Here is a 72,089-nt window from a genome sequence, read left to right as displayed (position 1 = left end):
AAATACTCTCTTCATGGATTAACTCATGGTCTCATGCAAAGTGCAAACGACATAAATTTTTTTTTTTTTTTTTTTTTGGGTCTTTGCTCTGCAAACAATACAACCAAACAAACAAAAAGATAACTACTCATGAATCTCTCCTTCTATGAGAGACCTTCTCTCCTTTCTGAGAGTTTTCTTCCCCCTTTAGTGAGGGTCTTCAGCTTGTCCACCTTCTCAGGTGTCAAGTCCGGCTTCGGCTGGAGTCAATTGCCACTTTTCCTTTTCTTCTTCAGTTTTCTTCTCTTTGCCCCTTCTCTGCTCTGTTCTTCTCTTTTCCTTTTCTTCTTCTATTTTCTTCTCCTGATGCTTTTCATCCTCCTTCATCTTCTTTTTACCCCTGCCCAGTGGCCTATTTGTCATTCAAACCCCTTTGCCTCTGTTGTCTCTGCCTTCAGTCCCTTTTCCAATTTCTCCCTTTTATTCCTTTCTTCCAACTTTTCCCTTGGTTTGCTTTCGTCTTCCTTCCACCTTTTCCATCTTTTTATCCTCTTTTCCCCCACGTTCCCTAATCTGGATCGGCTTCATCCTTCTCCGACTTCACAGTCCAACTTGGCTCCCACTTTTTTTCAACGCAATTTTTCGCGCTTCTCCTGGAAGGTGAGTAGAGCTTTTGATCGGATGTTCACACCACCTCCTTCCTTTGGTTTGCTTGTGATGGCACGGCTGCTAGTGGGTTTTGTCCCGCTAGCTTCCTTCAATTTGTGGCAGCTATAGCTGTGGTGTGCTGTGGAGGAGTTTGGGGCTCTGTTTTAGGGTCCTATTGTTACTCTGTTTTCATCCAGCTTTGGGACTATATTTCTGTTGCTTTCTGATGGTTGTAGGGGCTGTTCGTTTGGTAAGCGGGTTGACGGCAGAGGTAGGGAGTTGTTAGGGCTTACTTTGGTGTTTTTCCTGTTCAGGCCTCAAAACTATGTTTTGGGCTATTGGGTTACTATGGAGATCCATCTTTTTGTTTGTGTGTTTCTTGTATTTGGGTTTATAAATAAAGTAAGCCTTTGTCCAAACAAACAAAAAGATAACTAAATAAAAAGGAAAAGTGCCCAAATGGTGGGAGTTTAAAGTGTTGACCTAATTACAACCTATTCTTTTCTCACATTGGCCTAATAATTCATAAACATATACTCTATTTTTTTTTAGGAGTTTGATATATTTTTTATTAAAAGGAAAGGTAGTTCAGTTAAGACACAAAATGAACAACCTAATTTGGTATCTAATTCGTCATGCACAAGATTCAAACATATGACCTCTCACTTACAAGTAAAAATAAATACTATTAAATCCTAGTACTGAGTGACAAATATATGCTCAATTTAATTGTGGATAAGAAGAAAACAAATTTAATACAAGTGGTCCTTGCCAAGTGGTGAAGAAATGAGACTGAGGCAGAGACTTCGGAGTTTGAAATAATATCCCAATAGGTTGGAGGTTGAACTTTGTCTAGTCCATGAAAGACAAATTACAAACTATACAATTTACATAATGAAGTTATGGTTCCCCATATCTTGTCCAACTCCAACTCCAACTCATAAGTCATCATGCTTTTAATTTTTCTTCAAATAAATGTTCACCAAAAAAGGTATTTTTCATGATACATTTGTGATACAATGAAAATTTGCGTGCCACAACAGACTTCTAGCTCAAGTGGTTGAGAATACATATCTTAGCACAAGAGATCTTGTGTTTAGTCTCCTGGTTCATTCATTTGATAACCAGAATCATTCTTTGATAAATGATCATAGTACGTAAAATAATACGAAAGGAAAAAAGAGGGGGGGGTACGAAATAACCCTGGCGGATGCATTGGATGGACGTCAAGTGGTTGATATTATCCCTCCAAGAACGAAATTTCTTGTTTCATAAGACAAATCCATCAAACTTGATCATTAACGAGTAATCCTAATGTCTTTCTTCCCCCAAGTCGCTTGTATAAGAAAATATTGCTATGTATATATCCAAACAAAATCCTTTGTGGATATATCAAATCTTATGTGGATAGCAACAATGCCATTGCCAACAAAAATGTCTAAATCCAACATTCAACACAATCTAGAAAAAGCCACACATACTTACAAACACAGTACATACATGTCACACCATCACAGAACATGCATACCAGATCAAAGAAGGCACCAAACTCTTAGCACAATTATTACAACTAGCACATGGTATGATTTTGTAAAATACAACCATATTATTATGAGAGTAACAGTTAAAAGAAAGTCATGCATCCTTTAATAAGAGGAGCCTCCTAGGCAAATCTTGAATGCAACCGGATATATCTCTGTCTCTATTTCTCTCATTACGTACCCGATTACACACTAGAATCTCTCTAGCGGAAAAATCCGCAAAATCAATAATTTTAGAGGCTATAATACCAGATACAAACAGAAAAACACACAAAAAGAGAGAAAATAGAAACCATTACATATTAGAATGCTAAAGGTATGATGGCTCTATGGTGTTTTTTCTCAAACCCTCTATAACATCAGAAAATAATAAGCTTTTGGAAGCTGCTTTTAGCTTATCAAATAAGCTTGTTTAGAGTCATAATTCAGCTCCACTTTTCATCACAATTACCAAATTTATGATTAAGAAAAGTAGATTAAAAGCATAATAATCTATTTAATATATCTACTGAAAACTTGAACCTGGTGTATAAATGGCAAGGTCAGGCCACCCATTGGCTCCATTCCAACAGCTTGACGTTGAAGGATCACCATTTTGCAACCCCATATAGCTCTCTGGATTCCCATGGCTCTGGCCCTCTAAACCCGGACCCGGATCCGAATTCATCACATTACCTGCAGCATCCAAATTCTCCCCAAAATCACCCATTTGCATCAGTTTCAGACCCGACCCATTTGGATTCAGACCCTCCAGAAGCGACCCGAATTGCCCATTTGAAGTCAGGAGGGAGCCGAAGCTCCCTGAGAAGTCCATCACTCCGCGGTCTTGATCGACTTTTGAGCCGTAGGCCCGGGTCCGGTCGGGCTGCGGATCCGGGTTCTGAGCTGCTGCTGCTGAAGAGCTCGACAGTGACGATGAAGAAGTCGATGAGGAACGTTTCGAAGCTGACGACGACGACTTCTTCGTGTTTTTCCTGCTTCCACCGCCGACGGGGATATTTCTCAAAGCGCCGCCTTTGGTCCAGTACCGCTTGCAGTTCTTGCAGAAGTGGCGCGGCTGCGATAGGTTGTAGTTGTTGTAGTAGCAAAACTTGGTGTTGGAGGACTCGCAGCGCGGACATTTCAGCTGCTCTTGCTCTGGAAACTGGGGCTTCATGGGTTGGAAAGTTGCAGGGTCCTGCATTTTGTGAGACCCCAAGTTTCTATTTTTGACCAAAGTTTGGGAAATATGGAAGATTTGGTGATCTGGGTTTTGTTTTTCAGAAACGAAATCAGAGTTCTTGGGTCAGAAATCGAATCGTGAAGTCTGATTTGAGACCAAAAGAGACTGAAATTTTAACACTTTTCTGTGATGAAAGTGTGAAATAAAAGAGGCGAAATATAAAACCAAAGTTTGTGGAATTTGGAGCGTTTTGTTGAGATTTTGAGTCCAAATTGGATCGTGGGAACTGGAAAACCAAAAGGTTATTGGGGATCTGAAATGGCGTTTTAAGAGAGGAAAAATAAAAGGCAGTGAAATCTGCAGAAATCTGAAAAGAAGACAAAAAGGTGGAATTGTTTTTAGACTTAGATATGAGCTTCCATTCAAATCATCCAAAAATTACAAAATCTTTGAACCTTCATGCTATGTAGAGAAGAGAGTGAGAAAAACCATCCCGAAAGCCAAAGCAGAAAACCCAGAAAAACCAAATTACAAGATTGGATGTTTGAAATTGTTACACAGAATCCAGAAAAAGCTCAAAACTTTCAGCTGGGAAATGTTTTCATGGGGTCTGAATCAAAGAGTGAAAGATGGAGGAGTAGAAGGAGGAAGGGGAGAGAAAATTTGGGTGATTTTGTTTATATTTTTATGGAGATTATCTGTCTGTTTGTCCGCGTGGGAGTGACGAGCAGCTCAAATAGGAGAGACAAAGACACTGCCCTCTCTCTCTCCTCTCACACACAGTGGGCATATACTGGATTGGATTTAGCTAATCTTCTTCCTTCTGGACAGCCCCACAGCTTCCACTAATCACTTAGTTAATTAAAAAGTAATTATTTTTCTAATAGAAGAATGGTGTCAATAATTATTCTCATTCTTTGGGAGCATAAGCCCAACACTCTGTTTTGTCAATGATTTTAGGGAGATACTTTATTGCAAATATTTGTAAACCAAAGTCAACTTCCATGATTAAAAATGATTAGCCATAAAAAAATAATGTTTAGTTTTCAAAAGAAAAAAGAAAAATTTTTAGTTGAAATGAAATTCTCAAAAGTCTTAATATTCTCTAACGGAAGAAATTTTGAAACGTCTTACAAACTTATACTCATTTTTCAATTTGTCATATGAAAAAAAATTTAAACGATTTGTCATACTAATTTTTTTTGAAATTATTAGTTAATCATCCCAACCTAGCTCCGTTAAAGTTTCCATCCAAAGAATAAGTTATGTTGCTTGCAAAAACATAAAGAATATCATATTATTTTACCATAAACTAAAGAGTTCTCAGCGACTATATTTTGATTCATCTTCACTTCGCAAACAGGAAAGTAAGTACAGGTCGTTCCCCTTTTCTGAAAGACAAACCATTAGATCATCGTATGCCAGATCAACCATTCCTTTTGTATTGATTGAGAAACCTAGATTTTTTGTCAAAGACAACTGATTAGAGGAGTAAAGTGTTGAAATGATTGAAATAACCATGAACACAAGTCATGTGTAACTTATTTTAGCTGAAAAACTTAACAAAGTTAGAGTGTGATGACAATTAATGATTTCAAAAAGTTAGTATGACAAATTGGTTAAAAATCTAATTCATATGACAAATTAGAACCGATATATAAGTTCATATGACATTTCAAAAAAATCACTTTCTTTTATTTTCTAATTATTATTATCGTCCATGGGAGAATGGGGCTCGGACAAGTTCAACTGCCCAAGAGCACAAAATATATGTACGGATGATCTAGTAAAAAATTTAATTTAATACCTTATCAAGTTATTAAATCCCAATATGTAGTTTAAGGGTCTTGTTGTTTTGTGGAATGGAGTTTGACAACATATCATATGCCATAGACTTTATATTATTGTAAATTAATATCTTGATCAATTATATAAACCTATTATTTTGTGGCATGTGAGAACCACGACGTTTGTATTTGTCACATATGATAAAAGGTAGGTTTTTAACCAAATTTGTCCTTGAGATTTAAAATCAATAAAAATGATTCCTGAGATTATCTACCATCAATTATTTTGATCATTCTATTAAAAAACTATGTTAAGTGGTTCCTGAGCTTTTTAATGGAATGACCAAAATGATGGATGATGGACAATCTCAAGAACCAAAGTTATGTGTTGTGCAAATCTCAGAAACCAAAATTATGTGTTATGCAAATTTTAGGGATCAAAGTTATGTGTTATACCCTCAACTTAACAGAGTTTTTTTAATGGAATAACCAAAATAATGGATGGTGGACAATCTCAATGATCACTTCTATTGATTTTAAATCTCAGAGACCAAAGTTATGTGTTATCCAAATCTCAAGAACCATTTTGACTAAAAAGCCTAAAAGTTAAATGTTAAGGAAACTTTCTTAAAAATAAGACTATTCATGGATTCTTCACAATTTTATGTTTTTTCCACAAATCTGACACCAGTATTATACAAAATTGTGTCAAAAACATGAGGTGGCAGAGAGTCCCACTTTGAAAGTCTCATTAGCATTCTCGTGATTAAATTCATGTCATAATTCAAATAATTACTTATTTATGTGAGATAATGTCATAATTGAAAGTGTTTGCAATTTAACTTTTGGAAAAGGCTAGGGAGGTCAAATTTTTAAACCAAATGATGTGTCACTAATAGGAAATAAGTACGTTAATCAAAACTTAAGTAATAATCTAATTATTAACATGCACAGTATTTAGTTTACAAAATTTGATTAGAAATTTGATCTCTTTAGCGTTACCTTTAATTTTTTGTTCAATAATATCACTTGTAAAATGTAGAACAAATGGGTGATGTTATCCACACATTCATTTTACCTCTCACACACTTTTGTTAATTTTTGTCCTTTAATTTTCTTTAACTCATTCGATTCGATGATCAAAAATTAAAAGAATTATATGAGAGGTAAAAAATAGTGTGTGGATAGCACCATCCAGAACAAATAACCATGCCATTGCCAACAGATTAGTTATCTAGTTATGCTTGTAATTAGAGCATTAGGCCAAGCCGAGTTGCTGAGGCTAAGTCGCCAAGCCTTGAAAAAAGCTTGCGTGCAAACAAAGCGAGGAAGCAGTGGCGAGAGGGGATCATTGCCAGTTTACCATCAAATATTTGCCGCCAATTCTTGTGGTGGCAGCATCGTGACGGTCCATGTGTTGACTGTCGATGGGATCAAATCCTAGCGAGATATCTTTGCCCTAGCCCTAGAGTAGGTGACTCACTCCTGTTTTTAGGAAAGGAATTTAATTAAAACTCAGATATAAAAATCAAATAATCAGAAACTTAGAAATTAGAATTGATGAACCGCAAAAATAGTAGAGGTAAAGAACATACTTACAAGTGAAGTGAAATGATATTATGGTGAAATTTCAAGTTAATTACATATCTAAAACTATATTAATAAAATCTTATTTGTTAATCAAAAGAAGGTGAAAGATTATTTAGTCTTTTATTACTAAAAAAAAATGATGGGCAATTATGTAATTTAACAGGTTCAAATTTTATTGTTTTTTATTAAAGCCTCACCTAAAGGTGGTGTTAAAATATCTCCAATATTCAAAATTAGGGTAAATATTAGTTTACCACTCTCAAATTTCGTGGTTTTCAACATTTAGTACATAAAGTTTTTTTCGTCTCAAAGTCATACCTAAAGTGTTAATTTTGGGACAGTCTCATACATCCGTTAATCTGGCTGTTAAGTACCCCTTTAACTGATGATGTGGCACCTATGCGGACAATGATTGGACGACACGTGTCATTAAAGGGTTCACGAGGACATTAATTTTTTAAATAAACTTTAAAAAATTAAAAATAATAATAAATTAATAAAATAAAATAAAAGGGTGGGCGTCTTCTTCGTCAAAGCCCCCGACCCTCCCACCCTTCTCCCTCCCTTCTTTCTTCTGCACCCACCCAACCTCTGCACATCCATCATTCCCTTTCCCTCTTCAACTCCACCCACCGAACCCTCATCCTCTTTGACGGCCCCATGAGCTCGAAGGAGCGTTCCCCACCTACCAGATTTGACAGCAAATCTCGGGAAAACCGACTGCAAATCTAGAGAAAAGCAGCAGATCAAGCCGCATTTGCATCTCCGACTTCATTCTCGAGCCTATTGAGCTTGAACTTGCCCTGATCCGAGCCGTGCAAGAGGCTTATGAGCCGTCGCAGTCCATACTCGGCCTCCTAAATCCTCTCATCTACCGCGATGAGCTCTTCCCTTCCTTGAATCATTCTGACACTGTCACCAATGGCGGTGGTGTCCGTTACTCATGAACCGATGCGGGAAGTCGAAGAAGAGATGGGGGTTAGGTGGGTGCAGAAAAGAGAAGGGAAGGAGGGTCGGGGGCCTTGAGGAAGAAGACACCCTTTTTTTTTTTAATTTAATTTTTTTAATTTATTATTGTTTTTAATTGTTTAATGTTTAATTTGTTAATTTTTAGGGTAAAAGACTGTTTACTACCCTCATGTTTCGTGGTTTTCAACATTTAGTAAATTAAGTTTTTTTCGTTTCAGATTCATACCTAAAGTGTAAATTTTGGGACAGTCTCATACATCCGTTAGTCAAATTGTTAAATTTGCCGTTAATTGTGACGTGGCGCCCATGTGGACAATGACTGGGCGTCACGTGTCATCCACGTTTTTTTTTTTTTCCTTCTTCTTCCTTCTTCTTCTTCTTCCTCCTCCGACTGCAACTTTTTTTTTCTTTTTTTTTCTTCCTTCTTCTTCTTCTTCCTCCGAATCTGGGGAAGTTTTTTTTTTTTTTGTCTTCTTATTCCTCCTTCTTCCTTCCTCTTCTTCTTCATCTTCTTCTTCCTCTTCCTCCGAATCTGCCCATATTCAGTTTTTTTTTTCTTTTTTCTTCTTTCTTCTTCTTCCTCATTCCTCCTTCATCCTTCTTCTTCCTTCTTCTTCTTCTTCTTCTTCTTCCTCCGACTGCAACTTTTTTTTTTCTTCCTACTTCTTCTCCTTCTTCCTTTTTCTTCTTCTTCTTCCTCCGAATATGGGGAAGATGAAGGATATTTTTTTTTTTTAGGAAGATGAAGAAGAATGAGAAGGAAGAAGAAGGAAGAAGGAGAAGAAGGGGAAGGAAGAAGGAGGAAGGAAGAAGGATAAGAAGGGGAAGAAGGAGGAAGGAAGAAGGATAAGAAGGGGAAGAAGGAGGAAGAAAAAAAAAAGTTGCAGTCGGAGGAGGAAGAAGAAGGAAGAAGAAGGAGGAAAAAGAAGAAAGAAGAAAAAAGAAAAAAAAAACTGAATCTGGGCAGATTCGGAGGAAGAAGAAAAAGAAGAAGAAAAAGAAGGAAGAAAGAGGAAGAAGAAGAAAAAAAAAACAAAAAACTTCCCCAGATTCGGAGGAACAAGAAGAAGAAGGAGAAGGAGAAGGAAGAAGAAGGAAGAAGGAGAAGAAGGGGAAGAAAGAATGAGGAAGGAAGAAGGAGAAGAAGGGGAAGAAGGAGGAAGAAGAAAAAAAAAACTTCCCCAGATTCGGAGGAAGAAGAAGAAGAAGGAGAAGGAGAAGAAGGAGAAGGAGAAGGAAGAAGAAGGAAGAAGGAGAAGAAGGGGAAGGAAGAAGGAGGAAGGAAGAAGGAGAAGAAGGGGAAGAAGGAGGAAGAAGGAAAAAAATGTTGCAGTCAGAGGAAGAAGAAGAAGAAGAAGAAGAAGAAAGAATAAGGAGGAAGAAGAAGAAAAAAGAAAAAAAAAACTGAATCTGGGCAGATTCGGAGGAAGAAGAAGAAGAAGAAGAAGAAGAAGAAGAAGAAGAAGAAGAAGAAGAGGAAGGAAGGAGGAAGGAGGAAGAAGAAGAAGAAAAAAAAAAAACTTCCCCATAATCGGAGGAAGAAGAAGAAGGAGAAGGAGAAGGAAGAAGAAGGAAGAAGGGGAAGGAAGAAGGAGGAAGGAAGAAGAAGAAGGAGGAAGAAAAAAAAAGTTGCAGTTGAAGGAAGAAGAAGAAGAAGAAAAAAAAAAGGAAGAAGAAAGAAGGGAAAAAAAAACGTAGATGACACGTGGCGTCCAGTCATTATCCACATGGGCGCCACGTCACAATTAATGGCAGATTTAACAGTTTGACTAATGGATGTATGAGACTGTCCCAAAATTTACACTTTAGGTATGAATCTGAGAAGAAAAAAACTTGATATACTAAATGTTGAAAACCACGAAACATGACGGTAGTAAACAGTCTTTTACCCTAATTTTTAATATCCAAGTGGGCCCCATATTGACATGTGGTGCCCATTCAATGTCCATGTGGGCGCCACATCACTAGTTAACGGGAGACTTAACAGCCAGACTAATGGATGTATGAGACTGTCTCAAAATTGACACTTTAGGTATGACTCTGGAATGAAAAAACTTAATGTACTAAATGTTGAAAACCATGAAACTTGAGGGTATTAAATTGAAATTAACTCTTAAAATTAAAAAAATTAAAAATAAACCAAAAATAAAAATCTCTCACTCTCCCCCCCCCCCCCAATTGTTCTCTCTCTCTCTCCCTATCTCCTTCCCATTTTTCTAAAAAAAATGTGTTCATACACACAAAGTATGTAGGCAAATGCTAGTTACATTTAAAGTTACAGAAGTTTATGTTAATGTTAACACGAATAATACCCAATTAAGGAAATGTCAGTAATATGTATAAAAAATATAATCTTTAAAAACGTGTTTGTGGACATAAAGTAACCACGTTCAATTAGAGCGTGGCAATTTGTGACATCTTCTGCTTGATTAACATCATCGGAGCCATAGAACCAAGCAATTTAGAAACATTTTTAGTTTGGATTAACAACACTACTTCTAGTTGGTTGGTTATCTATCCAAGTCTCTGCTGGCGAAGAATTTTTAATTCTTTCGTCCAAAGAAGTCAATTCATTAGTTTTCTCAGCGAAGTGAAGTGTTCTATGATTGGTTACTCTCAGGAGTACAGTTTGCAGTTCAACATTTAGACGGACAAACCACGTTCACCATAAAAGCGCTCATCTCCTTTGAGTACTTGCCCTTACCACTTGCTACCGATGTAGCGCACTTATATTCTCATGAATATAGTCGAGGAAGCCGAATCTGGTGTGGAAAATCCTGAACTTTGCAGTGAATTAGGCAGTCTTGTCTTTAGGTTCTAGAACCCTAAGGCAAGAGATTTTCCTTCCTAGGTTGTAGTCGATCAAGTGCAAAAGTCAGTAACGCATTCGACGCCACCACCAAATCTATTCTACTTGACTGACCGAGCTCGGTTTTGAGTTAGCACACTCGCATTCACAAGAATGATGTAGTTAATTCATAATTATTACTTGACATGTGTGTCACGTAGATCTTTGTAATTTTTAGAGTCAACACTAATATGTTGAATTTTAAATGAGATCCTAATCAAGATTGAGTTTATAGCTCATATGTGGATCGAAAACGTAATAAACGATTCCGACAATGACAAGTAATTTGCCAGATTAATAAAACAAGTCGAGTTACAGTTGACTAGTCCTTGTTATTTAAAATGACATGAGCCAAATCTATCAACTATCCATGACAAATCCCTTTAGTATTGCATAAATAACAACTTCACTTCCATCTAGCATTGCCTAACGTTTAATTCATATTAAGAAAGTATCTGTATTTGCTTAAACTTATAATTATTTCAAAATTTTAGATTACATTCGGATTTGATCAGAGTTCCTCCAATTCAAATCCCATTCTAGTAAGTAAACGAGTTGAAGTTGTGAAAGCTTCCGCTCACCAAGGAAAATGGTACGCAAAACTACTTGTATATGTCGAATTCAATTGTGGCTTTGCTGCGCGTTTTGACCGACCACTGTGGGTCGTTTTAAGTACCCGGTCCCACCAGCGCAACTAGAAAGCGACGGCTCTGATGGTTTGACTGTGAAAGTGGAACGACATTATGGCCGATCATTGGTCTGAAGCCCACATTTGCCATTTGTTGATTGTTGTCGACCAAAAGCTTTTGAATAAGGTTGCCGCCACACAATTCCGTGATCTTGATAAAATACAAATGTTATATTAAGTAAACGAAAATATTGATATATAAATAAGTAAATATATAAGTTATATTATAAGTGAAATGAAAACATCGCGAAATGTTATGACGGTAAATTACTCGTTGTCAACCAAGTTCAACACCAAATTCCCTATTCAATCCGTTTGTCTAAGCATCAATTGCTACTGAGGGATATGATTAGATCGTGGACACATGGACAACGCTCATTTCGTTCTTGTTAGGGCAGCAGGGTTAATTGACAATAGGATTCCCTTCGGATCTTCTTTGTGAGAATCTCGAGAATCTGTAAATTGTGCAATTAGTTTTCGTCAAGTACTGTTTGTGTTTCATTTTAAATAGAAAAAATTTAAAATGATTTCTGACCATACGATTCATGATGAACATATACGATTCACGGATCCTTGGGATCCTCACAAAGAGGATCCGGATTCGGTTAAATGGGTCTCTAAATTAAGGGAAGGTCTTCAAGTGGATAACCAATTTGCCACTTTGGATAAGTGATATTCATTAATATTATAACTAAGTGGTATTCATTTTCATTTATTACTAAAATATTTTAAATTCAACTCACATAAATAACAAGTTTGATATAACATTATCATGACGAGTTTATTTTGTGATTTAGTTCAAATTCTTCACCATTTAGTATAAAATATTGTTGTAAAAAAAATTATGTGTTCTTACTTATTAGGTAACGGTAGACAACACCATTTTTTTCCTTGATTTCTTCTCCTGCTGTAAGTTTTTTATATATAATGCGACAGTGAGGCTAAGATCCCAAACAAAACTACACACAACAAGTCTAGGTCTGGACATCTCAAGCCAATACTCAAAAGCCAAAATCATCACAACATGCTACCAAAATAAAAATGGTATGCGTAGATATAAAGAAATACTATAACTTGCCAAACTATCAGCTAGATTTTTTTTTTTAAAATTTTTAGACATGGCGTAGCTCACATTCACATTGTCAAGTTCTTACAAGCAAATCTCTATAATCAAGCCAAAACAAGAGAACTTAATGGACGCTTATCGACTACAGTAACAACATCACAAAAACTCTGGGAGCACAATCAAATCCCATATCATGTATCTACCCATGTGAGTACGTAACTTCTTAACTAATAACCGTGTAGCTTATGATCCTTTTTATATAAATAGAATCAAGAAGGATTATATCCTTAAATGTTAGCTAAGATGATACAAATAATATGGTATCACTACTATTAATTTGTCAAATGCACACATATACATTTTAAAATTAGCTCTAGTTCGCTCATTCCTTAAGTTTGTACGTAAAACCTCATGACCTCTAGCTTAAGGTCAAACGTAGCAAGATAAACAAACACAAAGAAAAATGCAATATATAATATATCAAGGGTTACAGTCAATGTATTACTTCTCTTCATTTGTAAGTGAGAGGTCTTAAGTTCAATTATCATCAAAACAAAATTTAAACCACATTAGTATAAATAATATCATTTGTTAAAAAAAATAATAATATGTCAAGTGTTACTCGTTAGTGCACAAAAGCAAGGGCACGTGAGTGCATGATGGACTATCTATTCTCTTCAATGGGGTTGCAATGAAAGGAGGGAAATGGTAGAGCGTGGGTCCCGCAGAAGAAAACCATGCACGAGTGATGAGTGAGGTCGGTAGGGACTTACAGCCGCAAGCAACAAGCAAGCGATTGAAGCCAAAAAGTATTGATAGGATTTGATGGTGGGGAAAGTGGCGATGGGATCTGGCTTCTCTGCCCTCCCACTTTTCATACACTTACATTTCCTCCTATTTGTGTGATCACGGTTAAGTCATGTCAACATTTTATATTACTATTACTTTTTGTCTTATTATCTTTATAAAAACATCAATATAAAATGTTGACGTGGTTAACCGTGACCGCACAAAATAGAAGGGGATGAGAGTGTATGGGAAGTGGGAGGGCAGAGAAGTCAGGTCTGTGACGATGGTGGTGGGACAGTGACATCTGTGGACATGTCCTTTCTTTGCCCTTCCAGAGTGGGACACGACTGGGATGGCGTTAACCTTTAGTCTCTGCCTCCCTTAAACCCTTGAATCATGAATCCACCAATGCAAACCCTACTCTACTCATTATTCACACACGCCCCTATTCACTGTTCATAAATCTCTCAAATTGAGCAAATTTTCTTTCAAAAATTCCGAAAAATCAATGGCTAGATATTGCATAAGGAGATTTAATGAATCTTGCAATGATTAGATCTTACACAAATTTTGAATCACTAAGTGAGTTGTAGCATTGTAAAAAAAGTTGAAAGATTCACTATAAAATAGTTACTTGTTACTTAACCTAAACAAAACCCATCCAAGTTGCACAATGGTGGCTAGAGGAAGATTGAAATGCCTCTACAAGTCTTCTCGGCTCCTGAAAAGGTACACTGCCGTGGAGAAGCCACCAATTGTTCTTGTGACAACCGTCCCTAATTTTACTATTTTTATTGATTTTAATTGAGTGAAATTACAAAAATGTCTTTAAGGCAAAGGCGTTGATTTTTGTTGCAACATCTTGTGCCACGTGTGTTGCCGAGATGGAAAGAAGATGAGAAAAAGGAGGGAAATAAGAGAATAATGGACGAAAGAAAGGAGGTGGAGGAATGGGGGGAAAAAAAAAGAGGGAACATGAGAGAAAATGAGGGAGATGGATGAATCAGGAGAGGATAGCAGAGGAGGAGGGGCCAATTAGGGATGAAAAGGGAGGGAAAGGAGGGGGGAGAACATCGGCTAACCTGAACCCCCTTTAACTTGCGTGACCTGACCCGGTTACCTTCCATATTTTTCAACAGCCTCTCAATTAGTATTCTTGGTTAATCACGTCAAAATCTCACCTAGAAACAACTCATCATCGTCCCACCTTCCAATTCCTTATGAAATCAAGCCATTTTGGCTCTTGTGTCGTGAAAAATCGAAGTCGTGGCTTCGTGAGTGCAAGGCGGTGATTCCCTGTTCCGGCAAGCAACATCGATAACCACTACCCTCATTCAACTTCTCTCAACCTCAGGAACAAAGCCCAAGCAAGATTGGGGGCATTGGAGTTCAAATTGAGGATGAATAAAGGGAAACCCATTTCTAAGGTTCCGGCGGTATCGATGGTGATTTGAGGCGTTTCCTGGCCAAATTAGACTTGGCCAAATGTATAGAACTTGCTCTACTTGTTGAGATCTTTATTCCTGTAATATTCGAGAATTTTTTGAAATAGTTGAATTTTCCGGCAAGTCGGGGCGATTGGATGTCGCGTGGGCCGAGACCCCACCTGACAATCATAGGCTAATTTTATGCTCCAATTCCATAATTGACATCCATTTAGTGAAATCCTGATATTTCAATATAGTTTCGTAGTGGGTCACCTAGTTGGCTGCCACTTGGTTATTATATGAATGGATGATCCAACCGTTGGATCAGCACCAAACCTTAATACATGATAGTACGTAATATTTGTGGATATTAGGAACTAACGGATTAGGAATATGACGTATGGATCTTCCCAGATGGGTTTTCTAAGTTTGTAAATCTAAACATTGGCCACCACTTGATTTCATGATTGGTGGAGATCCGACCGTTGGATCTCGATGCGATTTTAATATGTTGTTTTAGAAGCATAATGTGGATCTTTGGAAGTTACGGATCAGAAATCCAGTTGTGGATCTTCCGGATCGAGTTACGTATGGTTGTGGACCCTATTGTCGACCTTTGACCGACAGTTGACTTTTGGTTAATGGGTTTCAAATCATTCTAGAACGACCTTGGGGATGTTTTTTTTGTATGTTATGTGTTCTATCGATAAGAATTATGAGACGTGATTTGATATTTGTTCTAGGCAATGATCATTCGTGACGCCTCGATATTGTGCTAGGGAGTTGTAGCTCAGACTTCAGGTGAGTAGGTCTTTTCTTTATATATATATATATATATATATATGTGTGTGTGTTTCCATATATACAAGCATTAATAAATTCTTTATGCGGTTGCCATGATTAAATTAATGTTTATAAGAAATACCTTATTGTTGGGAAATGATGAAACAATCCTTCCGGATGCAATGTAAGCTTACTATAAGGAGATGCCTTGATTATATTTATGGTCATGAATAGTACGATGTTGACTAGAATTGTTGAATGGCTATGGTATGACTATATTGATGTTATCTGCTTATCATTGATGCACTCGATGTTAGTGCTTGCATGGCCAGTCTTTCACGTGTATGTTCATATCCGCACCGCACGCTCGTCTTAGATCTAAGTAGGTGCCAGTCATGTCGTATAGGTTGCAATAGGCAACTCCGACGTCTTGTCGTATAGGTTGCAATAAGCAACTCCGACTTATATGTGACCACGAATAGCGCCAGTCTTCACGTGATTGTAGCACTAAAGCGTATATTATGATTGCACCTAGTCCTGTTGTACATGGTGCATTAGCAACTTCAACTTGTGTGTTAGCATAGATTGATGAGCATCAGTCCAGTCGTACATGTTGCATTAGGCAACTCCGACTTATGTGCTAGCATAGATCGATGAGCACCTGATTTTATTATGCTACTGTTGTGATATTGTGATTTGGCATATTTCTGGACTTATTGTTGTTTTACATTTGATTTCATACTTATACGTAGTATGATTTTCTGGAAACTATATTTGTTTTACGGCGAGGGGTTACAGTGTTTTCAGAAATGTTTTTATAAAACTTTATTTTCAGGCTCACTCACCCTTGTTTTTTGCCCCTCAAGGTTTTATTGCTAAGCTTACGTGTCGACAAGGATTCTTGGCAAATCTTGGTGTAGACGATTACCTTCGAGGGTATAATTCTCATCTGATTTTACTATACTGTACTTATGCTCTGCCATCACGTGTGAAATAGGTTCATTCTTGCTCACAACGTACTCTTATAGCTAGGCACTTTTAAGTTTAAATTTATTCACATTTTCCACATTACTACACTTTACAGCTTGATTCGGAGTCCAGATGGACATTCCAAGTCGGGGTGTGTCAGTTTGATATTAGGGCATAAGTTTGGGCAGTATTGCATTCATCACACGCGTGATGTAAGCATTCTCGATTCTTGAGCCTAAATGTCGAATTTTGCCACCTCGTCGACTACGAAGAACGTGTTAGGTTTTTCTAAGTTTTTGGCTGATTAGACAACTTTTCGTCATTCTAGAATGTCGTTTTGGTGGACGTCTCTAAACTTTAACAAAGAACCTTGCTGCCAAGGAAAAATCCTGTTTTGAATTGAGTTGATGGCCTTAACGTACGGCTAATGTATCGGGAGTCACACATCACCAGAGATTTATAAGTCAATCCTATCATTACTCTCCCGCCATCATTTCCAAATCTTGCGAGATAGGAAACCACAATTAGTTTTGATTCCTTGGCAGCATCCGATATCACACCATCTATTAGAATTCCTACGAAGTTTTAGTTTTCGTCGAAATTTCTAGAAATGTCCCGAATGACGATGTGGTGCTAAAAGGGTAACACTCGACATAAGAATATATGGGGGACAACGATTGTTGGTCCTCGATAGCACTAATCTTTCCACATGCACTAGTGATCATTCCGGATCTTCAGGAGGAAGATCGACTTCTATTTAAGTCCGTTATAAAGTAGAATATTATAAATTCCTTTTTTCGGCTTTAGGACATTCCAATCAATACTAGTTCCATAATTTCTTTTGGTAGTAGTAAGTATTTTCCCTAGAATTAATGAAAACCACCTTATAGGACCAATTCCTTACCTTTCATCTGAAGCCATCTACCCAAGCGGGCTTTAACCTGTAATCAGCCTATGGTGGCACTACTAATTGATGATATTGTCCGATATCCAGAAATTGTCAACTAGTATTTAGGCGATATGATTTTTGATACTGAACATGAATGCTAGTATCTGGGAATGATATCTTTATGCCAGAAAGTCGGTTCACAGTTTCAGGGTAGCGAACAATGTCAAAATATTTTAAATGCATTAATTAGCGACTCGACTGATAGACTGATTAATAGTGACTACCTAAGCCGAAGAAACTAAATCATGGGAAACTTAGGAGTAAGTCTTGTTGGAGAACAATAAAGTCCTAGTTTTTTAACCTTATCACCCATATAAGTAAACAAAACTTCTTCGACTAGCCACCTTTTGATCACTTCCATAGGTAGATAGTAGAATCGAAGTACGAGTTATTTTCCCACTGTAGGAGCAAATCGAGTATTGAGAAAGCTGTGAAGACCTTTCTGTTTTTGGTGTATCGAAAGGAAATAGTATGATATGTTTCGAGGATGTATATCTTTGGCATCATTCTTCAAATTTTACTTGGGATATCACCAAATGGTGAAGTGAAGTACACCATCGATCTACTTTCTCGTACTACACCAATTTTTCCTTGTGCATTAAGGTAACTTAGTTGTAAAAGCTTACCGATTAGGAATTTATCCAACCAAACACCTTATCTAGGGAATCTTAAACCTACCTGTGAAGGTAAAAGGCCGAACCTTAAGATTGTACCTAGATTTTAGTGACACAATTGGGTGACGATTAAAGCCGTTAACCCATACTATGAATTGATGGTCTACCCGACCAACTTTTGTAACCTAAGTTTTCTTCCATAGCCTAACGAATTTGTAGTGGTCTTATTAATGACTTTCCCACTTATCCCAGCAACAAGATTAAATTCTCTAAACATCAATAGTCAGCTTTGTATCAAATTCTTCAAATGTTAAACTTGTTTAGAACATGTACATTTCTTGGGAGCCGTGCTCCCAATGGACGACATTCTTTTCTTTTTCCCAAAAGGTTGTAGCGGAAGAAATTTGAAAATCTCACGAAGTGTTATGAAATTCGAGATATCTTTGGTCTTGTCGATTTTATCGACTATTGGTTAGCAATTTTTCGGTTATAGTGTTTTTCCTCACTTGTTGATCGATGAAAGTTAGTTTGGTTTAGGATGTTGGATATGATTAAAGTTTTTGGCAACCGAACTATTGTCTTACCTCACCTTTGCTTTACACCTTTCGATGACATTAATCATTTTGAAATCCTTGATGATATTTTCTATGGATGATTTGGTTGTGTAAATGCAGCATGATAGAGTATCGCGTATATTTTTCAGCAGTTAGAACCGTTCAGAATGAACCATCTCATTCATGACTTAGAGTACCATATTTACTTGAAAACCGGATGACACTTCTCTGTAGAGAAACGTGTCCAAAATCTCTATAAATCAACATCTACGATTACACAATCGTGTGTCATCCCCGTTGTGTAAACGTAATTACTGTTTACCGTAGCAAAAGACATTATCTACTCTCGAAATGCTTTCGGCCTGTCCTATTTCATTTTAGTTGGAACTCATGAGTATTGGGTTGACGTTACTTACAAATTATCAAGAAATCATTCGAGTGGTTATACTTACTTTCTGTATACGAATAGAGATAGGAAGTATCACCATAAACTCCTGGTACAAGGTATCTTGTACATATGGATATTACGATGATGTTTTGGTGATTATCAATCGACTTGACAAGTTAGCTTACTTTCCGTTGGTCCATAGGGACTACATTTTAGACCACTTGGTAAAATGACTCATTCTTGAAAATATCAGATTTTTCTGGCGTTTAGATCAACGTTTACTTTGACTGTGATTTCATATTCACCTTTTGTGCCGGAAGGCGTTCTAGTCACCCTTGGGTACATGTCTACCCTATTGCACTTTGTACTAATTTTGAAGCAAATAGACCGTTTAGGTGAATCGCCCAAACATTTAGATTTTAGTTGTGACTATTAATTCCTCAATCAACCAACAAATACTCTAATAAGCGAATCCTTACCGTTGGTGATTGAATGTTCTAAAAGCTACCATTGTAGCGAGATGTCATGCATTAATTTCAATTACTTGGTATTCTAGATTTGATGGACTTGTTTGACCCTCAAATTCTTGATTGTTCTTCTTGGCATAGTTTTGATAAACTCGAGGGAAATTCAATATGAACCTGCTCACTATGGCATTATGAACTGCATTGTTTGGTTATATGGTGTGTGTGTCACTATGATATCTCATCGTGACACATGTTTCATTTACAAATCTTGGGAAGCCTTCTTGAAGGCCATGTGTATTAAGGTTTGTCACGTACCACATTTCACCCTCAAATTAATTATTAGTCTGAAACGAGCTACTCAAACCTTAGTGGACATGTTGCATTTTGTCCGTTCTACAATTAGCTTGGTTGTAACACATAGTTATGTTTATTTTAGTTGCTTGTAACCACGGTTACAATTTTTGGTTTTGGGTATGGCATTATTGAGACGTAGTGTGGAAATTTTATGCATAGCACATGATTGACAGAAGAGCATTATGAACAAGTCGCTGAATGACCGAGATTATAATGTAGCAAATTGTGTGCTATTTGCGTTGTCGCCCCGAGAGGGCAGTACTTGAGCGCGATTGAAGAGTTAATTGGATGATTTATGTGTATTTCCCAATGAGGGGCATGATGGTAATATTGCACACTCGGGAATTATTTGCTTGCTTATCGTGACAACAGTGAGTTGTTGGTATTGCGGGCTGCATACCGTAATATTGAGAACTTAATTGTTGAACTTGTTAAGCAAGTGGACATTTAGATCCATCTACATTAGTATTTTTATTTATTTGTACGTTTAGTTATTTATTTGTTGTTCGGGTATAACCTAATGATACTACACGCTTATTCTCGGAGTACGTGATGCAACGGGTGCGTAGGTGTAATTTTTCTATGTTCAGTTTTGATTTCAGTATAACTATTTTAAATTGTACGTTATATTATATGTGTATTTTGACTATATGTTGCTATATATCTATTTTTGACTTGATGCTTTCGTAAAGGATTTTATACTATAGTATTGTATTGAAGGAGAATGAAAGTTTGAGTTTGGAGGCATGAAAAATGGATCAATGCAATCCAATCCCAACAGAATGACATTCTCTTTTATGCAACTGCTCTAGCTTGATTTCCTCCTTATATATACTTTCTTCCTATCTTTTGGAGTATATTATGTATAGCAAATGATTTCAAAATTTGGGGACGAAATTTTTTTAAGGTGGGTAGATTGTGACAACCCGCCCCTAATTTTACGATTTTTATAGATTTTAATTGAGTGAAATTACAAAAATGCCCTTGAGGCAAAGGTGTTGATTCTTGCTTGAGCATCATCTTGTGCCACATGTGTGGCTGAGATGGAAAGAAGATGAGAAAAAAAGGAGGGAAATGAGAGAATAATGGATGGAAGAGAAGAAGTGGTGGGATGCAAAAAAAAAAAAAAAAAAAAAAAAAAGGGAGCAGGAGAGAAAAGAAGGGAGATGGGTGAATCGGGAGATGGGTGAATCGGGAGAGGAGAGAGGAGGAGGAGGGACCAATCAGGGATGAAAAAGGAGGAAAAGGAAGGGGTAGAACACCGGCTAACCCGAACCCATTTTAACCCGCGTGACTCAACCCAGTTACCTTCCATATTTTTCGACAGCCTCTTGATCAATTTTCTTGGTTAATCACGTCAAAATCTCACCTAGAAATGACTCACCATTGTCCCACCTTCTAATTCCTTATGAAATTGAGCCATTTTGGCTCTTATGTCGTGAAAAATCAAAGTCGTGGCTTTGTGAGTGCAAGGCAGCGATTTCCCGTTGCGACAAGCAGCACCGATAACCACCATCCTTATTCAACTTCTCTCAACCTCAGGAATAAGGCCCAAGCAAGATTGGGGGCGTTGGAGTTTGAATTGAGGACAAATCAAAGGACACCCATTTCTAGGGTTTTGGCAGTATCAAGGGTGATTTGAGGCGTTTTCTGGTCAAATTGGACTTGGCCACAAGTATAAAACTTGCTTTACTCGTTGAGATCTTCATTTCTATAAAATTTGAGAATTTTTGGAAATAGTTGAATTTTCCGGCGAGTCGGGGCGGCGCATGGCCTGAGACCCAACTTGACCATCCTAGGCTAATTTTATGCCCCGATTCCATAATTGACATCCATTTAGTGAAATCCTGATATTTTAATATAGTTTTGTAGTGGTCATGTAATTGGCCGCCACTTGATTATTATATGAATGGACGATCTGATCGTTGGATCGGCACCAAACCTTAATACATGATAGTATGTAATATTTGTGGATATTAGGAACTAACGGATCAGGAATTTGACGTACGGATCTTTCCAGATGGGTTTTCTAAATTTGTAAATCTAAATGTTAGCACTCACTTGATTTCATGATTGGCGGAGATCCGACCGTTGGATCTCGATGAGATTTTAGTATGTAGTTTTAGAAGCATAGTGTGGATGTTTGGAAATTACGAATCATAAATCTAGGTGCAGATCTTCCGGATCGAGTTACAGGGTTGTGGACCTTACCGTTGACCTTTCACCGATAGTTGACTTTTGGTTTCAAATCATTCTAGAACGTCCTTGGGGATGTGTTTTATGTAAGTTATGTGTTCTATCGATAAGAATTCTAAGACGTGATTTGATATTTGTTCTAGGCGACCATCGTTCGTGACGCCTTGATATTGTGCTAGGGAGTTGTGGTGCGGACTTCAGGTGAACGAGTCTTTTCTTTATATATATATATATATATATTGGTTAGTTTCCATATATACAAGCATTAATAAATTCTTTATGCTATTGCCATAATTAAATTAATGTTTATAAGAAATACCTTATTGTTGGGAAATGATCAAACAATTCTACGGGATGCACATGTAAGCTTACTATAAGGAGATGCCTTGATTATATTTATGGTCATGAATAGTATGATGTTGATTATAATTTTTGAATGGCTGTGGTATGACTATATTGATGTTATCTGCTCATCATTGTTGTACCCGATGTTAGTGCTCGCCCAGGGCTAGGGCCAGTCTTTCACGTGTATGTTCACATCCGCACCGCACGCTCGCTTTGGATCCAAGTAGGTGCCAATCATGTTGTACATGTTGCAATAGGCAACTCCGACATCTTGTCATACAGGTTACAATAGGCAACTCCGACTCGTATGTGATCGCGAATAGCGTCAGTCTTCACGTGATTGTAGCACTAGAGCGTATATTATGATTACACCCAGTCCTGACGTACAGGTTGCATTAGGCAACTCCGACTTGTGTGTTAATATAGATTGATGAGCATCAATCCAGTTGTACATGTTGCATTAGGTGACTCCGACTTGTGTGCTAGCATAGATCGATGAGCACCTGATTTTATTATGCTATTGTTGTGATATTGTGATTTGGTGTATTTCTGGACTTATTGTTGTTTTACATTTGATTTCATACTTATATGTAGTATGACTTTCTGGAAACTATACTTGTTTTATAGCGAGGGGTTACAGTGTTTTCAGAAATGTTTTTATAAAACTTTATTTTCAGGCCTACTCACCCTTATTTTTCGCCCCTCCAGGTTTTATTGCTGAGCTTACGTGTCGACAAGGATTCTTGACATCTTTTTTGAAAAAAGAGAAAGAAAAAAAAATCCATATTTTAGTGTTGTATTGATTTAATTTGATTCGGTGGGTTGTTTATGAAGGACCTTTCTTCTCTGCCCTCCTAATTCCCATACACTCTCATCCCCTCTTATTTTGTGCAGTCACGGTTAAGCCACGTCAATAATTTATATTGATTTTTTATAGAGATAATAAGACAAAAAGTAATAGTGATATAAAATGTTGACGTGACTTAACCGTGACTGCACAAATAGGAAGGGATGAAAGTGTATAGAACAAATTTATTTACCTACCTACTATTTGAAATGTTCATTTCTAATGATGCAAAATGTTCATTACCTAACTACAAATTAATTTCCAATAATTTACCTACAACAATTATACCATGGGTGTAATGTAATATCTTTGTTTACAATGATACAAAATATTGTATGTACCAACAACAAAACGTGCCTAACATAAGTACTTGTACATGGAAAATAATTTACCTATAACAAAAGAAATGCAGTTTGATGTATAAAATCAACAATATTATGTTCCACTCATGTTTATACAATAACAAAATGTGTCTAACATATATAACAATACATAGAAAATAATTTATCTACAAGTTAGAGGAATGTTATTTGATTCAAAATATATAATATAGGTGTAATATTTTTTAAAAAAAAATAATTGGAACAAACTAATTTACCTACCAATTAATATGGGTAAAATTGCTACAAAATATATCACGAAAAAAAAAAACTACTTTTATAGTTTGACATGGATACGGTTGTTAATGCAAACACTTTTTACATTTTATTTCACTTTTTCTACTAGTTTTAATTTGGCATAAATTTAGGAATTTGGAAAAGGGGCCATAAAGTATGAGTGGCACGAGTGTAAATAAATTGTATTAATAGGTCAATAGTATTCCCATATGTTTGCAAATTTTAAATTTGGGCTTAAATTGGATCTTTAAAGATAGATGAGTTTTTATCTAGAAATAATGAGTTGTAAGGGCCAAAATCTAAAGCACCCATTATATTATAGTTGTATCACTTCTCTAATAGAGGTATGATTCACCAATACATAAAAGTTCTATCTTTATCAGAAAAATAATATAAATATAGTATGAAAAATGTGACTAGAGTAGTATTTTTTTATATCAGCCAGCCAGTGGAGAGGGGATGATAAATTATATTTTCATGGTGTAAACCCACCAATTTTTAAGAGTTTCATCTCATAGTTCAAGGAATTTGCACGATGGGAAGTGGATTTGGATTCATCCCGAATTTGATTATTTATTTAAGCTTCTCTTATTTATATACGTAGACAAAAAAAAAAGTTATTAATTATACTAATTTAAAATATAAAATTAAATTAAATTAAATTCTTATACAATCTTCTTCCACCTCTCTCTCTCTGCATCATAGTTGTCATGAAAATTAGGGTGCCACCCTGGTGACACTATTTTGTTCATTCGTGCGTGTTTTTCATTTTTTGATTAAAACTTTTACTTTTGTCCGTCTCAGCATTTTGACACTGACCCCTCTTTGTTATTAAATCTTATAGTGCACCTTCATACAACAAACACGTAATAAAGTCAATATTAACATGATCATATTCCAACAACCATAATTAACTGATGAAAAAGATAAACACATATAATGATATAGAATTGGTAATACGACCTATTTTCTAAAAAGTAGACAATGCGGTTCTTTTCTCCAATAAAACATGCATGTTTTGGTTTTATTCTCTTGATAGAACACCACCTTACATTGCATATGTAAAAGAGCCAAAAAAAGAGAAGTTGACATTCTTCAGGGTGATTTGATTAAGATTCAAGAGCCAAAACATTTTTATACCATCTTAGGTGGCATCTGATGTAGATAGCCACATCATTTGAAAATTTTGCAAAACTCAAGAAAACGGAGGAGAAAGACTCCTTGTATATCACAATCATCATTTAATTAACTAATTTTTCTTAATTATTAGTTTATTAAATAATAAACTAAATTTAAAAATCTAATTAATTCAAATGATGTGGTTGTCCACATCAAATACCATCTAAGATGGTATGAAAATGTGGTACAAAAACATGGTATGAATAACATTACTCATAAACTGAAGGTTCTTTTTCCTTTCGAAGTATATATTCTCAAGTATGCATCGTCTCGATTCGATTCCTTGAGTTCATCCAACTTGGTCAACGACAGATTATAATGCATTAGCAAAACAAAATCTAAACTGATTTTGTACACTGAATGATTTCAAGGAAAATCCACAACCAGATATCAAAATATGGATCTAATTCCATATATTGAATTATTTTGTAAGATATGTCTCTTTGCTGGCTTTCCAGCTTAAAACTTATACTTCTTAGAAAACAAAACTTATCAAGCAAAGTAAAAATCCCGACTCAGGGCACTTGCATGTAATCTCCAAAAAATAACTAAAAGATTTACTCCTAAGGTGGCATCGCTCAAACGTAGTAGCCGGTAAATGTAAATCCCCTTCCTATGATCTCACCGCCGCAGAACCAGGCGAAGCATTCAACGCCAAAAAGAGCAACAAGGCCAGCATTCTCCACATTCAGCTCCTCCTTGCTTTTTATTGCATTCTTGAAATGGCCAACTTCCTTCCAGAATGCTTCGTAACGAACTGGAATGCTGCAGAGAAAAAATTACGAGGAGCAAGTTTAAAAATCTGATAATTAAATAGCAAATTCTAATGTGATCCAGTATCTAATATGATGAAAAAAGCAACAAAATCTCTGGTCTAATGAACAGAAGATAAACTCATCTGATTATTATCAAGATATGTTGACGTTGGGTTTTCAGCAAAGATATGATGGAACATCTTCTTGTAAGTTGTGAGTGTCAAAGAACATGTGCTCACTATTTCTTGACATACAGTAACTTGGTCAATCCGAGTTAATAGTTGAGAAAATTATGGAGCTTTATTTGGTTAGGTTAGGAGTCCTTGTTTAGTGCAATTAATTATGAAAACCTTATTTAGTTGACAAAGAATTTGTTACCATTTAGGACTATAATGAAATCCTAATTGATTTGGAATATCCCTTTAATCAGTTAATAGGCTGGATTAAAGGGATGAGTGTCTATATATTAGGAGGTCCCTGTACTCACAGAATTATCCTATTCTAGTGCAAAACCCTATTTCTGTGCACAAGGACTTTCGGCTGCTAGAGTGTAGAAGTTCCTCCTTGAAACCCTAGCAGTCATGGCTTCTTCTTCCTCCGCTTTGGAAGATAAGTTTATTTCCCTTTAATTGTTTGATTGGTTTATTGTAGTTATATTTGTTATATCTGTGATCCTAGTAACTTGTTGATTTTCATATTACATCTTACATGTGGTATCAGAGCCACACAACAAGCTTAGGGTCCAATATAAAGGTATAAGCAAAATAATTTGTTTATAGAAGACTGATTCAATTGTTTGTTCCATGGCGACTCCATCAGAGCCACCCAACGTGGCTAGGGTTCTTTATTTTTACTAAAGGAACTGAGGTATATATTTGATTCTGGTTAAATTAATGCTTCCGCTATACTCTAACCAATTCTTCTGCAATTTCAATTGCATGATGAATAATTTCATGGTATTCTTCGAGTTGTGTTTGTTACATTTATGCAGAGAATTACATCCATTCAGAGTAATGAAAACACTTGGATGATCTTGGTTAAATGCTTCCGCAATCTTGAATGAGTTTGTTGTAAACTTGCTGCATATTTCGCACGCATCAAAACTGGTACTTTGCATATTGGCTAATTGCTTCCATCAGAATGGCATCAAATAGAAGGAGTATCAGACTTCAACAAATGAAGTAAAACTTTAGGAATCAATATCATTTATCTATCACTAAACGACTTGACAAATAAGTTGATGATTGATTTTATTTTGGATGAACCATGTGAGTGTTTGCTTAATGGTTCTTGGTTAGAGGTTCAACTAATTAACATAAGCTTGAGACGCAAATATTTTTCCGGCGGCTTTTGGCTCTATTCGGCGTTTTTCATTACAAATTCTCCCATATATGACTACTGTTTTGCTAAAGAAGTGAGTTTTCTCAGGTTTCTTTGTCTCCTATAAACCCTAAAATTATATATATATATATATATATATATATATACATACATATATATTGGTTCGACTAATTGATATGATTCTGGTGTTTTTTCTTGTTTCCGCTTATTGCCATATAAACTAGCCTTTAAATTTTTTAAATTTAGTAAGTTTGCTTGTATTCATATTATTTTGAGTTGATGGATCAAATTAATCTTATGGATACTGGTTTCCTAGGTGAGCCATCATAGAAGATTTTATCGGCTTTCATGCTTGCAAATTTTGAGTTACAATTGTTAATTAACATGTTATAAAAGGCATTCCCAATCTGTTTGTTTTCGATGAACCGATACTGGTGAAACTATTTGCAACTTATGTATATATAAACAAATTATTGTATTATGAAGGATTGCTTGCTGTCATAATTTTGATGTGTGGTTAATTACATTATTATGAATTGCTTTCAGTCAGTTCGTATTGGGGTTTTCAATTTTTTTAATAAATTGATTCATTGTGGTGTGATTTATTTCTTGCTAAACTTTTGTCAAAATTAATCATGCTAAATTATAGTCCTTCCAAACTATAATATTATAGGGGTATGACTCCATTAAATTCTCATTAAAAGGAAACCCATTCATGTCGATAACCTGGGCTTGATAGACTTCCATAACTCCAAATATTTTGAAATTCGGTCATGTCGTAATATTAAATGGATTGTAGACGTTGGTATCTTTCCACGTTTTTTTTTTGACAAGAAATGGATTTATGGTAAATTTTTAAGAGTGATACCATGTTGCTGGAACTCTGCGGATTTCTACAGAATAGTTTGTTTGTGATATTATTTTGATATATCAATGTAACTCATAAATTCATGAAATTTTAGTATGATATACATTGAGATGTTGTTTTTTTTTTTAAATATGAAAATTTTCACAAGCATTGGTTTGAAAATGAATTTTTGGTGAATTTTTGATCTCGAGACTGTACTGAAGAATTTATGCAGTTTCTGCAGCACATTCCATTTAGATTTTATTTTTAGCTCACTTGTAAAATCGAACAAACTATGGAATTTTGAGTGATAGTAAATATATATGTCTACTCATTTCTGGAAATTTTCATGCACATTGGAGGAAGATTGAAGTTTTGGTGAATTATTTAATCTCGGGTATGTTTTGCGGAATTTCTGTTGTTTCAGCAGCACAACTTACTTCGATTTTGTTTTTAGTACACTTGTAAAATCTCAAAAATTATGAAATTTTGGGAATTAACAGTTTTTTATGTTTTCTTTATGTCTGAAAATTTTCATGCATATCGGATGAACAATGAATATTTTGTGAATTTGTAATCTCAGGTCTGTACTGAACATTTTCTGCAGTTTCTGCAGCACCTCTCTTTTCGAATTCATTTTTGGCTTGCTTAAAAATTTTAAAAAATCATGAAATTTTGTGAAATAGTAGCCATATATGTCTAGTGCATACCTAAAAATTTTCATGACAATCTAAAGAGAATTGAGTTTTTAGTGAATTTGCAAACTAAAGTAGTACTGCTGAATTTTGGTACTTCAAAACTAGTTTTGTTATGTGATATTGTTTCACTGATTTGTGCACATCTATTGGTACCAATTATCATACAAGTTTATGGTTCTAATATGTCCTTATTTTATGCAAATTATCAATACTAATGAATTTTATAGACAACACTAATTAAATTTTGATTTAAAGATGTATGGGTTTGTTTTGTTTAAACCAATGTTTTGTTTGGTCATCAATTTTGATTATGATGATAATTGTCTTTTGAGAGAAAATTGGAAAGTGGCATCAATTTACTAATTGATCATTTTGGTCCCTATCGAATAACTGAATAACCATGTTTCCTCTTTCGAGAACTCTATTGTTCAATGTCAACAACGACATACTTTTGTGTCTGATTGAATCTTTTGAGAATCATTGAATATCCAACAAAATGGTTATTACGGTTCTAAATCAGAATTCTAATTTACATGGTGAATACTTTTGTCCCAGTGGGAATTTCAAGAAATCACTCACCAATTATAAGTTAGTATTATAGCAAATCATAAAGTACTTCTAACATATTTTCATCTGGCCAAAGTTGTTGAAGCTATATGTATTTTGTGTATTTTATGTTTTAGCTAGTTATGCAGGTATTTTCTTTGCATGATTAGTTTCTGCCCAAAGGTGTAACAATCATGCAATTTGCAATTGGTTCGATCCTCCACAACTCGACTACATCCATGATGAATCTTGCAGAATCGAGAATGAGTAGGTAAATTTGCCAATCTTTTGCCTTAATTTTCTGTGAGTTCTAAATTGGATTAAAATTATTGTTGAAAAATTGATGTTGTTGAGATATCTATGTGTTTACCTTAATTCTACTTTGTTTTAGAATTAAAACATAAATTTTGAGTTTGGATTCTCTTATTAGGTTTCATTTTAATTTATGACCTAATCTTTAACACATATATGAGTCTTCTCTCATACACTAAAATAAATTTCGTAGCCATTTGTTTATCTAATCACTTGTCACTTTTAGATCGATTAATAATGTTGAGATATTGTTCCTTATATAAGCCTAATTTTTGACACATATAGATTGGTTTATTCTGTCCAAACCAACTATTTTGTGACTCAACAAATTTGTTTAAGAAATTTTAATGTTTTGGGCATATTAAAGATTGTAAATTGGTTTTATTTAAATTATGATTAAATGTGAAATTTTGGTAGAGCTTACACTATCTTTATTGATCCAACTAGCCTATATTTTGTTATATGAAACCCACTGTCTCTAGTGTTTAATCTTGCAATTTGGAGTGTTTGCCCAAGTGGGAGAAATAATATATTATGGGCTTCACACTCATCGATTTCTGCATCCGAAGATAAGATGTAAATCATGATATTTGTTTATATTTTATTTGTTAAATGTAACTAACCTTGCAGGAAATTTTACTTTGAATCACTATCGTTATTTATCAATTTTGAACTGATAAATACAATACGACCAGATTCATATTCATGAAGGATTAATGGGTACATTTTGCTCAAAAGTGTTTTACTTATTAATTCTTGGTTGTTGTTCAAGAAATTGAACTTGTGATTTATATGTTATTGATGAATAATTAATCTGCTCAAAAGTGTTTTCTTATTCAGTACAACTATAAATCAATGTATAGTGAAACATGAAATTGACAAGATTGCATATACTTCATCTGCTCAAAAGTGTTGAAGCTATATACGTTTGCCCTTGTATTTTATGTTTTAGCTATGCAAACCTAATATAATCAGATTCTGTCCAAAGATGATTCTGGAATTATATGTTTTTGTTGCAATCAGAAAACGTTCCGTTAAAGTTTTCTATTTCTGTCAAATGTTAGATGAACAAAACGGACCAAATGATTTTGTATAGTTTTTCAGTCACAAGAGTCACTTCCCTAAAGATATCTGGAATAAAGATGTTGAGCTCACAAATTTTATGTTTTAGATCCCATGACTAATGTCTTGCTAATAGGAGTATTTGAAAGGTATCTGTTTCATTTTGTAGACATTTACAAAGTTTTTTTTTACTCTCTTAATCAGTGGGAGTAATAATAATTTATGTAATTTTGTCTCTTTTAATCAGTGGGAGTAAGATATTACCTTTTGTGTTTAAAATTTGAAGTGTTAGTGACTAATATTTTAAGAGTTTTTGTTTAAGTTTTGTTCATAAGTTTAATAAGAGGTCCTAATTTTGTAAATAGTATGTTGTATGTTACTTGTCCTCTTATCATTTTATAAATTGACAGAAAATATGAGCCATGCTTGCATGAGGCTCAGTTCAGGAGTTGATCTTTTGCTTATCAACCTGAATTTAACGAATGATGTCAGGCAACATTGTGCTTGTAATTTGATATTTGTGGTAATAGAGTAAACATGTAGAAGCAATTACATGTTATTTTCTATGATCCAATATTTAAACTACTAGTGACAAGTTGTTAAAGGTATAATTGCAAATTTTGGTGGGACTCAGTGATCACCTACCACTTAGCCAAATAAGGATCATGTTCTTGAACACTCAAGTGGGAGAATGTAAGTTGTGAGTGTCAAAGAACATGTGCTCATTATTTCTTGACATACAGTAACTTGGTCAATCCGAGTTAATAGTTGAGAAAATTATGGAGCCTTATTTGGTTAGGTTAGGAGTCCTTGTTTAGTGCAATTAATTATGAAAACCTTATTTAGTTGACAAAGAATTTGTTACCATTTAAGACTATAATGAAATCCTAATTGATTTGGAATATCCCTTTAATCAGTTAATAGGCCGGATTAAAGGGATGAGTGTCTATATATTAGGAGGTCCCTGCACTCACAGAATTATCCTATTCTAGTGCAAAACCCTATTTCTGTGCACAAGGACTTTCGGCTGCTAGAGTGTAGAAGTTCCTCCTTGAAACCCTAGCAGTCATGGCTTCTTCTTCCTCCGCTTTGGAAGATAAGTTTATTTCCCTTTAATTGTTTGATTGGTTTATTGTAGTTATATTTTTTATATCTGTGATCCTAGTAACTTGTTGATTTTCAGATTACATCTTACACTTCTAACACACGGTCACGATCCTACAGTTATTGTTTATCAGTTCGAGGATGCCTGTTTTAGCCAAACGTTTCTTAGCTAGCCACATTTTGTACATAATAGTACAACCTTCGTAGTTTGTAGTAGTAAAAGTTAGTGAAGACTCAAATCATAACGTGCCAATCTTAGAAAAGTTAGTGCAAGATTCAATTCAGCGTGCGTTCCTGAATCGTATCCAAGATCACAAAGAAGGTGGTACTAGTACTGCCGACAGCTGAATTGTCGGAACAAGAAGTTTGCACTGATCAAGTAGTTACAAGAGTTCATAAATAAAGAAAAGGAGCAAATGCAAAACCTGGCAAGACGAGTATAAAACAGTTGTTTTGCTAATGTTTGACATTTCTCAATGGTGGGGAGCTCCTGGACATGGTGCTTGTTCTGCTCTACCATCTGCTTGTAATATGTTCTTCCATTCTTGAATAAAATGTTTGACGCCTGAACCAACTTCGGTGGAAACTTTGATGCCATGGATACGAACCTAAAAGTAAAAATGGCGCATTAAATCAAACAACTGCAAGTATACTCAACAACATCGTGATGATGCAAGACAAAAGGAGAAATTTCGATCAATATTGTACTCCAACACTATCCAAATCCTTTGATCATGATCTCCCACGCCAAATAAAAATACTTGAACAACGACAACCAAATACTTGTGGTGTTCATGCTTGTGCCCATCAAATCGTTGAGGACAATGAGCGCAATCCATTGTAACAGAACGAAATAAACTCTGGACAGTTTCTGAATCAATCAGACAATCTTCTCCAAGAAAAACTTAGCGACTTTTGAACAAGTACTCAATCTTGAACTCCAAGTTTAAAATCAAATTGTAGGGTCGATGATCACGGTACACAACAACAAACCAACACAACCCGCATTATTCCCAACTCATTCAACACTCAACGTGGATATTCAAATTAAAATTATGAAGACAGAAAATTGATAAAACACCTTGAATTGTCTTTGGGATTTGGAGTGAAACAGAACCCTAAACGCCCGAGGAAGAAGCTGATCACTTGGCTACTATTTCGAAATTTATACTGTAAATGTAATTCGATATTATTTTCCTTATCCCATCCTTTTCCTTTTCTTTAATTATTAATTATAACTTATAAGTGGGTTGAATTTTGTAATCAACTCAAAAACTAACCGGCCGTGTTCATTTTATTTTTAAATTGGACATGTAACCTAATTCGTGCATGTCCTCAAATGCAAGATGGACTGGCTTTGGGTCCAGGATGTGAGTCCGAAACAAGATGGAGGTGCGTTACAAAGTCAGTCGGGCTTCTCTTCTCTCTCACAATCTCTCCACACCTCCTTCCGCCGATTTCATCATTTCCGAAATTGAAACATGACTACTTTGATTTTTCTGAGATTTAATTATGTTGCAAATAAGGGGTAGGTTTGTCACATAGCGAATTCGTAATGTGATGTTTGCTAATCAGTTAACTGTCTGCGAATTCATATGCTAATTTCATCTTTGCTTTGCATCTTGGAGGCCTCTTGACAACTGGAATACCTGATTATTCAGGACGTAAGTGCCAAGTAACCGAACAAAAAAACAAAGTGCACAAGAATGGCACTTACGTCCCGGAAAATGCGAGTATTCCATTCGTCAAAAGGCCTCCAATCTGCAAAGCAAAGATGAATTTAGCATATGCACTCCCATATGAATTCGCAGACAAGTAATTGATTAACAAACATCACATACGAATTCGCTGTGCCGAACCTACCCATTATTTGCAACATAATTAAATCCCAGAAAACTTAAAAATTGCAGATAAACTATGAAAAATATGGTATAAAATCAAATGGGCAAAGATTAAGGAATACTCCTCACAAGTCTGATTAGTCGCGTGATGAGATTAAGAAAGTAACATGTATGAGCTTATTACAAGTCATTTTATTCGACGTGAAGCTCAGTGACACTCCTCCCTCGGCTGCTTAGGGTCGATGCCAATTGTCGTAGGCAGGAGACTTGTCATTCAAGAAACACAACTAGAGGGTTGCGTGATAAAACGAATTCATTTGTTTCGTAAATCAAAACTGAAGAATTTGAGGCCTTGTCTTTAATCCAATTGAAGGGAAGCTTGTTAATTTTCACTTCAAAGCACGGCGTGCGTTCGAAATAATAACTTCCAGCTAAATCTAACGGAGTCCGACAGGAAAAAGGGAAACGAGGCTAGTGAATTGAACATCAGAACCGGGGTCCGACAGAAAACCCATGTATTTTCAAAGAGAAGCCTAAAGCAAACATTTGCTTTGCTTTAGTTTACAGAATCTCGAAGCTACAATAAATAATAAACATCCTTAATGAAATTTCAAGCATGACAAAGAATCAATAAAAAATGAACTGCAAGTTTCAACAGCTCTAATCCCACCAGGATTTTTTCAGTAAGGAAAAGAAAAGAAAGGAAAAGAAAAGAAAAAAAAAAAAAAAAAGACACTAGATTTTAGCTGAAAACCTAATGGCAAATATTGAACATCCTTTTTAGTACTTGTTGCAGGAGAGCTACAATCACATTTTCTTCTCCACTTCAACCCAACACAAATTGCAAGACAACACCCCAAACATCTTCTCCTTCAAAGAAGATGAAGGTGCGGGCAAAAAAGATAACGAAATAAAAATGGAAGCGGGGTTGGGAGGGGGAAGAAAATGGAGACGCTACCCCCTGGAGGAACAAAATGAAGTTGCTTCTTCCTTGTGAATTCTGTGAGAGCCACTTCTGGCCCTTGAGAATGAAACCGTATGCAACAGGTTCAAGGGGGTGTCTTGAAATGTCAGAACTAATGTGGCCTCCAATTGACTGGTTGGTGGGAAAGCAATAGAAACCTTCTCCAGCAGCAACCTAAAAAGCTAACCGAAAACACATTTCTTGTTGGACTGTCCTTATGCATAGTACATGTACAAGCTGTTAGCAGCAGCACAGGCTATTGAGTTCTCGGTAGGATGCCATGCCAAGTGCAGCAACTTTGTTGTGAAATCATAACAATTTCCGTTTGCATCAACCCCGGGGATTTCTGCTCCTGTGATAGATTTTGCATGGGGTAGACAAATAATATTCTTTTAAGTAAATTATACCCAAAAGAGAAAGGCCAACAAACCAAAGAATGTTCAGTGTTATCAAGTCAATGGTAAATGGCAAAGACAAAGCACTTACCACGTCTGACAACTCGTGTTATGCTACTGCTTAGGGACCTAGAAGGCCTAGAAGGAGTCTGAACTTGTCGCCTAAAAAAACCAGAGAATACATTATATAATCGTCAAAATTATCCATAACCTAAACTCCCGGTCAAGCTTCCTGATGTTATTTGAGTTAAACTTACCTCATTGGATTTTTGCTGGCTTCTAAGGTTGTTGCCTCAGTACTACCAGTGGCAGAGCCAAATACACGGAATAGATTGCTGAGATCACATTAATACATATTAACAAAACCCCAAATGATTTTTATCAAAATGATAGGAAACAGATACAAGGCACCAAAACACACCTGTACGAGCCCGTTGCCACTCGCGACCCATCACCACTCAGACAACACTCAAATTTATCGAAGATAGAGTCGTTCTCATATAAATCACACAGCTGGATACATTTAAACAAGATAATCAGGCTTAAGCCCATTATAGTAGGCACAAATTACATGTTCACCTTTCGTTTGATGACAAGAATCTCACCTTAGGTCTTAAATATTCATGAACCTGGAAGGTTTGGACCGGACCTGAATCCATGTTGATGTCCCATAACTGACAACCATGTGAACCAGTTCAGATAAGATAGCAGGGAGATAAAGATCCCACACACATCACATTATGGGAGAGCAAGACTTTATAGTTTAAGCAGCTACAATTTGACAGAAAAATCACACTACGCCATCAGATATCATGCTGAAGTAGTTAGTAAAACTATCTAAAGGTATTATCTCTCCTCAAATAATTAAGGAACCCCAATTTAGGACATACTTTGGACGTCTAATTTCCCTTTAAAATCATTTGTTTTTTGGAGAGAAAGTGGGAAAACAAATAAAAAAATTTTGCCACACCATCAATGCCAAGATCTCAGTTTTATGGGTAATGGAAATGTTAGGAAGGGTGCAGTCTTGGGTGAGGTTGTAGTTACTAGTTAATCACATTAATAATCCTCAATAGTCCTTTGAAATGGTCTGGGTTCATGAGTGTTATTGTACGAGCAACCTTCTACATGCATAACAAGTACACCCAGAAACATACAATAGACTCAAAACTAAGTAGAACTCAGAAAAAGAGCTAATCATTGTGTGTGTATCTGCAGGGCACGTATGCATGTGCCTCTGCTACCATTATTTCAACACCCAATAGCATCTACAGGGAAATAATTCATTCAGATTTCCGTATACTTGTGAAGGAAATGGTTTGAAGGCTTAGACCATATATGTAGCTTTCCAGACACCTAATGTATATATATAATATCATTTTGCCACACTATATCATTACACAGTTTTTATGATAAGATAAAGCAAGTGAAAACCAATATAAAAAATAAACAAACCTTAAGAGTCATGTAATCTCGGCTAAGTATATATCTTCCTTCCTTTCCAAACTTAATATCTGAGATTGAAGCAATAATCTCTGTGAAAAATGATCTAGCACCAGGTGCCTCCGGTTCCTCAAATCTGCACACAAGATAATTTAATAACAAATCATGTAGTCTACAAATAACTGATGCTATTTTAACCAACATGTTGACAACCAACTAATTATTGAAGAGAATAGTATTTCCCTCTCTTTTCCCCCCGTTTAATAAACGGCAAGAAAAAGGTAATCAAAACATGTCATTCATCTCTCCAGTTTGCACTTAACACCCTTACTCTCTTGTCCCCCTATAGTTTTCGTGGTAGGTGGACTACAAGATGACAACAATTAAATAGAAAGACAAATGCTTACAATTTAGCATGAGAATCACACAAAGCGGACTGCCGCAAATCAATGAGTCGAATGGAGCCTTTGGAACTGCTGTAGGCTAACGTATTGCAATGGGTAGGGTGGAACTCTGCTGATGTTATCACCTCTGCAATAATACAAAATGGGAATTCAACAGGCATGCTAGTATTTTTGAACATCTAGCCAATCTTCAGGGCCGCAACAGTAGCACCGGAAGATGTAATACCGGAAGAAATTAAAACTTCTATATTTTGATCTTTTTAAACAGAGTCCAAATTGCAATTATTCCTGGGTACTTGAAAATTTGAATCTCAAAAAGCCCTCAGCTAGATGCACGAAGATGCACAGATGTGTCCCCGCACACATTTTGAAAATTATGGACTTCAACCCAACTTCAAGCACCATTAAAGTACTTTTTAAACAAGTTCCACTGAAACTTTTTATAACTTAAAATGTAAAGCAGAAAAAGAAAATTTGACTATGACTGGGAATATGAATATATTAATGAAGCTTACCGGTTAAATCTTCCATGTTTGCAGGCTTCACATCAACAATATTGAAACTTTGATTGCTAATTTCCAAGTTCCAAAGATTTATTCGCAGATCATCAGCCGATATAAAAGTTTCACCATCACTAGGAAAAATGTAAAAGAGAGTTGGCAAACATTTGTAGCAGGATGCCAAAAGTAGGCAAACAAAGTATCATAATTAAGATATGCGAAAAGCCAATGATTATGGTTCTTATCCAGTTTTACAGTTCAATGAACAACTATTTACCATTACAAACAAGAAATCCAGCTGCCGAAATTGGATGATGTTGTGCATGGTCAATTGAAAAATAGGAATTGGTTATACATTTTAGCAAGATTAAAACAAGCATAAGGATTATAATGTTTAATAGTCATAAGGATGTTAGACAAACCCCAAAGTCAAATATAAAGCTATATGTACTACTAATGATGTCACAGACGAAAACTGAAAATACAATTTCAGTAAAAAATAGAGCCACCTGTTGTTTGAAATTGAATTGATATGATAATCATGAGCATGGGCATACACTCTTCGACATCTAGCGATTAGGCTAGTCTCATGGCTAGTTACCTACACAATCAAGTTTTAAAAGTTAGTTTGCGATGAAATTCAGAAAACTACAAATGTTAAAGAATCCAAAGAAGGGGAGAAAGGGGTAAAAAAGACACAGCAGGCATTGAAGTACCACAAGGAGAAGGTTTTAAAGATCCCAACTAGCTGAGTACAAGGATAATAAGCATAATGTGAATAATTTGAGTCTTCTAAAATAACCTCATTTGATAAATCAACACTCACCCATACACGCACGCACATAAATGCGTACACACATATGTATGGTTATATATCAGACAATAACACCAAATGATTAAATGAAACAGCATAACACAATGTGCTAAATTGCTAACATAAGACACAATGAGAAAATGAAAATTGGGTTGAGTACTACCACCTGTGGCAATCGTAACGTGGGAATGCCTCCTGGTGGAAATGAAATGTCATTACTCAGACAACTGAATGATTTGTCTGGGCCTCCTCCATTTGCAAGATACGTTTTAGGGCTACTCAAATTACTTGAACTAGCAAGACTGCCATTTCCTACAGCTTTTGAAGGATCCACATTCATTTCAGAAATTTTCTTGACCTTCTTTTCTTGGACCTGTTCAACACTCAATCAAATAATGTAGAAAAGGTTTTTTGATAAAATGTCTTATTTGTCATCATTTATTTTTAATCTCCAGAAAAAAGAATATACACGTACCAGAAAGTTATATGAAGTACATCAATAAATTTATATATACTGCATTACATCACATAGTGACCATCTCTAGAGCTATGGTAAATACGACCTCCTCTTACAAGCACAGGCTGTTCAGTAATCGAATGTTTCAATCTTTCTCAGGAAGTCAAAGAGTTAGAAACCTACACCTAGAGTGCATACAGCTATCTAGCACCGCGTCTATTCAAAGTCCAGACAATTGCATCTACAAACATAGAGCTATAAGCTGGTAATCCAAATCTTCAAGGGTAAATTACATAGTAGCCCCTCAGGTTTGAGGTCTATTCCCATACAACATCTTTAAAACATTTCACTTTCATACCTCACGTACTATTTTATTTCAGAATAATACCTCCATTACATTTTCCATCCATTGATCCGTTAAGTGCTGCCAAATGTGTGCCACGTGGCAAATTTTATTTTTATTAAAAAAAACCTTAATCTTCTAAATAAAAAAAATAAAAAAGGTTAGAAAATCCAAATCCCATCACCCCACCCCCCCACCCCCATACCTGAACCTTAAAATAAAAAAAATAAAAAAAAAAGAACCAGAAAACTTGGAACCCCGATCCCATTATCCCCCCCCCCCCGGGGCGGCAAAGTCCAGATCTCTGCAATGCCCCCCTCCAAATCATCTTCCATCCGTCGTGCGCACCCATCCTCCACCTCCTCCTCTGCACCCATCTCCACCTCCTCCGCGCACCCATCTTCCCATCTTCTGCTCCCCCAACCTGCATCCCAGAAAGAAGGAAAAAAAAAAAAAAACCCAAAGCACCCACCCTCCGCCTTGAGATGGGTTTTTTTCTTCTCTGGGTTGCAGGTAGTGGGTGCGGAGGAGGAGGTGGAGGATGGGTGCACAATGGGTTTGGGGAAGACAAGAGGGGGAAGAAAGGGGTGGGTTGCAAGGAAGGGGGGGGTCAGGGAAGATGAAGATGGGTGTTTTTTTTTTTTCCCTCTCCTCTTCTTCTGGGTTGCAGGTTGCATGGGGGGGGGGTTGCGGGTTCAGCTTTTGTTTTTGGTTTTATTTATTTATTTTAATTTAGAAGATTCAGGTTTTTATAAAAAAAAATTAAATTTTTTTTTTGCCGCATGGCATGCATTTGGCAGCCACGTCAGTACTCAACGGATCACTGGATAGAAAATGTAACAGATGTATTATTTTGAAATAAAATAGTACGTGAGGTATGAAAGTGAAATGTTTTAAAGATGTTGTATGGGGTTGTAATAGACCTCAAACTTGAGGGGCTACTATGTAATTTACCCAATGTTCAAATATTCAAGGTAGCAAGTGCCTTCGCCCATGAGCGGTAGGCCTCGGGTTCGAGACTTGGGAGCAGCCTCTCCATAAATGGGGATAAGGCTAGCCGACATTCACCTCTCCCAGACCCTGCGTAAAGCGGGAGCCTTGTGCACTGGGTACGACCTTTTTATTCAAATATTCAAGGTCCTCAAAAAGACCCCAAGTAAAAGAGCTGCATATATTCTCGTATTGATTATGACTTATACCATAAACATGTAAGCAGACACACAGGCTAGGCAGTTCAAAAAAATTGGGCACCGTTTCTCTCATGCTGTCGCCCACAATTCTAAAAAAATTTAAACTGCTACAGGAGTGTTGCTTTCATACCTTCCAAAACTTAATTGTTTTATCATTTGTGGATAGGAGAAACAGGGCACCATTAGCTGTTTGGCACCATCTGATTTTGTTGATTTTCTCCTCTATTTCCAAACTCTTCAGATAGTCAAACTGACAAAATAATATGCACAGTGACCAATTTCAATACATAGACCAAAGGTAAATAAATAGGGAGGTGCTATTCACCCAACCCCTTTTGACCTTCTACACACAGCTCAATTTCTGGCCATCAGATCAAAGGATAGAAATTAACAAGGGTTGTGTTGCAGGTAAAAAAGGGTGTGTGGATAGCACCACCCAATTAGTTATGATGGTGTGGTAATGCATTAGTAACCGCAAAGAAAAGAATACCTCAGGTTCATGGCTCTGAAACTCTGTTTTGTAACGGAACTCAGGATGCCTACTAACTGAATAATCCATCCTCTCCAAATCCCTTCTGGAGCCACCATGCTACACATTACAGCATTCAAATACAAGTTAAAATTGCAGAAAACAAAAAATTATGGCATATAAACCTTGAAATAACAGAAAAGACTTGCAAGTGAAGAAAAACACACATCTTTCAAATCTGTTCTCTCAAAGAGAACAACCCGGCCCCCACGGTCACCAGTAGCAAGATGGTCCCCAGTTTTATCAAATTCAATAGCAGAAATAATGTCAACTGCAAAACAAGAAAAACCAGATGATAAGTGAGAAGTCTTAATGTTGTCCTCATATTATTAGAAAGAAGAAAGTATAAAGATTTAACTTACCAGATTTGTCTAAAATGCTACACTAAAAAATATGTAACTGGGAACAAGTCAAACACTAGAATTTCACTTATCATAATTCCTCCCACCTATAAACTTTTACAGGCTAATTATCCTTCTAAATAGACACAAGAATTCATTCCTACCATGTCAATGCTGTGTGCCAGCCATGAACCTCAACTAGCTAGGCTCTGCTATATGAATCTAAACTTACCCTTACCATCTGTTTTGTATTTTCTGTGTACAAATTCATTACTTGTTAACCGTCCGTATTAGTCTTCCCATCTAACTCTTTTGTCATTGATCCTTCAGCTCAATTAAAAATAAACCCTTAGGGTCTGTTTTCCATTTTTTTTTTCATCCCACTGCAGCTACAATATTCATAATGCATCCATTCATCTGTTGAAAAACTATCCTCATTTACAAGCACTGAGAGTCTCATAAGTCATAGCAGAACCCTTCTTCGAACTCTAGTTCATAGTAGTAAACATATTAAGTTTTCCACAGTTCTACCATACATCAATCCAGAATTTGATTGGCTCATCTTTAGCAACGTAAATTGTGAGGGGAAAATGTATTGACTGCAACAATTAGAGTGGGGACATGGCAATACTATTATAACATGCCAAAAAACCAATGCCTATGCAAAATTCTTCTAATGATCAAATGAGAATTACTGTTGGTTCTGAAAATACTCCCAAATTGTTCATTTCCAACTGCATCACTAATCAACTTCTTCCAATACCTATCCCGGCCAATTAGTGGCAACCCAACCTAAGTAACTGACTTTCTTACCACATAAGTAACCAATGTGTAAGTAACTACGCCAAAATATAGAGCGCTATTCAATAGACGCACAAATTACTATAATGTAGTTACATTTTTCGCCTTGGTAACATATAGATTCATGACAGATATATACAACTATTTACCCGATAGAGGAAAGACACCTAAACACTGGCATTTTGATTGAAGTCCTACTATTTCCAGCAGGCACAGAACAGTCCAATATCAAAACAAGGAATGGACAACAACAATGATGCAAAACTATATCGCAAAAATAGGCATGTTAACAACTTAAAAGAACCATTTATACGACCAAACAAGTGAAACATTAACTAAAATCGCAAACAGAAACCACCACTCACTAAAGCAAGCTCAGTTCCACACTGTTTGTTCATAAATCCAAAACAAAAAAAAATGCAACCTATACTCACAAGCACATCTCTCCACCAATTTCAGACATAAAGTCCGCTACTTTCCCCAAATCAGAGCAAAACCCCCACAATCAAACACTCATCATTCCACGACCTAGATGCCGAAACACTAATTACTCAACGACCATGATCCATAACAGATCGAAAGCTAAAAAACTAACCATGAATGCAACACTTGAACAAAAATATCGATTGGATCCAAAAGGGTCGTGAAAGTTTTGAACAAAATACCTTCCTGAACTTCTTCACCGGCCGTACGCTCGCCGAAGACCTGAGAGAATTTCCATTCCAGAGGCGGTGTAGGACCCCCCGGAGCTGCTGCGACGACCTCATCGCCCCCGTTCATTTCTTGGACCCAAGCAGAATCGAATTTACAACGGCCCAGATTACCCAAACCCCAAATTTTCCACCAATCCAATCAGCTTATCGAAGATCGCTATCTGGGTTTACAAGATCAGAGACAATAGTGGAAAACCCATATCCGAAAAACGAAATAAACAATCACAATGGTTTCTGGGTATTTTCCAATTCAACCATTTCAATACAAAAACAACAAAAGGCCTCTCTCTTTCTTCTATCTCTCCAGTACACGAGCTCGCTCTCTCTCCCCTCTCTCTCTCTAGAAGGAGAAAATTGGGATTTTCATATTAATTTATTTGGGAGAGATTTAAAACGACAGAGCAAATCCTTCTTTTGGCTTCTGAGACCAAAAAACACACTTCTCTCTGTGTGTTAAGTAGGTTCTCTCGATTATGGCCTTCTCTAGTTTCCTCTTTTTTTTTTTCTTTTTTTTTTAATTTTTTAATTTTTTTTGTGTTTTGGGAGACTTGATATAAGATCACCTTGTAAAGTGACAGATGGACGGCTGAGAGACTTTGGTTGGGATGTGGGACCTTGGGAGCAAAAGGGTAGTGAGAGTGGTGTGATTTAATTGGTTGGTGAGGAGGTGCAGTGTTGTAAGCAGGTGAGTTTAAAATTAAATAAGGGTAAAGGGAGAAAAGGTGATTGTGGGAAGAGAAAAAGATGAGATTTCCTCAAATGACATGCAAGACCTTCTCATCATTTGGAATTTTGTGTTATTGTTATTTTCATGTTATAATTTTCTAACAAAAAAAAATATTTGGCTTATTTGGTGGAGATTTGTCATTGAATGCATGAGATCATTATTATGGAATGTAGAAGGGCAAATATGCATCTAGATGTATAAAGTCTCGTTAACATGATCTTAATCTTCCCACAGTGAGTGATGGATTGATTTTGACCATCCAATCTAATGACTTTGTTTCTACATACTTTTGCAAGTTCTGCCTAGATGTCCACTTGAAGGAAGTCATGTCATATGAAGGACCTTGCTCTAGCTCAATTAAAACTAGAATGTAAATTTGAATCAAATGTATGTTTATGTCATTCATTGTTATGGATTTTATTCGCCAAAACACCAAAATGTATATGTTATTTGTTCTATGAAGAGGCAAAACATAGCTCCATGATAGTTAGGAAATGAGCAAAATGTGAAGATGGGGATATGAATTCACCGTGTAATGGTTTATAAGAGCATCTCCACCTCATGGTGGAGAGCAATGACAACTCGAGAGAAAGGGCAATGAATGCCTTTGCTATTTAGGGCTGGTTTGAGATTGTGGTGCTTTTTAAAAATGAAGCTTATTAAAAAATTTGGGACATCAAATGTATTTGGTAAAACAAAAAAAAGTGTTTAAAAAAAAAAAAACTACAATCAATGACAGTATAAAAGCAAAAGCAGAGTCTACCATGCTTCTAAATTATTATTATTTTTTTTAAAGCATAGCAGTCAGTGTTCATTTAATGAAATTTTCAAATAGCAAGTATACCCACATATATTTTACAAAATTACAATCATCACCCCTACATTATTCTCTTTGACAATTATTATGTCACATTAAATATTATATTCTTGGGAACTGTTATCAGCACTCCAAAAATTTCATTCTACACTCCTCACAAGTGTATTTTTCATTCTAATTATAGAAAGTTTGGAGTGCCAAATGAGACTTTTGGAGTACTAATAACAATTCCCTATCCTTTTTAGTCATTTAACATATTCACGGCAATTTATATAAAAGTTTACCAAACACTCAGACACTATTTTTTTCTTTTGTTAAAATCACTTTACAAAAAAAGTTGGGAATTGTTATTAGCACTCTAAAAATCTCATTCTACACTACAAACTTTCTATATTAGGAAAGAAAAATACACTTGTGGGATTGTAGAATGAGATTTTTGGAGTGCCAATAACACTTCCCAAAAAGTTTACCAAACGCTCAATAACTTCATTTTACTGTTGTCTATTTAAAAAAAAAGCACAACAATACCAAACCAGCCTTAACTCTATACAATAATTGCCTTTGTGCAGGTCCACCTATTTGGAAAGAGAAATGGTAAGGGCAATTACTATTCACAAATACAATTTTTATTTTTTAATATTGTCTACATCTTTATCTCACAGATCGTTATCGCGTAGATTTTTTAGTAATCTTAAGTTTAATTTTGCAAGTGTGTTGAACTTTGTAAGTTTTTTTTAAATGTATATATATATATATATATATATTTGGATTTTTTAGAGTTGGATTAATCATAGCCGTTGAATTGCTCTAAAAAATGGTCTACTAGGCTTTTATGGGGGGGGGTGGGGGGAGTGTCCTGCCCCTTGTTTGTTGAGCTTTCATTCGGGGCGCAAGCCCTTGCAATTATTGAAGGACCAACTACCTTCAACCCAATTGCCTCCTATTTTTCTTATCGGTGGAGCAACATGTAGAGCAAATGGCAATTGAACTCAAATTCTAGCTTGTTGGAGATGCTGTAAGGCCATCTCCATGGTCTAAAAGCCAAAAAATCGCCTGATTTGCCTAAAAACTCATCTTTAACTGATTGCTAGGCTATAATTTTATGGAGCCCAACATGACATTTTTTGGCCAAAGCGGCATTAAGCTGGCCAAATGCAATCCCTCTCTTAGCCACTTTTTTTTTTGGGCATAGCTCCTTAATTGCAATAACTAATTCTAATTCAACGATTAGATTTGAAAACATCCAATAGTAGTTTAATTAAATTAACCAATAAATTTAAAATATAAACTTAAAACTAATAAATTATTGAGGGGGCTTGATGCGAAATATATAAGCACACAAATTAAACCCTCTTTTTATCAATTGTAGTAAAGAATGTAAGTAGGGATCGTTCTAGGCCGGGGATTAGGAGGGATTGCTAAAACATTTAAAACTGACTCAAAAACATAAAAAAAAGTTTAAAACACTAAGCTAGACTCAATGAATGCAAAACTAAACTATAAAACACTAAAACAACTCAAAAGACTCAAAACAAGCTAAAAACGCTTAAATCTGCCTAAAAACACAAACTGGGCAGATTTGGATTCTAAACACAATTTTGGACGAATTTTGGTTTTCCTTTGACTCAAGACACTTAAAAACACAATCTAAAACATATTCTAACTAATTTAGACACTCTAAAGTAAAGGGGGGGGGGGTTTGGTTTTGACGAATTTGAAAACAAAACAAGCAAAGTAAAGAACTAATGAAATCTGGACGAATTTGAGTAAAGTGAATGGATAAAAGGCTAGCTAGGAGGTTCTTCTCCACACATGTCACACTTGCATATAAAACGATTTCCAATTACTTTTCAATAAACCACGAATTCCCAACGCCCCAGATTAACCGTGAATTGCACTAATTAACCCTCAGATTTTCCTGAAGTTATTGAATTGGATGATTGCATATGACAACCCAAAGTATTCCCCACAAGTTCCCCACATGAATTGCATAATAGAGATACAAGCAAAGATCATTACATTCTATGAAAATCATAAGCATTGACGAGACACTTGTTACTATGAATTGCATGAAACTTATGCCAAGAATTTACTTAACGCGATTGTGATTAGCAACCTTTACTACTCATGAATATAAGTTCATAACGATTAGGTGAAACTCCCTTATATCCTAGCATCAGATTTATGCATGAAAATTAAGCGTGTACTCTCAACTAACACACACAAATCAGTTTTAATTCATATAGATAAGCAAATTGAATTCACAACTTATGAAACACAACTGAAAGTAATCAAATCATATAGCAAGCATGAACATGGTTTCGAATTCCCCCTAGCCACGGGGGGTTTAGTTCCTTATGCGCACAAAGCAAAGATAAACAAATTTAGACATTGAAAACAAAAGAAAGAAAACACCTAGACGCTCCAACTTGAACAGCAAGCACATCCACGATTTTCCTTCTTCCTCTTTGTTGCGGCACAAGGCTTGGGGACAGGTTTTGGGGGTTATGTGTATGGAAGAATGGATGGGAGATGGTATGGTGGTGTTCAGGATAGATGGGAGGTGCGGTAAGGGGTGTAAGCCATCAGGAATTATGGAGGGATGTGTATGGATGTATGCGGCAGAGAACAAGGGATGAATTTCTGGCGTGAATGATGTATATGGGAGGTGGTAGTTCGGCCAAAGCTGAAATATGAATATATATATATATATATATATATATATATATATAGGCACATAAAACCCTAGGGAAATCAGGTTAGGACTTGGACTTAGCAGAAAATAAGGATTAGGGCCCAAACAATCAAAATCCAAAGGGGAAAAGGCTAAGAGGATGCGGTAGATATGTAGGAAAGGGATTGGGCTTCTAGAATGCCTTGCAAGGCAAGGAAAAAGGATTCTAGAAGGGGATAGGTGCGTCAAAGAGAGGAAAAGTGTCTAGAACCTCTATTTTGTGTCGAAAAATGCTTAGGAAACCTTCAATGTTGCTGAAACTTAAGGCCATGTAGGTTTAGGAAAGATAAACCCAAAATAGGAAACTTTAGGTTTACTTTCCTACTTTAAGTAGGAAACCTTGTTTGAGTAGGAATCCTCATTCTTCTAGGAATCCATCTTCAATTAGGACTTTTTCTTTGACTAGGAATCCTTCTTCAATTAGGAATCATTCGTTGATTAGGAATCCTTCTGCAATTAGGACTCCTCACATCTTCAACTCTTCAATTTCGTCCATTCCTTTTGCTCCGAACACGTGCCATTCATTTCAAGCTCAATTTTGCTCCAAAAGGCTCCAAAATACACTTCTTTGCATACTTTGCCCTTAAAACCTCAAAACACATGAAAGTAAAACACAACGTAAATGCACAAGAACAAGCTCACTAAGTCGCATAAATATGCTCCTATTAGGGCTATGTTTAGCCCATTCAATTGGAGACAGTATATAAGCATGGTGTTGGAAATGTGCCCTAAACCCAATCATATGATGATACTTTACGGACATTTCACATGTTAAAATAAGCTAGTTTAATATAAGGGAAAAATTGTTGTTTAGTCGTCTCATATGAATGTTATACACTTAAACAATAAGCCCAAGGAATATGTAATTTGGAGAATGTGATATAATAAAAAAAAAAACAATCGTTGTCGAACTGTAGGAAACACTGAGATAATTCCTAGGATCGCCGAGCATATCTCTCCTTTCCTCTTTGCTGCTATGTTTCTCACCGAGCAACAAAGAGAAACAAACCCTTATTTTTCTTTTTTTTTCCTTACCAAAATAGCATCTTTGAAAAGCTAATATTGACTCACATAATGGCCACATAGAGATCAACCGAATGACACTAAGCATGAGATTGAGTCACCTTTATTTCAAACATGGGTATGGCATGAACTTTGAAGCTTTAATCAATTTTTTGTTCATCCAAATCTCCTTGGCCAAGCTATGTGGCTATTTCATTCGGCCGACTTCAAAACCAATATTGCCGAGTGAGGATCAGGTTACAAGAAGGCCTACAACTTAGCACGGATGACCTTCTGCAAACGTCCACCTTCTTTCGGCTCGGCTAAAGAACAGTTTTTTTCAGCCGAGCACACCATCTTTTTATATCAAAATCCTTAATTTGATTTCACTTTAGGCTGAATAAGGAATCATTTCCAAATACTTTTGACTTGGCATTTTCTAAGTCAATTTTTTTTATTTAGCTCAGAACCTAAGATCAAAAGGCATTTTCTTATCGAGCCACTCATCAAATCGAGCTCTATCTTCATTTAACCATTGACCTTGTAGGTTATGATGAACTTTCACCTTTATCATTTGAGAGAAAGATTTTTGCCTTCTTCACATGCTTTAAGGATCCGTTCTGCATCAAGTTGAATTAGGAATGCATCCAATCGGCTAAACAAAGCCGGATTGACATCTTGATATATCATATAAACTTCGTAGTTTTAGCATTGGGTCCCATTGGGCGTACCAAAATGTTGACCATAAAAACTACCAAGCCTATGTGGCGCGCATACTGAGTAACTAATAAGCTAACTACGTCATTTGGTTATGTGTGGGGCGTGCCAACTCATCGGCCGAGTTCGATCGGGGAGTAAAATAAGTTGATATGGCATTGGACACGTTGCTGACTTCTTGATCTTGCGACTGTGGCCGAGGAAGGAACACGTCTTGGCCTTCGGGTTCTAGAGCCTAAAGACAAGGCTGCTAGTTCTTCGAAGTTCACAAATCGTCGACGCCGGGTTCGGTCTCGGTAATTATATTCGTGAGAGTATAAGTATGTTGAACTGGTATCAGACTATACGGAAACAAATACTTGAAAAAGATAAATGTCTTTATTGTAAATATGGTTCGGTTGTCGAAATGCTGAACTCTAAATTGGCTTTCAATATGCCGAGCCTAGTAACTTGGTAACACCTCACTTCGTTGAGAATACTGATGAGATGACCTCTACCAACAAGGACTCGAAAATCCTTGTCGACCGAGACTTGGATAAATAACCAGTCGACCTCGAAGCAGTGCTATCTATCCAAACTGAAGGTCTTCATCGATCGGTTGATTCTACGACTCCAGTGTTGTCTATCCAAACTGAAGATGTTGCCGGTTGCCTTCACAGTGCTGTTTATCTAAACTGAAGATGTGTTGGTGGGAAGAAAGGGGAGGAGGAAAAATTCTCAGGGTTGTTGAGAAGCTTTGCACAGGGCAATTTGTGTGTTGATTTGAAGGGGGCTTTGAATGTTGCACGGTGTCTTGTATTTATAGGGACAAGTTACGAAGTTGATAAGCTCTAAAGTTAACTGAAGTTCCACCACGCTACTAAAACTCTTCCACCGTTCAAGCTTTGGTCCAATCCTACCAATACCAAGATTCTGAACTTAATAAAAAATTCAACCAGATTCAATCCTCCGCATAACCTTATCATATCAAATCCTAAGACAATGTACATGCCTAATCTCTTTAGTATAATTTGCATGCATGGACTAACAAATAATGCTCATCTAATCCGGTCACCAATCCTTGTGCAGCCCCGTACCTAAGCAAGATAAGCACTCACTGTGACAACCCGTCACTAATTTTACGATTTTATTAATTTTAAATGGAGGAATTGACGAAAATGCCCTAGAGGCAAGGGTGTTGACTTTCGTTGACCAACGTATTGTGAGACGTACGAAATATTCTTTTAGCGTACTTTCAAAGTACTCGACGATACGAATGTGTGGGCACAAGGGGAATTCAAATTGGAGCTAAAATGAAGATTTTCCAAAACTCGAAAGGATAGGGGCATTTTGATAATTTTGCATTGGAGATATCTCTACATTTTGGACCACTCTTGTGCTGACATGTGGCAAGTTCTCTCCCCTTTTTGGGGTGTCCTCTTCTTCTTTTCCAAGCTCTCTAATGCTCTCTCATCTCTCATCCCTCACCTCCCTCATCTTTCATCCCTCATCCCTCATACCCCTCTCTCCAAGAACTACTCACCGTGGCCATCATCACCGGCGAGCACAGTACTCACGAACCCAGATCTGGGGGAGGTCTCTAGCTCATTCTCTTTCCCTGCACAGTGGCGCCTAGACTCGGCAATTTCTGACATGACATGGTGACACGACACGAAAATAACGGGTTTCGGGTCAACACGATAACTAATCGGGTCATTATTGGGTGACCCATTAAGAACCCGTTAATAACTGGTATACACGCGGGTAACACGGGGGTAACCCATTTTGACTCGTTAAGAAAAAAATTATTTTGATAATTTTAAAGTTTAATTACTAAAAGATTTATTATAAAATACAATTAATTTATACAATATATTCTATATTAAATATATAGTTTTGTATTATTATTCTATATAAGTTAAAAAAAATAAAGTTTTAGTCATTATTTATTTTTATTATGAGAGTTCCTTATTATCATTACTAGGATAAATTTTACTTAACGTGTTGTTGTCCAAAATTAAAATAAACTAGTATAGTATTTGTATACGCAAAAACTAAGAAGACATACATACAAGTATGAAAAATGTGAAAGAATATATAAACACTCGTAATTCATCATTATTCCTCCGCGAGTAGTTAATGGTTACACTTACATTATCGTTTAGATTTTTAAAATCCTCTAAACCCTCATGAATAATGTTTTTTATTTGAGGGAAAAATTAATAAAATTAATAATATTTATTGTAGAAGTGTAAAAAATGTAAAAAAATATATACAATCACTTATAATGACAAGCTTTACAACTTTCATGAAGGGGTCAGCTTCAAAATCCAACACTATAATCCATAAACCTTGAATATATATTTAACCATCGATTGTCATTTACGCTTTATTCTTCTTACTGAATTTCATTTTTTAAATTTTCTTTTTTGAAAACATGATCATCTGGCGGATGTAAGAAGACGAACGCTTCAAATCTTTGATATCACGTTTTGATATTTACGGTTAACTGAAATATGAGTCGATGTCATATGGTTTGTAGAAACTTTATAAACATCAAGCAATATTTTCACTAATCGTAAAACTCTAAATATAATATCAACAATTCAAACCGTTCATCTTCCTGCATCCTCTAATAGATCATGTTTTCAAAAAAGAAAATCTAAAAAAACGAAATTTGATGAGAACAATGAAGCGTAAATGTAAACAACAATCAACGGTTAAATTTTGATCTATGATTTATATGATTATAGTGGTGAATTTCGAAGTTAAGCTCTTCATGAAAGTTGTAATGCTTGTCATTACGAGCATTTATATATTTTTTCTATATTTTTTACACTTCTACATTAATTAAAAAACTATTAAAGACTTTACTTAAATAATAGCCGTAAGATAAATGAGAGTAAATCTGTACCGTTGGATTCTATTTCACTTATATTATTAGAACTTTTTTGGACAAAAAAACCCCTTCTCTATTCCAATATTTTTCCAATTTTACCATTTGATCAATTTAGGTAAGCGAAAATATACTTAAAAGAAAAATGCTATGTTTTGGATGTGACAATATGGTATGTATATACTTATTTAGTATTGTGTTTTCCATTTGATTATTTATTGGTTTAAAATATATTTTCCTTAACGGGTAACGGGTCGGGTCATATTACCTGTTAATATTATCGAGTCGATTTTGGGTCGGGTCGGGTCATTTTACCCGTTTATTTTAACGGGTGTTACACAACACAACTCGTTAAGATATCGGGTATGACACGAAAACAACATAACACAGAAAACACGACACGAATGCCAGGTCTAGTTTTCACTCTCATTCTCTTATGTGATCCATCGAATAGGCCCCATGTCGAGTCCGGTGGCCTCTACCTTATTCTAGTTTTGGAACCTCAAACAAACTATTCAGCAAATCTCTTTAACCACTATCTTGGGATATAAAAAAAACCAATCGTTGTCGAACTCTAGGAAACACCGAGATAATTCCTAGGATCGTCGAGCACATCTCTATTTTCCTCTTTGCTACTATGTTTCTCACCAAGCAACAGAGAGAAACAAACCCTTTTTTTTTCTTACCAAAATAGCGTCTTTGAAAAGCCAACCTTGACTTACTTAATGGTCATACAGAGATTAACTGAATGACACCAAGCATGAGATTGAGTCACCTTTATTTCAAATATGGGTATGGCACGAACTTTTAAGCTTTAATAAATTTTTTGTTCGTCCAAATCTCCTCGGCCATGCTATGTGGCTATTTCATTCGGTTGACTCCCTACACGAAGGCCTACCACCTAACACGGGTTGCTTTATGCAAACGTTCATCTTTTGTCGGCTCGACTAAAGAACATCTTTTTAAGTCGAGCACACCATCTTTTGGATTGCCTGAACCATCTTGTTGCCCCCTTTATTATCTTATGCATCGGCTTAATTAGCCAGATGATTAAGAAAATAATTTATTCCTTTTTTTTTAACAAAAGAAAACGAAGGTGGTTGAACTATAAAGAGGATGGGCTAACGATGTTTTATTCCAAGCCGAGATCTTTTTATATCAAAATCCCCAATTTGATTTCACTTTAGGCTGAATAAAGAATCATTTCTAAATACTTTTGACTTGGCGAAATATTTTTGATTCTCAGCCGCTGAATGCGTCGAACAATTATTCAGCCCCCAAGCATAATTACTTCGTTAATTTCGGCTTTTAACTCAAATAACTTAGCTGAACAGGATTGCTCCATATCGGCTTGATCGCCAATAACCATATTGACTGTTATGGTTTCAGCGTCTAAGATCATATCTCCAATTACCAGATCAACTGATGTAGTTTTTTTATCTGAAGCCATGTATCGGCCTTGTTCATCATTGAAACATTCCTTTGGCGAATCATTTTCTGAGTCAATTTTTGTATTTGGCTCAGAAACTTGAACTCTTTCTTCTAGGCCTACTAAACTTTCAATCTCGACCGAAAAAATAGGTGGCCGAGCTTTTCCTTCGGCCAAATCAACAATTTTCTTAGGCCAATGTTTGATTACGGTCGGAGCAAAAAATTACCCCCCGGTCTTTTGATCCATCCATTCTTCAAATGGAATTGATTTGAACCAAAGACTAAAAGGCGTTTTCTTATTGAGCCAGTCATCAAATCGAGTTCTATCTTCATTTAACCATTGATCTTGTAGGCTATGATGAACTTTCACCTTTATCATTTAAGAGAAAGATTTTTGCCTTTCTTCACATGCTTTAAGGATCTGTTCTGCATCAAGTTGAACTAGGAATGCATCCAATCGGCTGAACGGAGCCGGATTGACATCTTGATATATCATATGAACTTGATTGTTTTAGCACTGGGTCCCACCAGGCGTGCCAAAATTTTGGGCCTAAAAAACTACCAAGCCTACGTGGTGCACAAGCTGAGTAACTAATAAGTTAACTACGTCATTCGGTTGTGTGAGGGCCGTGCCAACTCATCGGCCGGGGAGTAAAATATGTTGATATGGCGTTGAACGCGCTGCTAACTTCTTGATCTTGCGACTGCAGCCGAGGAAGGAACATGTCTCAGCCTTCAGGTTCTAGAGCATGAAGACAAGGCTGCTAGTTTTTCGAAGTTCACAAATCGTCAGCGCCGGGTTCGGTCTCGATAATTGTATTCATGAGAGTATAAGTACGCCAAACTGGTACCAAACTATACAGACAAAAATACTTGAAATAGATAAATATCTTTATTGTAAATGTGGTTCGGCCGTTAGAATGTCGAACTCTAAAATGTACTTGTGAATATCCAATCATAAAACAAAACTCAGCTTTCAATGTGCTGAGAAGGCTGATGAAATGACCTCTACCAACAAGGACTCGAAAATCCTTGTCGACCGAGACTTGGATAAATAAGCAGTCGGCCTCGAAGCAGTGTTGTCTATCCAAACTGAAGGTGCTCCTCGATCGGCTAATTTTACATCTCCAGTGCTATCTATCCAAACTGAAGATGTCGTCGATTGTGCCTTCACAATGTTGTTTATCCAAACTGAAGATGTGTTGGCGGGAAGAAAGGGAAGGAGGAAAAATTCTCAGAGTTGTTGAAAAGCTTTGCGCAAGGCAATTTGTGTGTTGATTTGAAGGGGCTTTGAATGTTGCTTGGTGTCTTGTATTTATATAGACGAGTTACGCGATTGATAAGCTCTAAAGCTGACTGGTGTTCCAACACGCTACTAAAACTGTTCCACCATTCAAGCTTCGGTCAAATCCTACCAATACCAAGATTCTGAACTTAGTCCAAAATTCAACCAGATTCATTCCTCTGCATAACCTTATCACATCAAATCCTAAGGCGATGTACGTGCCTAATCTCTTTAGCGTAATATGCATGCATGGACTAACATATAATGCTCATCCAATCCGATCACCAATCCGCATGCAACCCCGTACCTAAGCAAGATAAACACTCACTTTTTATGTTAATCAGAACATAGACATTTGACCAAAATGTCTATCATAGACATTTGACCAAAATGTCTTTCATCCCAATCACTTCACTTCCATGCAAATCATTTAATTTCACCTTCATCTCACTTGTTGCATGCTGGTAATATAGGCTAATCATTGTTCCTTCTCTACTTTGTTGACTAATATAACTCTTATTCAACACCTGAATGCACGACATAATCTTCAAGTTATAAGGAATCACGATTGGGATAATTCCAATTATTTAATTACCATGGTTTATCGTAACCATAATAATGTAAAGTAATTAGAAATCGCCTTAACATTCACATCCTACAACTTAGAACTTTGTTCATTTAACAGCCTTGATTGCTTGGGCTGATGATGCAAAATTAGGTCTAAACATGATCCATTAAGATCAGTACATGCTATGTCTTCTTTCGAGATAGTGACTGGTCTCAAGTCCTTGTCATTGATACTAAGAAAAATACGTAGGTGCTTATTTAAGGATGAGTCCACTGAACACGATCAATAAGGAGTTCTCATACTCATGTCACATGAAAACTCATGGTTGAGATAATTCAAAGTAGTCATTTGACCTAAGACATCATAGTTGTCTTATGGTTAAGTCCTTGATCTTTGACTACGTCAAAGGCACTCCGTCAGAGGATGTCCATGGAGGCTACAAGATGAAGATGGAGGCCATGAAGTTCAACTCAAGGAGATGAATGAAGCCCCTCTCATGGGTGATTAGCCTTTGCCCATGCCAAGAGGAATTCAAAGGTATAAAGAAATCTCAACTCCTTTCTTTAAGATTTGAGTTGAGTCTTGATTCACCATAACTATTAGGCTTTGAATTTCATGGTTTAAGTTTTGTTTTAAAGTACATACAAGCATGCTTCAGCCAGTTAATTGTTAAATGCATGCATAATGTTGTTTAATGAACTTAGGTATCCAAAAATTTTCCTTCACTTAGCCTAATACTGTTCATTTAAAAATAATTTTTTACAAGGCTATAATTCTGGACAGGACTATGTTTAGCTATTTTGGTTGGAGATAGCCTAAGTATATTAAGAACAAGTAAGTTTTTTTTGCCCTCATGTCACATGAAAAGTAGAAACTAAAGTTTATTTCTACATCGATCACACCACAAACATCTATTTGGGTTTATCATGTAAAGCTCCACTTAGGGTTAGATGTATTTTTGTGTTTTGATGTTATAGGCGTGCCTATCCTACAGCCGGACCATCGGTGCGGACTGAAATCAAACAACTGTGAGCAAGTCGAGCTTATCAGTAGAACCGGTGCTAAAGACCCATATAATGCAATTCGTATAACTCTTTCCGCTCTTCACCTCTATTAACTTTTATGAGTGATCTATGATAATTCGCAAAGATTAAATCTCTTGTAGAAGTGAAAGATTGAAGAACCCAGAAAAACCAAGAAAATGTGAAGAGAAAAATTAGAGCTACAGAGAAATACAACTTTGTATCAGAAAAGCATATGCAAGTTATTACAGTCGGTTGCTTTATAAAAGGTCTTTATAGTTAATGACTAAGTAACCCCTCATAGCTATCTTAGCCAAATCTTAGCTAATCTTATCCAAATCTTCCAACAAATCCTACCAGATTATAACTAAATCTTTCTAACAATATTTGCTGACATAGCAGTCATCACTATCCCTACTGCCACGTGTCTTTAAATTCCATCATCCCCCCTCAATCTCGGCTAGGAACCAAGCCTGAGATTGCAACAGTGCTTAAAGAATATTGGAGCATGCAGACCTTTAGTTAAAACATCAACGGTTTGATCTTTAGTAGGAACATATTGGACAACCATATCCTTATTTTGTACCCTTTCACGAACAAAATGGAAATCGGTATCAAGATGTTTAATCCGAGTATGAAATACAGGATTAAAGCATAAAGCCAATGTAGATAAATTGTCACAGAGTAAAATAGGAAGATTTGATAAGCTTTGATGCAAGTCTTTCCACAACATACGAATCCAAGCAATGTTTGTAGCACATTGAGCAAGAGACTTATATTTATCCTCAGTAGAATTGTGAGAAACTGATGACTGCTTCTTAGACTACCATGATATCAGATTTTGTCCCAAGTAAACCATAAAACCAGTGACAGATCGTCTGGTATTAGGATCTACAGCCTAATCAGAGTCGGAATAAGCCATTAGAGAGTGATGTGTTGATGAAGAATATGTGAGACCACAATGTAAATTCCATTGAACATATCGCAAAATTCATTTAACCATTTAATAATGCACAGTCGTGGGACTATTCATATATTGACAAGCCACACCAACAACATAAGACAAATCAGGTCTAGTAAATGTCAAATATTGTAAAGCACCCACCAAGCTTCGATACATTGTTGGATCAGACAATGGAGTACCTTCAGACATGAGAAATTGAGAATGTGGCTTACAAGGTGTAGAAACAGGTTTGCAAGTATCTAAACCAGCTTTATGAAGCAAATCAGTGGCATATTTGGACTGATTCAAGAAAATATCACCATTATCCTTGTACTGTACTTGTAACCCCAAGAAATAAGATAACCTGCCTATATCCTTCAAATAAAAAACATCACCAAGTTCTGCAATAACTGCTTGAACCTTGACAGAATTCGAGCCAGTCAAAATAATGTTGTTGACATATAATAGAAGAGCTATAACATAAGTCCCATCATATTTCACAAACAGACTGGTATCAGATTAAGATACTTGAAATCCCATGGCAGGTAAATAACCTGTAAATTTGGCATTCCAGGCTCGATGAGCCTGTTTCAAACCGTATAAAGATTGGACCAACGTACACACATAATCTTCATGTACACCTCATTCTCCAAGTCACCATGCAAGAAAGCGTTCTTGATATCTAATTGTCTTAATTCCCAATTATACTGAGCTGCAAGAGAAATGATAAGCTGAACTGTGGTATGGCATACCACAGGACTAAAAGTTTCAAAATAGTCCAATCCATGCTCCTAAGTATACCCCTGAGCTACGATGCAAGCCTTATACTGTGCAATACAGCCATTAGGGTTCTTCAACTTATACACCCATTTACTACCTATTATAGACATGTGAGTTTGTGCATGCACTAAAATCCAAGTGCCTTAGCTTTGGAGAACATCAAACTCCTCTTGCATAGCCTGTTACCAATGAGAATTGGTTGCAGCACTCCTAAAAGATGTTGGTTCAGCCAAATCATGGATTTGAGCCACAAATGAAAAACCACTTGAACACAAATCTTGATCATCAATCTTCATAGTAGACAGTTCTGGTAAAGAGGCTAAGTAACCAGAATAATTTCATCCAAAAATAGTACTTGTTTGAAGCTGTGTTTGCATTCTCGAAACAGAATTAGTAGGAGATGCTGAAGAATTAGCAGATTCAAAAGGAAGAATTACCTCTAACTGTGTAGGATGAAGGACATGTAACACTGTAGTTTGAGTTTGAGGTGAGAGAGTTGTTTTAGAATTCCGTGAAGAGATACTGTCTTGAGAACCTTGTGATAGAGAAACTGATCCCAGGGAAGAAGCATTAGGAGAACCAGTCAAATTGTCATCACTTGCAACTCAGACATTCTGAGATGAAGAAAGAACAAAATCTACAGAGCTGTGTATAGGAGAATATATCTGAGACTCTGGAATAGATGAAGCTGAAATAGTACCAGTAGTGGACTTACATGGAAAGTGGTCCTCATCATGAATAACATGCCGAGAAATTATAAACTTCTTAGACTGCAAATGATAACAAATAACCCCCTTATATCCACTGGCATAGCCAAGAAAAACACATAATGTAGCCCAAGGTTGAAGTTTATTATGAGTATAAGGTCTAACATATGGATAAATTGCAATCCCATATATTTTCAAGCCTTATATAGATGGAGCAACACCAAATAACAACTGATCAAGAGACTGCATGTTCAGAGTTTTACAAGGTATTCAATTGATTAAAAACACAAAATAAGCACAAGTATGAAACCACAAATCTGGAGGCAAATGTGCAGCAATCATAAGTGTGACAGTAGTCTCAATGATATGTCTGTGTTTCCTCTCAGCAACTCCATTTTGTTGAGGGGTGTAAAGACAAGAGATTATGTGATAAATACCTTTAAGTTTTAAGAACTCACTAAATTGTTTACACATAAATTATCCTCCTATATCAGATTGAAAGCATTTAATACCAACATTGAACTAAGTGAATACAAAATGATAAAACTTTTGAAATACATCAAATGTTTCTGATTTATTAACTAAAGGGAATATCCACACATATGTGGAAATATCATCTATGAAACTCACATAGTATCGAAAACCTTCTACAGACTTAACAGGTGAAGGACCCCAAAGGTCTGAATGAATTTTCTGAAATGGAAATAGACATTTTTCTTTTCTATCTAAAAATGGCAATCTAGACATTTTTTCCAGAGATACAATGAGAACACATATGTGACACACTATTAGGAGTACTAACTATATGAGATTGCTTGAGCATTGTAGCCATCACTTCATTACTTGGATGACCAAGCCTCTGATGCCAAACTTCATTCTTCACTTTCAAACCAAGTAGAGCTACTGATTTATTTGACTTCATGGTAGAACTGGAAATCAACTTGGTTGGAATTCGAAACAACTTTCCATCACTGCTTATTCCGTGGTAAACTACAGTTTTGGTTACCTTGTCTTGCACAAAAAAATCTTTCTCATCATATATGAACCAACAAAAATTGTCCTTACACAATTGTTTAACAGATAATAAACTAATTGCAATAGTGGGAACATGCAAGACATTTCTTAGAATTAAAGATTGAGATAAGGTTTGCAAGTGTGCAGAACCAATGTGCTTAATGGGCAAACCTTCCCCATTTCCAATAGTAATTTGATCACTGCCTTGATAGGGAGTAATTTGTTGAAGAGAATGCATATCTGCTGTCATATGGTGTAAAACACCGGTGTCAACAATCCATGAATCATTAGGCAGAAAAATGGAAGGAACTTGAACTTGAACTGGAGCTTGAGCCTGCATAGTAGTCAATGATAGAGATGGTACACTCCGCTGATAGGCAAAATTATTCTGATGATGACCATTTAAGGCACTATGACCATGTTTCCCACAAATATGACATTCTACAACTTGACTAAAGAATTTGAAGTTGTAGACCTCTTCCAGCAATTAGGAGCAGTATGGCCCCTCTTGAAACATATCTGACATTCAGGGATAATACTCGACCGAGATTCAGTATTACCAGACCAAGTAGACTTATAACTAGAAGATGAAGAGGGCCTGAAACTCTGATTACCAACCTGAGAAGGCCTAAAACTTTGATTCCCATTGGATTTTGAACCAAAGAAAGGTCTGCAACCATTATTCTGATTAGAAAATGGTCTTGGTGCATTACTGTTACTCATAAAGTCGTAGGCATTAGGAAATTCAGGAGGATACATTGGAACAGATGGTGGTGCCATATATGAAGTACCAGGATATGAAGAGTACATCACAGGAACAGTAGGATAATATGGCAACTAAGTAGACTGAAATGAAGACCCCTGAAAAGGATTAGCATATGACATTCCATAAACACAAAATTATTAGGCACCTTTGTGATAGTACCTCCACTAATAGAAGGAACATTATTAGAGTTGTTTGTACCATACTTGACCAATCCTGAAACTACCGAGCACCGGCCAACGCTATACTGTCAAGGACCCAGAAGAGTTCCCCTCCGACCAGGAGGCCAATCACTACTCGACACGTGTCAAGATTAGAAGCCAATCAGAGCGCAGCACGTGTCGACATCAAGAACCAATCACAACATGACACATGTCAATGTGACAAAGCTACAAGTTTTTCTATAAATAGGGGTCATTCCCCCACAATATTGCCTAATGCCATTTGTGTTAAATCATTCACAAGAACTCACTAAATTGAGAGCTTGATCCTTTGTACTTGTGTAAGCCCTTCACTACTAATAAGAACTCCTCTACTCCGTGGACGTAGCCAATCTGGGTGAACCACGTACATCCTGTGTTTGCTTCTCTGTCTCTATTCATTTACGTACTTATCCTCACTAGTGACCGAAGCAACCAAGCGAAGGTCACAAAACCTGACACTTTCTGTTGTACCAAAGTCTTCGCTGATTTTGTGCGTCAACATTTGGCGCCGTCTGTGGGAATCGACACTTATTCCTACTCTCTTCAGCTGTGTCAAGCTGGTTTCTATCATTCGTACACTTTCTTTTGATCAGGCATCCCTCTCCAACATGGGAAGCGAAGGAAGCCACAGCACACAGAATGACACCCCCCTTGCACATAGTGCGAAACAACGAAAGAAGGAAGGAAAACGAGTTCTTCTTCAAGCTAAAGTCGATGAGTTGGAAGCTTAGAACAACAAGATAGCAATGAGGAATGAGGTCCTCCAGGAGCAATATGAGAAGCTCTTCGAGACACTCCACGAAGCTAGGCAAGCTCAGACACGCGAGCTTGTTGCCCCCGTGGAAGTCAACCATCAACTGGGTGCCCTCCAACACGGAGGGTCACATGCATTCGACATAGATATCCCTGATAGGGAACAGATTACCCCTCGACTTGATAATCAACATGAGGCTTCTCTTAACCCAGTTGCTTCGACCCGAACCATGAGAAGTGGAGGGAGACACCTCTTTGCTGAAGGGGCAGAAGGATCAAAAGCCGTCTTTCGCGATTGTCGGGATTTCCTGAAGCAACGTCGAGAGAATTCCATCCATATAAGCTCAAAGATTAATGACCCAAGGATTTCTGAGAGACTCGGTCCCCTGCCACGGCCCAAGCCGGCCACCAATTTAGGGAAGGGGCAACAAGTCCTAGAGAGACATGAGGGTACAGGGGACTCAGAGGTGTTCCGACAGACATACCCTGGAAGCCAGTACATCGAGTCCAGGGAAAAATCACATGCCCTTGATCAAACCTTCCTAATTCCAATAGGAGATGGAGATTTACGAAAGAAAGCTCCAGTGACACATAACTCCGCTCAGGACCCCCTTGTCCTACAACTTCTTGAGGAAGTAAACAAGTTGAAGGCTGAAGGTCAGGCTGAAATACCTGACTGGAACCAACCCAGGCCTGGCCCTCTTACAAGGAGGATCCTCAACACCCCCCTTCAAGCAAAGACAAAGCAAAAGCTTGGCTTGCAACTTTATACTGGAAAAGAGGACCCGATTGAGCACCTTAACCTCTTTGAGTCCACCATGGCATACCGGATGCACACCGACGACGAGCGATGTCTTCTCTTCCCCTCCACCCTCTCTGGTGGAGCTCTAAATTGGTATTGTCGTCTTACACCTGAGACGGTAGACTCATTTGAGGAATTGAGGAAACTATTTGTTTCCCAACACATTTTCCAAACCGATCGCTTGCACTCTGCAGATGACTTGTACACTATCCGCCAGAAGCCAGACGAGTCATTACGTATGTATGCTGGCCGCTTCAGCCATGAATACTCCCGGTGTGCCGAGGCAGACGACAAGACTGCCCTCAAAGCCTTCACGGCAGGCCTACGTGATTGTTTCTTTAAATACATGATCAATGCCAATACTTGGAAGACTTACTCTGAGGTGATGGCGCAGGCTTATAACCATGCCTCCGCCGAGGCAAAGACATATCAGGAGAAACCCCCTACAACCATCCTTTATCAACAAGTGGGAGGTGGAAGCCAGACTCACTTAAATGAGAAGACCTCAACTTCCCAAACAGCAGTGGCACCTCCCCATGCCTTGCATAATGCTTCACCGAATCAACAGACATATCAATTTCAAGGCAAGAGGAAGGATTTCCATCCTCACCACTCTCCTTTCAGTAAAAAGAGTAAGGGACACTATCCCGATAACCAAGGGTATCGCCACAATAACGCTCGCCCCCAGGCAGTCAATGCAGTGGGTCAAACCCGCGTCAAGATACCCCCTACCCCAAGGTATGAGACATACACGCCCTTGAATGCCACATGCGCGGCCATTTACCCCAGCATAGCTCACCTGATACCAAAACCAAAGCCGAGGCACCCAGATTACACGCCCCCGAATAACGCGGGCACGTTTTGTTGCTACCATGAGCATAACGGCCATGATAGCGAGAAATGTATCATCCTCCGTGATCGTATTGAAGCTTTGGCACGAGAAGGAAAAATTGATCAATTCCTTCTTCACCCTCAAAGGGATAACCGTAACCAACGCCAGGTGAATGTCATATATTCCATAAGCGGCGGCACACCCATATCTGAATCTTCCAATAGGGCCATGAAAAACAGTGAACGAAGTATGAGGCCTGGTCACCAAGTGTTTCATGTGGAAGACATCAGGGGAGGGAAGTATCAAAAACCTAACTGGGATCCGATATGTTTCTACCCTGAGGAAGAAAGAGGCATCATCTACCCTCATAACGACCCATTGATCGTGGAGGCTCACATAGCCAACTTTGATGTTCGACGAATCCTCGTAGACACAGGGGCTTCGGTCAATATCATGTTTGCCGAAGCTTTCAGGGCGCTCAGTGTAGCTGAACACTTGCTCGATCGCTCGATTTCTCCTCTGATAAGCTTCTCCGGTGATATCGTGCAACCCTTAGGGAGCATACATTTACCCTTTACTATTGGTACAGGCCCTTACACGGCTACCATTACCACTAACTTCCTAGTGGTTGACTGCCCAACGGCATACAATGTCATCTTTGGGCGCACAGGCATCAATGATCTCAAGGCTATGGTATCCACGCATATGCTGTTGATGAAATTTCCAACCCCCCATGGCAACGGCTACATCAGAGGAGATCAGCTTAGTGCACGATCATGTTACAACACTTTAGTTAAGCAACAACACTTGCCCGGACCCAAGGAAACCCTGTCTGTACATGACCAAGTCACAAAGACCAGCCTAGATGAAGCGAACTTGGATCTTCCTGATAGCAACAATCAACCCGATGATCCTCGAGATGACTCTTTCACCCAGCAAGCCCAACCTGCTGAAGAGTTGGAGAAGGTACCTATCTCAAGAGATTATCCAGATCGCATGGTGAAGATTGGCACCACATTGTCACCACCCCTTCGGTTAGCATTGATATCTTTTTTGAAAGAGAACACTGAAGTCTTCGCCTGGTCATACGAGGACATGCCAGGCATCTCTCCCGATGTCATCTGTCATCGTTTGAGTATTGACCCCAAGATCAAGCCGGTGAGACAGAAGCGAAGATCTTATGACGCTGAACGATACGAGGCAATGAAAGCAGAAGTTGAAAAACTCAAAGGCATAGGCTTTGTCCGCGAAGTCAATTACCCGACATGGGTAGCAAATGTGGTCCTTGTTAAGAAAAATCCGACCAAAGAAAGTCTTTTGCTTCAAAAGGTCTTGTGGAGAATGTGTGTTGACTACACCGACCTAAACAAAGGGTGTCCGAAAGATAGCTTCCCTCTTCCTCTTATTGATAGACTTATAGACTCTACGGCCGGGTGTGAACTCCTGAGCTTCATGGATGCTTACTCAGGATACAACCAAATCCTCATGAACCCTTCGGATCAAGAACACACAGCCTTCACTACCGACAGAGGACTATACTGCTATAAAGTCATGCCTTTCGGCCTAAAGAATGCAGGAGCGACTTATCAGAGACTAGTCAACTCAATGTTCGCCGAGCAGATTGGGAAGAGCATGGAAGTTTACGTTGATGATATGTTAGTCAAGAGCAAACATGCTGACCAACACATCACCAACATATCTGAAACTTTCACTATTTTGAAGAGGTATCGAATGAGGTTAAACCCCAACAAATGTGCCTTCGGCGTAGGCTCTGGCAAATTCTTAGGTTTCATGATTAGCCAACGAGGCATTGAAGCTAATCCCGAGAAGATCAAAGCAATCCTCGACATGAAGGAACCGGTAACTTCAAAGGACATCCAGAGCCTTACTGGCAAGGTGGCAGCCTTAACCAGGTTCATTTCTAAGGCCACAGACAAATGTGCTCCCTTTTTTAAAGCACTTAAGGGAAGTAGGAAGTACATTACATGGACTGATGAATGTGCCGAGGCATTCAAAAACCTCAAGGAGTACATGAGTAAAGCCCCTCTACTCTCCAAGCCCGAGGTAGGAGACATTCTCATTATCTACCTATCGGTATCAGCTTCAGCCGTAAGTTCCGTTCTCATTCGAAAGGATGGGAATATTGAGCGACCTGTCTACTACGCTAGCAAAGCCCTACAAGATGCGGAGACACGATACTCCAACATTGAGAAATTAGCTCTAGCATTGGTCATGTCTGCTCGGAAACTTCGCCCTTATTTCCAAGCACACGCCATCATCGTGCTTACCAATCACCCTCTTCGACAGATACTCCAGAGTCCTGACACGTCTGGGCGAATGATCAAATGGGCGATAGCATTGGGTGAGTTTGACATCTCTTACCAACCAAAACCAGCCGAAAAAGGTCAAGCAGTAGCAGATTTCATTGCCGACTTCACATATCCGGTTGACATTGCTTCTACACCTGAAGCAGTGGCTTCATTACCCCCGGAAGCTCAGAAGGTAGAATCAACGACCTCAGCATGGAGTCTGTATGTTGATGGCTCATCCAACCAACAGGGCTGTGGAGCGGGACTAGTCTTGACTACGCCCGACAAAGTAGCAATGGAGTATGCTCTTCGTTTCAAATTCAAGGCATCAAACAATGAGGCCGAGTATGAAGCCCTTCTGGCAGGATTACGTTTGGCCAAACACCTCGGGGTTAAACAAATTGATATTTTCAGTGACTCCCAATTAGTGGTCAACCAGGTTACCAACAACTTTGATGCTAAGGACAGCTCCATGGCAGCATATCTTGCGCAAACACAACTTTTGCTCAAGCACTTCCACTACCAGATCACCCAAGTTCCTCGAGCGGCAAACAGTCATGCAGACGCCCTGGCTCGCCTCGCCTCAGCTGTGGAAGACAAGATTGGAAGAAAAATTCATGTCGAACTGTTGGCAACACCAAGCACCATGGCCGCAGAAGTATGCAACTTACAACAGGGGGATAGTTGGATCACCCCGATCTATAATTTCCTTGCTCATGGCACCCTCCCAAATGATAAAGTCCAGGCTAAGCAAATTCGATACAAGTCTACCCGCTACCTGATCATCAATGATCAACTCTATAAGCGAGGTTTTAGCCTGCCATACTTAAGGTGTCTTACGCCTGCCGAGGCGGAAATCGTCCTTCGGGAAATACATGAAGGAGTCTGTGGAGATCATGCTGGATCTCGGTCCCTAGCACACAAGACTTTTCGCCAAGGATATTACTGGCCAACACTCCACCAGGATGCCATCAAAGTATCCCGCTCATGTGATAAATGTCAACGATATGCAACTATTCCTCATTCCCCTCCAGAGCCTCTTACTCCTATGATCAGCCCTTGGCCCTTCGCCCAGTGGGGACTTGATTTGATCGGCCCAATGCCGGCAGGGAAGGGCAAAGTCTGTTACGCAGTCGTTGCAGTGGACTACTTCACAAAGTGGGCCGAAGTAGAACCCTTGGCAACCATTACTGAGGCAAAGATAGAAGACTTTGTGTGGAAGAACATCCTTTGTAGATTCGGCATTCCCAATGCGATAGTCACTGACAATGGGCGACAGTTTGACAACAAGAAGTTCAGGTTGTTCTGCTCTAAGTTCAACATCAACTTATGCTTTGCCTCTCCAGCTCATCCCCAGTCTAATGGACAAGTTGAGGCCATCAACAAAATAATCAAGCGCACTTTGAAAACCAGCTTGGACAAAGCTAAAGGCTGTTGGCCAGAATTTGTACCCCAAGTTCTTTGGTCATATCGCACTTCATATCGGACTTCAACAGGAGAAACTCCATTCTCACTTGCCTTTGGCACAGAGGCGGTTGTCCCTGTTGAGCTCGAGCAAGCAACATTCCGAGTCCAGAACTACATTCAAAGTGAAAATGACAAACAACTCAACCTCAACTTGGATTTAGTCGAGGAACACAGAAACCAAGCTCACTTGAGGAATGTCGCCTACAAGCAGCGCATCTCCAACTATTATGACTTTAGGGTCAAGCCTCGTTCTTTCAAAATAGGAGACTGGGTCTTAAAGAAAAGATTACTCTGCGACAGAGTCCCGAGTGAAGGCACACTTAGTCCAAACTGGGATGGACCGTATGAAGTCATTGGCATCAGTCGCCCTGGCTCTTACACACTTAGAAGCTCCGATGGCAAGACCCTTGACCATCCATGGAACGCTGATCACTTGAAGTACTACTACAAATAGACTCACGATGTACAAATGTTGAGCTATAGCCGTTCGGCATCCTATGTAATGAAAGCCATTTGGCAATGAATTCAATAAAGAGGTAATTTAGCCAACTCAGCCCTCACTCTTTTACATTCCTAGCAAGGGAACACTCAAGTGTTGAAACCTCAAAGCAGATATATCCAACACGAAACAAAATCTAAGTATGTGTCGACAAGACTATACAAAGAAAGGAACAACCAAACAATGGCTTATATCCAAACAATAGATCTATTCATACATAGCCAAACATGCATTAATAATAGTGCAAACACTCATAAACACCTAAAATCCAAAACTCTCAAGCTTATAACATGGGCACATGTTATACACACATCAGACTACTACATCCAGAATACATGCAGATAGTAAAGACACTGCTATTCATTCTCATCTGAAGCCGAACCCCTGGCAGTATCACTCCGCGTCCTACCGTCATCCTCTGCATCCCCAAGATCCTCTTCACCATGCTGAGTCTGTGCATCAGCACTACCTTCATTATCAGACTCATCTTCGCTGCTAGGATCAACAACAAGGACAAATGTCTCGCCCTTTCGATGATGCTCATCTATATCTTCGTGGTATTTTCGAAGAATGCTCCCATCATCATAACGATCAAGGACGGCCATCCATTTCCTTTTTTCAAAGCGAGCTTCTTGAGCACAGTAGGGTTTAATAGCAAGATGAAAGGTCGAAGAACTTAAGTATTCTTGCACAGCAGCCTCCCTTTCAGTTGGAATGCTCTTCTCCAGTTCAGAAATCTCAACTAAGGCACCATCCAATTCTCCCCTAACCTTGGATACCTCCAAGGTAGCCACCTCCAACTGTTTTTTAGTTGCCTCAAACAATTTCTTAAGCCTTAGGTTCTCACCATTTCGCCTTTTCAAGCTCTCCATGGTTTCGTCCTTCAGTTGGAGAGCCTGAGTCAAAAGTTCCTTATTCCTTCGGGCCTCGTCCACAAGCTGCTTATTCTCCTTCAGTTTTGCCTTGTACCGCTCAACCTCTTGCAGTCTGTCGTGATACTCGGCCATGACCTGCATGGCAAGACGATCATCACTACCTAAATAATGATAATAAAGAGGAAAAAGTAAGGAAATGACAAAGTAACACTCACATATGAAGCCAGCTTCAACATCCGGTCGCAATCCGATTCATCCTTAGCTAAGGGCTCTCCGAGCTCATCGAAGGCGAATCGACGCCCTGCCAAGCAATTGTTGATATCCCCAAAATCCTTTGGCCGCGTGGCAACCCTCAAGTCCTTCCACGGGACACTGCCAGCTCTTTCCTTGCCTTTCCCCTCATGGCGGGAACCAGGATCACTTTCCTGGACAGTGTGCTCCATAGTAAGAGGAGGAGGCAACAGTCGGCTCCCTTCTCCTGCAACTACGGCAGCAGCATTTTCAACGGCCTCGACTCCAGTCTTCCTAAAGGCAGGCCCCTTAAGGACCCCATCTTGGGACTTAGGTCTAACGGATGGTTCCCCTCGGAACTTATGAATTTTCTTATGCGGTAGGATGTCTTCCGAAGGAACTAACACTGGTGCTTTCCTTTTATTGGTGCTAGTCCCTGTTTTCTTGCTTACCTTCTCCACTGCATAAGGAAAATCAAAATAAGAAATACAACTTTCCAAATAAAGTAAGGAATTGAGCTAAGTTTACATGAAGGATACAACTTACTCGATCGTCCCTGGCTCTCGGAAACTAAGGGTTGGAAACCGTACCGACGAAATAAGGGTCGTAGCTTGCTTAAGTGTCTATCCTCTTTGGGCACCCTCAACACCTTCTCTATGTCAGATAGCTCCTGCCCAAACAGTTGGATGGTGCCCCGCGTCACTACATGAAGCAAAGTGTTAGAAGCAAGAAAAGACCACAACAAATAGCAAATAGTACGAACGGTTGATACGTTACAACCTACAGTCTGGAAGTGAGTAAGCACACGTCGCTCAGGCGTGACACCCTTATCATACTCCCAATCATTATACAGAAAGCACCAACGGTTTTTCCATGTGTAGTATGCCTTTTTCTTACCATACACAATACGCTCTCTCTCACTCCGACATGCACACTCGGCATAACCAGTGCATGATTTTGCTGGGCGCATCTTGTAACAGTAACGCCACTGATGGAAGGAAGGCTCACACAACCCACACTCCATCCAAATGATATAAAATCCAATCAAAGTATCCCAGAAACCAGGATTGAGTTGCCCAGGTGCATATCCGATCAAAGATAACATTTTTTGCAACCACGGATGTAAAGGTAGTCTCACCCCTAAAGTCAGTAATATCTGGGTGTAGAACATAACATGACCCTGGGGAGGCTCAGAAGGCCATTCTTCATCATGTACCAAACGTATCCCTACACTACGAGGGATATTACATGACTGCCTTAGCGCCTCAACCTGCTTCTCATTATCTAACAAGTTATTCTTTAGATGGTCTGCTGTGAACTCAGAGCGAACTATGGGTATGGCATCAAAAACAACCCCCTCACCCAACGCCATGGAGGAAGAACTAGCAATAGCTAAAGTTTGACGGTTGGGAAGATCATCCAATGTTTCTCTAGTACCGGACTCTAACAAAGACCCTGAAGACTCCGACATTGCAGACTCAGACTTAGAGCTAAAGCTAGAAGAGCCCTCATCACTAGAACTTCCAGGCTCTGACATCTACAATAAGAAGAAACAAATTCTATCACTACATGCATGATCAAAACATAAGGAAGTTCCTATATTACCCACATGAAGATGGTGCAAAGCGATGCCGGAACCCTTCTCAATCAGAAAGCAATCCGTCTTCCACAGTCACTACAAAACAAGCAAATGAAGACCGTGTCAAGCGCCAAAAAAAAAAAAAAAAAAAAAAAAGCTTCACCCAAAAAAGCTTCACCCGAAAAGCTTCACCTCCAAAGCTTCACCTCAAAAGCTTCACCCGAAAAGCTTCACCTCAAAAGCTTCACCCGAAAAGCTTCACCCACAAAGCTTCACCCAAAAAAGCTTCACCCGAAAAGCTTCACCCAAAAAAGCTTCACCCGAAAAGCTTCACAAGGGCCCAAAGCTTCACTTAAAAAAGCTTCACCTACAAAGCTTCACCTAAAAAAGCTTCACCTAGAAAGCTTCATCTACATACTTTCACCATCAAAGCTTCACCATCAAAGCTTCACCTAGAAAGCTTCATCTACAAAGCTTCACCATCAAAACTTCACCTAGAAAGCTTCAACACCAAAGCTTCACCTACAAAGCTTCAACACAAAACCTTGCTCCAAATAAACAAATTTTGTTCACAAAACCTAAACATTTTTTGTTTTACACCCACAAGGGCCCAAAATCTTCCTTCTTATTTATTCACTTATATATGTTCCCAAACATATTATGATAGATCAAATAATAATTCAAAGTCCAAAATTTAGTTATGGACAAAAATACAAGCAATTCACCAGTACTGAAGTTGCTACAAAAACTGGAATCTTCCCCAGCCTAGAAATCCAACAAAGCTTCGCCTCCTTTTCTCTATCAAATTTTTGCAGCTGCTGCTTCTCTCCAATGGAGCTGAATTTTGGACACCCTCTAGTTCTTGAGCAGATGAACAACTTTCAAGAAGGAACCATTTCTGTTTGAGCCACGGAAATTAAAGTGTTGAAGCTCCAAGCATGACAGTCGGATTCTTGCAGATTTCGAAGCTGCTGTGATGTTTCGAAGATCTGGAAATATTTAACCATTAGTTCATTCTGAATTTTTGATATGTTATGAAAGAGACGATGAGGAACAACTTCAATGAAGAAAGCATGCTGATCTGAACAATAGAAAATGGAGTTTCGAAGCTCACAACAAATCTGACGGGTTGACAGAAAAATAATAACCAGTCATTCATCATACCTGAATTTCTTGAGTTATACAGCTCCGAGGGATCTCAATTTTGGATATGTTGTAGTTCACAAGTTAAGGAACAACTTCGCTGAAGAAAGTTTGTTGATCTAAGCAAGAGAAAATGGAGTTTTTGAAGCTCACAACAGGTCTCACGTGTTGACAGACAAATGATGAACAATCACTCGTCGTACCTGAATTTCTAGAGTTGTACTGATCTGATGGCTCTCAAATTTGGATATGTTGTAGTTAAGGAATTAAAGAACAACTTTCATGAAGACAACTTTGTGATTCGAGCTACAGCTGATGGTCTTATATTGAAAACCAATTCAGGTTGTTAGGGGAAATGAAAACCAATTCCACCAAAGAAACATCATTATGATGTTTCATCATTATGGTGTTTTCATCATTATGATGCTTTCATCATTGTGATGCTTCCATCATTGTGATGCTTCCATTATGATTGTAATGCACCAACGGTTACACCCTCTATCATAGCAGTATGTGTGTGTATCTCCCTATAGTCATCATGTGCAAGACTATCGTAGTCAGATGGCTTTCCATAAAACAGCTACCAACCGTTACACCTTCTGCAATTCCACTTATTCGGGCCTAGCAACCTTCATAAACAAAATATATGAAGAAAAAGTCCGGGGCTACCACTTAGAAAACAAAAGAATGAAGTTTTGGTACTTACGACATGGACTATTAGCAAGACACCTCATTCGTCAACTCCCTCGACTAGAGACTTGGGGGACTCCCACCATATGCTACTACGCCTTGGTACTCAAAAATTCGTGACTACTCAGTGACTTGGATTTTTCAAGTCTCCAACCGAGAAGTTTTCCTCACTCGGGAAATTAAGGGAACACTACCTCAAACTACATGCTTCACTCACAAAGCTTCAACAATACAGGTTTCAACAAAAGCAAAAATTCAAAGAACTTTATGAAGAAGGCTTTGGTGTATTTAACACAATATGTTGAAATGAAGCAAAGCTTATTTATTAATATTTTCGATAAGCCACAAATATGTACATATACATGAGTCAAAATAAACAAACAAAAGGGAGCCTTCACAAAGGTTGCTTAGGGGAAGTCTCAGCAGTCGGTAGAGCCCCAGAAAGAGAAAGCACCGGAGGGTGGTTATCCGGAGCCTCAGTACTTGACAAAACCCCAGAAGGAGGAGGCATTGGAGGTTCATCATTTGAAGCTTCATTACCAGGTACAACCCTAGAGGACGAAGGCAATAAATGCCTTTGGAACAAACCCACAAACCGCTGATGATCAAGTAAAACCTTACCATCAGATTCCTTCATCTGGTCAAGCTTCCTCTTCATGTTTGTAGCATAGTCATGGGCGAGCCGGTGCAACTGCTTATTCTCATGCTTGAGCCCTCTAATCTCCTGTTTGAGACTCATCACTTCAGCAGCTAATGATTCAACTTGGCGGGTTCTAGCAAATAGGCGTTGGGCCATATTAGACACAGAACCTGCACACTGAACACTAAGAGCCAGAGAGTCCTTAACAGCCAACTCATCAGACCGTTTGGAAAGTAGTCTGTTATCTTTGGGAGTGAGAAGGTTCCTGGCCACCACTGCAGCGGTCATATCATTCTTCATCACAGAATCCCCAACGGTAAGAGGACCAGTAGGGGATATGAAGGATGGGCGCCATATGTTGTCTGGAGAAGGCGTGGTTGTCTCTTCTCCAAGGTTCAAGTCAAAACGACGGTCGGAGGGTCCAGACATTTTCAAATGTGTTGAAGAAGGAAGAGGTCAGACAAATCAAGATCTTAGAAGTGCAAGAAATGAGCTTCTACTGGTAGAGATTCAAGTGTGCTGTGG

General features: G+C 37.7%; 3 protein-coding genes and 1 long non-coding RNA gene across 5 annotated transcripts; all 4 read right to left on the bottom strand.

Annotated features, from left to right (window-relative positions):
- Positions 1 to 2,213: 2,213 nt before the first annotated feature.
- LOC103453546 (dof zinc finger protein DOF3.1) lies at positions 2,214 to 4,165 on the bottom strand. Its single transcript, XM_029097392.2, has one exon. It carries the CDS (start codon positions 3,349 to 3,351, stop codon positions 2,674 to 2,676), a length of 678 nt encoding a protein of 225 aa, XP_028953225.1. The 5' UTR covers positions 3,352 to 4,165; the 3' UTR covers positions 2,214 to 2,673.
- A 21,169-nt stretch (positions 4,166 to 25,334) lies between these two features.
- On the bottom strand, positions 25,335 to 32,019 carry LOC114822564 (uncharacterized). The gene is made up of 2 exons (XM_029097135.1): positions 31,847 to 32,019; positions 25,335 to 25,521 (listed from the first exon to the last, which is right to left on the bottom strand). The coding sequence occupies exons 1-2, from the start codon at positions 32,017 to 32,019 to the stop codon at positions 25,335 to 25,337; spliced, it is 360 nt and encodes a 119-aa protein (XP_028952968.1).
- A 1,722-nt stretch (positions 32,020 to 33,741) lies between these two features.
- On the bottom strand, positions 33,742 to 42,641 carry LOC103414783 (serine/threonine protein phosphatase 2A 55 kDa regulatory subunit B beta isoform-like). 2 transcript variants are annotated; one of them, XM_029097133.2, is made up of 14 exons: positions 42,109 to 42,641; positions 40,469 to 40,572; positions 40,263 to 40,361; positions 39,903 to 40,022; positions 37,946 to 38,155; positions 37,478 to 37,569; positions 36,984 to 37,102; positions 36,472 to 36,595; positions 36,077 to 36,200; positions 35,227 to 35,295; positions 35,043 to 35,134; positions 34,879 to 34,956; positions 34,713 to 34,783; positions 33,742 to 34,578 (listed from the first exon to the last, which is right to left on the bottom strand). In XM_029097133.2, the coding sequence occupies exons 1-14, from the start codon at positions 42,221 to 42,223 to the stop codon at positions 34,442 to 34,444; spliced, it is 1,554 nt and encodes a 517-aa protein (XP_028952966.1). In that variant the 5' UTR covers positions 42,224 to 42,641; the 3' UTR covers positions 33,742 to 34,441. The 2 variants fall into 2 exon arrangements, with proteins under 2 accessions (XP_028952966.1, XP_028952967.1); XM_029097134.2 differs by having other exon boundaries at positions 37,949 to 38,155.
- A 27,057-nt stretch (positions 42,642 to 69,698) lies between these two features.
- On the bottom strand, positions 69,699 to 70,393 carry LOC139193888 (uncharacterized). Its single transcript, XR_011578420.1, has 2 exons — positions 70,256 to 70,393; positions 69,699 to 70,080 (listed from the first exon to the last, which is right to left on the bottom strand). It is a non-coding gene; the product is annotated as an uncharacterized lncRNA (long non-coding RNA).
- Between the last annotated feature and the right edge of the window lie 1,696 nt (positions 70,394 to 72,089).

The sequence above is a fragment of the Malus domestica genome, chromosome 17 (genome assembly GCF_042453785.1).
Source record: "Malus domestica chromosome 17, GDT2T_hap1".
In the NCBI taxonomy this organism is placed as follows: Eukaryota; Viridiplantae; Streptophyta; class Magnoliopsida; order Rosales; family Rosaceae; genus Malus; species Malus domestica.
This window is presented reverse-complemented; position numbering and strand designations above follow the sequence as displayed.

Bases quoted from the DNA above. Each gene is read 5' to 3' on its own strand.
- LOC103414783 (XM_029097133.2), bottom strand. From the start codon at position 42,223: ATGAACGGGGGCGATGAGGTCGTCGCAGCAGCTCCGGGGGGTCCTACA. The intron at 35,135-35,226 runs GTGAGATTCTTG...AAATGTATCCAG, and splicing joins ATGAATATTTAAGACCTAAG to CTGTGTGATTTATATGAGAA. The intron at 34,784-34,878 runs GTAAGTTTAACT...TGGTTTTTTTAG, and splicing joins GCCAGCAAAAATCCAATGAG to GCGACAAGTTCAGACTCCTT.
- LOC114822564 (XM_029097135.1), bottom strand. From the start codon at position 32,019: ATGGCATCAAAGTTTCCACCGAAGTTGGTTCAGGCGTCAAACATTTTA. The intron at 25,522-31,846 runs GTTTTGCATTTG...TTTTCTCTGCAG, and splicing joins TTTTATACTCGTCTTGCCAG to CATTCCAGTTCGTTACGAAG.
- LOC103453546 (XM_029097392.2), bottom strand. From the start codon at position 3,351: ATGCAGGACCCTGCAACTTTCCAACCCATGAAGCCCCAGTTTCCAGAG.